This window comes from Lacerta agilis, chromosome 11, assembly GCF_009819535.1.
Source record: "Lacerta agilis isolate rLacAgi1 chromosome 11, rLacAgi1.pri, whole genome shotgun sequence".
In the NCBI taxonomy this organism is placed as follows: domain Eukaryota; kingdom Metazoa; phylum Chordata; class Lepidosauria; order Squamata; family Lacertidae; genus Lacerta; species Lacerta agilis.
The window spans coordinates 24709767-24775947 of NC_046322.1; the positions used below are offsets into that span (position 1 = coordinate 24709767).

Here is a 66181-nt window from a genome sequence, read left to right on the forward strand (position 1 = left end):
GGCTAATAGTAATGGAGTAAAAATAGTTCAACTGGATAGATAGATAGATAGATAGATAGATAGATAGATAGATAGATAGATTAGATTAGACACAGACATTTATTTGTTTGTTTGTTTGTTTTTTGTTTGTTTGTTTGTTTCAGCCATAGTATACTGGAGTTGTCTTACTCTAAGCCTGCAAGTCAAAAGGGAGCCCCTGTGTTGCAACTCGAACGAGAATCAAAAAACACAGCAACACGAGACCAAGAGCAAAATGATATGAGTTTTAAAGAGCTTTAGTATTAAGCATGAACATTCCAAGGGAAATTCCTCCTAACAATGTAACAAAATATAATGTGTGTAAATAGTATACTTACCATGTTGGATTAGTAGAGACTATTTACACGCATTATATTTTGTTACATTGGGCACATTCCTTAGCTTTTTCCGATGAGGATTCTATAGATATCCCTGGGGATGTTCCTAGTATGGAATTTGTTGCTGTCCCTCCCACTGTTGATTTCCCCCAGCTTCTTAATATAAATAAGCGCAAGATTCGCTATGAATTACATGCATCTTCGCTGGCGCATTATCTTAAATCTCACCATATTCCCAGGGGATTAAGATTACATAAAACACCTACCCTGTTTGTGAATGATCTTGATTTCAAACAACAATGGATAGCTATTCTCAACAAATGTTCTTTTGACCTTATGTTACTTTTGGTTAAGAGGTGTAAGGTTGAGGTTTCTAATACATTGACTGAAGTCACGAAGATCAGGGAACAAATCGATTCATCTTTTGATACTTCTACCATTAATATGCAGGTTGATACTATGCAGTCTCAATTGAAGGAGTATTTGGACTCGATACTAGCTTGGAAAACACATGATTTTTTTCGTGACACACAGGATTATGACTCAGACCAGGTTTACCCATGGTTTGATAAAATTGTACCTCCTTATCAGCCACAGCATTCAGTGGGCAATAGTCCTATTAATCATTCTAGTTTTTCGTCACAGTCGGATATGGAAGGCCTACGTTCTTCATTACATCCCCTGCCACACAGACAGGAAACTTCTCGTGCTCGAGGGGCTTATCGCAGAGGTATTCGCCACCGTACAAGGAGGAAACTTTAATTGCCTATTACTCCTTCTGCACTATATTTCATTGGGACTGGACATGAGGAACCATGCCCCCCTATCTATATGCCATTAGGGTAGCCCCCCTGACTCCACGTGAATGTGTTATAACATTTAAATCTCGCCTTTTTCAACCTTTTTTATGGTTTATCATGTTTTTTTGTTATTTACTTATATTATTCATGTATCCATTATGTATTATATTGTATATGTTTGTATACCTCAGCTTTGGGCGTTTCCCACCTCTGTAGTTTTAAGTTTGTATACAGCTTTATTGTACTGTTATTAGCTACACCTGCATACTACCTTTATAACTCCTGGTTAGCTTTCAATGCGTTGGCAGTGTTTACATACTATTATGAGCACTGTCCCATAGTATGCTTTCTATGCCACAAGATGGGGTATGTTTTTTTTCTGTTTTACTACTATTCCATTTCTTGCAGTTGCATTTTTATGTCTTTATATTCATTATGTTATTTAGCATTTTGTTAGCATATTTTCTGCACTGTTGTGTTTATTGTTTTGCAGCCTTAAATTTATCATATATTATCTGCTGAAGAAGTAACACCGAAACATTAACTTTATCCGGAAACGCTGTCCGTTGGAATATTATATTCACTAGTTTCTTCACTTTGGCTTCGCTGGAATACAGTACTATACTTACCATGTTGGATTAGTAGAGACTATTTACACGCATTATATTTTGTTAATTGTTAGGAGGAATTTCCCTTGGAATGTTAATGCTTAATAATAAAGCTCTTTAAAACTCACATCATTTTGCTCTTGGTCTCGTGTTGCTGTGTTTTTTGATCACTCTAAGTCTGAACAGATAGGATAGTACCTGGAAGGTGAGATGTGTCTATTTTATTTTAATTTTGTTTTCAAATGTGTTCTTGTATGCCAAGTTCCACTTGGAACTTTGGGGATAATAATATGACATTGAGGAACACTTTGTACATTAATAATCATAAATTAATTAACCTAATGCATTGTCCGAATTAGTTTGATAGAAGGAACTAACGAAGTTGCCTGTATCCACAGCTGGCAACACCCCCCTCAACCATTACTGAAGAATAAAAACTCTGCACAACTAACGATTATTAGCATTGTTTCCCCAGTTTAATGTCTACTCCCAGTTTATTTACTTTGTTGTTTTCAAACTCCTTCTGTTTTTCAGGTAAACAGTGTAAGCACAACCAGAAGCTGCACCAGAAGTTCACATTACACTGCTTGAAGAAGGAACATATGTTCTCAAGTAAACTTAGTGCTGTACAAAAAGAAATGCCAATTTAAAACTCTGCATTTATTTTCCACAGCTGTTCTCAATAACTACATCCCCTGGAAGTTACGGACACAGCTAGTCAAAGATGGAAGCATGTATCCCATTCCAAAGTTCATTTTGTCCATGCAACCAGGGTCCATGACATGTATATCTCTATGGAGCAGACACCTAACGTACATAAATAATTTCAGATAGCCTACTGATGCTGCTTGTCAGGCTCCCATCCCAAATCACTATGTCAGCAACTCTTACTTGTAAGCAAGAAAGAGTTCTTTATTAAGGCTAACAGCAGTACAAGCTCAGTAGGAAACACAAGGCCAGAAGTCAAGATTCCAAGATTCAAGAACAAAGAGGTTCATAATGGGAGCTTTGAAGCTGTCTGGACAGTTGAAATGTATCTCCTCCCAAGCTTTTAAAGATGTGGTAGAGTGAGCTCCCTCACAGGACACACTCACCCTATAGATACACTATACATGCGCTCAATCAGGGCAGATGCACCTGGTCCCACCTGTGAAGACAGCACCTGGTTCACAATAACAAGACTGTATCTTGCCTCCGCCTCCAGCTCCTGTGCCACTTCCTCCTGTTCAGTCCCTAGTCAAAGTCTTCCCCATTCCTGGATAAGGCAGAGGAGCCAACCAATCTGCTTCTCTCTCTCTGACATCTAGAGTCACAAAGGGAGGACATCTCTTTTTTGAACCTGGATTCCAGCCTCCCCATCCATCTGTACATTTCCTTCGTTTTCCTCTTGGTCTGTGTGGGGCTGATGGAGCTGAAGGGCACATGACACTTATGGACATTTATGGACATTTAGGTGCACTCTTTCTAAAGCATTTGTTACTGCTTCCAATTGCCCAATAAAAGGCACACAAAGCTTCTGCCAAGGCAATATTGCCTTACTTTGCAAAACTTTGGTATGTACAAGATGCACAATTTTGAGATGTACAAGTCACAGCTCAATATTCCTTTTAAAATCTCTAGCGAACTAATAGATAAATGTGAAGACACAATTTTAAAAGTCAACTGTTGTTCATCAGCTGTGACACATTTGTCAAACCTGTAATTTCCCCCAATACTTACTATTTTAGTTGTTGGCAATATCTGATGGAACTAACATATGCATTATATTTTAGCACATTTTAGTTTGAGGATTTCACTTCTCTTCACAGCACACATCGCATGCATCTGACTCACTTTGACTAGAATAAGTACTTCCTTCAGAGAAAATGGAGCAGATCATTGGCTTGATTGCTCATGGAAGTGAAGTTTTCTTCAATAAAAATATTGTGCAATTGAGTTAAGGACATTCCCTTTTCTGTACAGTAAAGGAAAATGATTGCCATAATACTATTACTCACCTGACAAATCAGATTTGGTCCTGAATAACTGATTGAGAATCATTATCTTTCAAACAAAAAGAAACAAATGACATTTTCCTGAAGATTACACTGTAGCCAGAAATAAATTGTATATGAGTCAGGATTAGAATTTAGAGAAATCAATTGGCAAACCAAACTGTTAAGAACTAAGAGCCAATTCAGATATCCAGCATGCATGCATGCAGTTCTCCACACTCCCCTAGAGAGGCCCACCTAGTGCCCACACTGCAGTCTTTTGGATATCAGATTAAGACATTTCTGTTCTCCCTGGGTTTGTAGACAGTGTTAGCCATACTCAAAGCAGATCCATTGAAATTATTGGGCATGACTAACTGAGGTTCACTAATTTCAATTGGATATATTCTAAGAATTTAGCTGGATAAATCTCCCAGTTTTAAATCCTCGCAGTACGGTTGGTGACTTCTTTTCAGTGTATCTGAAGAAGTGTGCATGTACACGAAAGCTCATACCAAGAACAAACACAGTTGGTCTCTAAGGTGCTACTGAAAAGAATTTTCTATTTTGTTTCCCCAGTTTCAGTTTGACACTCTCATCACTGCACCACACTGGTTCTTAATCACTTGGACTGAAGTGACAGTCAAGACATTCAGGTCTTGTTATTAAAGAACTTGGAACAGAAGTAAAGAAAATGCCCTAAATATATTTTCACTTTGGGGTAATGGGAGAGGAAGACCAGATATAAACTACAGACTGTAAAAGGCACAACAAATCTCTTCTAGAGAATTCCAATATTACAATTTAAAATATTAATGTTTGAGCCTCTTGCAGGCTTTCTAAAATAACTCTATAGGGAAGCTAGTTTCTGTTATTATTTCTTTCCCAAAGTCATGCATTCCAACATTTATGGAAGTTATTTTTCTAGATTGAATGGCCGCACAATCACAAATGAGTTCCAAAGTTTTGACATCTTGTAGCTAGGTCTTGATTTGAGACAGAGCTCAATGCCACTTCCTGTAGACCTGACTTCAAATGACAGCGCCCAACCTTAGAAGCAAGTGATAATCAAGAGGATTACTATAATCTGGGTGCATTTTCCTCATCACTGAGCATTCAGAGTTACCCCCATAGATCAGGAAGCAGACTGGAGGGCCTCTTCTCCAAAGCAGAGGTCCTACAGGGATGTACTTTAACAAGATGTAAGGTGACACAGCAGCAAGCCTTGAACTCTAGTTTGCTCTTTATAACTAATTACAGATACAAACACCAGATGCAACATGAATCAGAACAATTTATTCGGATTGCTATGTACAATTCCTTAAGTTTTCACATTGATCTTAACTGAAGAGTAGCTATAATATTTGGCTGTGTAGACACCATACATTTAAACCACACCCACAAGAATCCTGGGACCTGTAGTTTGTTAAAGGTGCTGGGATTTGTACCTCTGTGGATGTAGAATACATCTCTCAGGACTCCTGTGGGGTGTCCTGAAATTAACTCACATTTCTTCCTTTTTATTCCCCCCCCCAATATATTGGCTATCAAAAGAATCTCTCTCAGCTTTAGTGTATGTTCATCAAAAACCCTAAGTTGTTCCATGAGATTTGTCAGCAATGAGCCTTATTGCAACAAAAAATAGCAATTAGAGCTGCATCCTTCCAATAGCAATAATAACTCTAGCCTCACAAAGGACCCTTGATGATCCCTCTCATTTTGAAACAAAAGTAACAGCTTTTGTGAAGCAAAAGTAATAACTTAGTGATTTATGTGCATTGAAAGAAAGGGGGAAATGGTGCAAATTCATCTTTCAGGAAGTTACCATATTATCTTGGTGTGTTTTAGGCTACAAGCGCTATCATATTTTAGAGATAACTCACCAGAGCGTTTCTATGAACAAAGCAGGGGATTTGTGGGTAAACCTTGTAAAAATGCTGTTCACACTTAGTTGATCATATTCCTGTGAACGCTCCAAACTAGGAATGCTCGCATTAGGACTGAAATAAAAGTCATCGGACCAGTCACACATTGTCAAGTAATTGTTAAGTGTTTGAAGTGTTAACTTATTAGAACTGGGTGCACTACAGAGACTTCCACTATTACAGAAATAAAAATCAAAGCTGGTTAACTGTTGTGGTGAAGCAGTGACATTAAAAATTCTAAATAATTGTAATGAATTACTGTATTTAAAACCACAGGGTCTCCATCACAACAGAAGCTTAATTGGGGAGTACAATAAAAAGATACACTACTATCTAAAAAGAGGCATTATTGGCTTCATCCAGTAATATCTGAATGCAGTCCAACAATATGCTAAAACACTGAACTTTTATTACCTAATGGGTAAAATAGAATGGCTTTCTGCAATAGAACTACATAGAAACAACAGCATGAAATCTAGCTTCTCTCACCTCAGTGATGTCTCTAGCTCAACTTAATGTCATTCCTGATGCCATTACAAGGTGTTGTTTAGGAAGCAAGTAGGGCTTCCCTTGCACTTGATCCAAAATCTGCAGTTAGTGCAGAATAATGCAGCTCAAATGCCAACAATAAGGAGACCCTGTTAGCATTTTAGACCTCTGTTCAGAGATCTCCACTGGTTGCCTCTTTGCTACCAGGCCAAATTCAAGATGTCACTTTTAGTATATAAAGTCTTTAACAGCTTGGAACCAATTTACTTGCAGAAATGCTTTACCCCATATATGAACACACAACCACTTCATTCTGAAGAATTCACACTGTTACAGGCACTACATAATACTTGTTCTGCACTTGTAAGAAATCACCAGGCATAGAAATTTTGTAAAATAAATAAAAATAAACAAACAACAACACTGGTGACTATGACTACACACAAAGACAGCACTGAGTGGAAGAATAACCTAAGTCAAATGCCACTAGGCTACTGCTGCCAAATGTTATAGTGCCCACTCACAATCACAAACTCTTTATTTACTGAGCTATTTATGTAGTGCTCTTTATAAGATTTATCACCAGGTGGGTTACATTTTCATATCTTACACAGTAAGATACACAATGGAACATTTAAACTTCACAACCAAGCTGATGGTGTTGCAAATGTCAGCATCAGCACTGTCATGTTATATTTTGGTGCTTTAAATAGGTCACAGATTATTTCAGATGATGAAAAGCTTTGGAACAATTCTGTGCTGTTATAATCTGTGCTGTTATAATCCAGCAAAAACATAAAATGTGTCTTTAAAGCAGATGTAGACAACAATGGCAATTGCAACTCGGAGCCTTTCCACAGAACCACTGAGTGCATGCCGCAAGTGCATTTTCATGCCCCTTCATTAATGACTTCTTCATTGGCAATGGTATGAGCTACCCAGAAGCAAAGGAAGGACATCCTGGCCTCTGTCACTACTGAAATCACAAAGGAGGTTATAATTATGCAATCCCTCCCTCCCCAGAAAAGCTCCATAGCAAGGTGAATATTAACATGTTCCCAGATATTGATGAGAGAATGAGCAGATGCAGCAACACTGAGATTGAATTCTTTGTCCTACAAGAAAGAATGCCATCCCAAAAGTCAGCTGCATGCATGGAGAATGAAAAAAATGAAGGGAAGGCCACTCTGGCTGGCAAAAGGACGAAGAGCCAGTTAGATGTAGCAACCAGCTCCATCCCAGGAAGAAATCCAGTAATGGGAGATCAATGCAAATGCCTGTTAAAATCTCTCATGCAGACATTAACAAACAGATCTTAGTGCTTTCCTTCAACTTCCTTTCCTTTGCACATGTTGCCTTGCATTACTTTTTTTAAAGTCTGAGGGCAGGGTCTACAGCTTATTTCCATTCTATGTTCAGCACCTGCCAGCAGCATTGTTGCTTTCAAAGTCAACTAAGAAACATCGTTGGTCTAGAATGCAAGATAATAATAATAATAAATCTTTAATATGGTCAAAGACCAGCAAATGCAAGATAAAAATATAATCTTATAACAGGGAGATTCTGTTTTTCACACACACACACACACAACACTACTTTTGTGAATACCCAAAAGGTGCCCCTTTCACCAAATACATTCCATACAACAATCGTAGAAGAGAGCAATGAATAAACTTTTACATTTCATAAGCCTGCCCTGCGAGAATGAAGAAGTATCTGTAACAAATGTATTGTCTTCAGGGAAGACTTGCGGACTCTGAGCTACAAAAAGTGGAAGCCAACATATAACCTGGTCCCATGAAAACGTTCTCCTCAAGAGTATTTTGGTAGTGCAATCCCTTCAAGTGTATAATACCAACAGTGAAACTTTGGTGCTTGTTTGAGCAGCAAGACCTTAACCTCCAGATTGTTTATTTATTACGTTTCTACCCCTCTTTTCTGCCAAGGAGCAATGCTAATTTATCCTTACAACCACCCTTGTGAGGTAGGCGAGACTGAGAGACGATGACTGGCCCAGGATCACCCAGCAGACTTCAAGCCTGGGAGGGGGATTTAAACCAAGATTTCCCTGGTCACAGCCCAACCACGACACCTCAGTAACTCCTAGTGCCTAACCTATAGAATATGGCAAGACTTTCTTTTTGAAAAGTACTCTGAGCATGTACGGAGCGCGCTCCAAAGCAACCACAAACAGTAGGGCTCGGGGTCAGATCCTCCACTCCCCATGCTCTGGTAGTTTCCTTTCGTAAGGAAAAGAAGCAGCTATAATATTACTGTATAGCTATACGCGCGGGAAGCAGCAGCAGCAGGCGGCGACGGTACTAGTTTAGATAGACCTCGCTGCCCCTCCCAGCCTGCTCTACTACTACAGCCACCATCCCGGGAAGGAGCGGCGCTGAAGGAAAACAAGGGCGCGGGCGAAGCCAACGAGCTCTTCTTCTCCTCCCGCTTCCAGCGCCCCGCTTTGCCCGAGAAGACCAAGCGCTTTTCGCTGCCGTTTGTCTCCCGTCTCTTCCCGTTTGGCGCCGCGACAGCCCCGCATCTCTCATAACCACCACCCCCCCCCCCCGGCGGAGACTCGACAAAGCACCGCCGAGCCAACCAGGCCCCTCTGACGCCCTCCTTTCTCTCCCTCTGAGGGCGCCTCCGCAGCGGCCGGGCGCCAAGACGGACGGAGGCAGGTAAATGGGGGCGGGAGTCTGTCAGGCACGACCGGTCGGAGGAGGAGGAGGAGGAGGAGGCCTAGTCGCTGTGGTCGAGGAGACAAGCAGGCAGGCGCCTCCTCCTCCTTCTCCTCTTCCAGCCTCCGCGTGAGGGCAGAGGGAGAAGGGGGTGTCACACGAAGGCTGCCTCTTCCTTGGGAGTGTAGAATTAAGGGGCGCCTCGTCTGAAGGGGGCACAGCAGCCAGGACTGTCCCGCGAGGGAAGCCGCGTGGAAACGAATGGCAGCGGCATCGCCCTTCCACACACGACCCCCTGTCAAACAGTAGGGGCGGCGGCAGCAGGAGTAAAAATACATTTTGTGTGTGTGTGGAGGGAGAGAGATAGAGAGAGAGAGGCTTTCCCCCACCTGTTTCGTACGAAAGGTGGAGGGGGGAACGATGCTCCCTCTTCTAAATGTATTTCCTCGGAAGCTCCTTTTTGATTTCGAGGCAGTTAACTTTAAAGCACATTTATAATCGCAGCCTTGTTTTCTGGATTACGTTTCAGTCATTTGTAAGCGAAAAGTGCCTTTTCTTGAAGGTACAGCAGTTGGGCAGGGAAGCATGCTGCTTCTTTTGGGGGGAGCACTACTTAAACTGTTAAATTCCACAGGGATTTATGATGGTTATTATTCTTAATTTCCATTTATAGACCACTTACAACCTGAAGATTGCAAGGCAGTACAATAAATAAGAAATTGCATAAAGAATATGCATTTACATAAATACCATAGCAGTATAAATAAAGTCAAGAGAGCATTGCCAGGCGGTATAATGTAAGATTTCAATTATCATAGCAAACATTATTCATACAACCACTCACCTAATCTCACTCATCATCTGTTCTATACAACCAGTACAATCATTCACTACCTAAAGTATTATGTCTGTCATCTAACTAACCAGTCATAAATAAACCACTAATGCACAATAATATTACAACCCACATACAGGAGATCCCTGCCAAGCACACACACGCTCTCCCCATTTCTGAAGCACTGTTGGTGGAGAATTCCTACAGCTCAATCCTAAAAGATCAACTAAGGCTGTATCCTATACCTACTTTCTTGGGGAAGGAAACATTGAACACAGTAGGACTTCCCTTTGAGTAGACTTCTGTAGTATTGTGCTCTGTGTGTGTGCTGTGTAGTTTTATGTTAGATTTATGTACCATCTTTCAGTAGGCATGTTCATGACACTAGCAAAATTACATCTGAGCAAGAGGATTTTTCATGATGGAAACAAACACTGTAATGTCTGCTGCTTAAGTACACAGGCGTACAGTACTTCAAGATATTCAGGTTTTCTGTAAGCATTAGCATTTTTTCATGTATCCAAACATAGAAGAGCTAAGCATACTCTCCTCGAGCAGGACTGCAAGACATGAGTAAACTTGACTACTAAAATAATTCTACCTGGTCTGCCATGCATTTCATGAACTTTTTAAAAAGGAGCAATGCACCACAACTCTGGAGCAAATGAGAGGACACATTAAATACATGTATGCATTTAGCATGATTTGTTTTTACTTTACAAATAACAGTTGTTGGAGAAGAGTGGAGATCAGGATCGGGACCACAACACTCAGGAGGGATATTCCTTTCTCACTGTGCAATTCATTCTGATGAAAATCTCTCACACACACTGTTCCCAAGCTGCTATTGACGCTAAATAAAAAGCAAATACATCAAATGCACATTCACATTTACCATACCATCTCATTTTGTCCTTGAAAGCTAAGCATCTTTTAGTGGCAGTTGAATTCCATAATGTGTTTCTAGATTAACACATTATGGAATCCTTGTGGATTATGGGCCTCACCGGTTGGAGGAGGAGGATAGTTGGTATGGGAGTTTACAGAGTCTACCAGAGGTTAACTAGAGCCTGACTCTTACTCTTACTGACTGTGCCACACTGAAAAATAGTGATATTTCATTATGTAACATTTTGTTTTTGTCAATTATAGTTGACAAATTTGGCAATGGGGACTAGAAATCTAACTCAGGCATAGGCAACCTTTGGCCCTTCAGATTTTTTGGACTACAATTCCCATCATCCCTGACCACAGGTCCTGTTAGCTAGGGATCATGGGAGTTGTAGGCCAAAATATCTGGAGGGCTGAAGGTTGCCTATGCCTGATCTAACTAGTCATGGTTTAATGTAGTTTAATACTTCAGGAAAAAACTTGACTCAAAACAACAGTCAGAGGGAGAACATGTTGCTGCAGAGCAAACCCACAATTGTTCTAAAGCAACATATTTCACCTATCTGTCAGGAATACATTCCTGCAAGCAGTCCTGTGGGACTGCTTGTGTGAATGAAGAACTGAAGTTTCTTTTTAGCTTTGTAATCAGGTAAAGATTTTACACTGAGTTACCTCTTCAGGTATTGAAAACTTGAACACGGTGATGATGCAGGGGATGTGGTTATGGGGCATGATGGAAATTCAGCTGCACCCTGCATCTGTTCAAGGAATGCATAGATATTAGAACTATTTGTTCAAATTATTTGGACCTGTGCAAAAAAACAAAACAAAAACAACCAAGAATATGACTGTCATTAATATGACTGTTCTGTTAATGGGAATAAAATGGAGAATAAACTTTTCTTCCCTCAGATCCATTGTAAATTCAGAGATGGAGCAAGGGAGGAAAGTGGGGGAAAGAGGGCTAAACCGATTTTACAGAAACAAAGCCACTCCCACTGATTTTGGTAGCAATACTGTACAGAAGGTGCACATGAGGAAATGAGTGGGGGGGAAACGCAGTAACTAAAAAAAGTTAGCATAAAGTACTCTGATAAATCACAGGATAAAAGATCATAAGTAGTGGCATCAATACACGTGGGGCTGAGTAGTATGTGTATCATGAAGAGTCAAGAAGCGATTAATACGGATAAAACATCAGCTAATGTGGATTGACCTATAACTTTGTACTTCAGAATAAAATGCAAGCTTCTCTTTCTCTGAAAGAACTTGTGAAAAAACACAGAATACAGAAACATAATAAAGTATGCTATTTTTATTTGATTCTAACAGATATACAGTTCAAAGAACCAGAGTTAAGATGAATAGCCAAGGTCAGGGTGACATGCTTCGTTGCTGGAAGTGTCGAAAATACGTAGCTAATTCTGATTGCCTCATAAACGACCAAACTACAGATTTGGTCTTTGAAGTAAGTAAAAAATGTGTTGTTTCTTCTAGGCCATTACTAGAGTATGTATTTATAATTTAGGAGTGCTGGATTAACATGTTCAAAATTGCACAGTTTATACACTACTGAATTAAGAAGAACTGAGTTATGCATATTCGCCCCTTGGACAATTTAAACCATTTGTTTATCAAATGGAGCTTTATTGATATTTTTAGTATTCTGAAGTACTCTTTCATATTTGTATTGTATTGTATTGTATTGTATTGTATTGTATTGTATTGTAGATGTCATATATGCCCAATGCAGAAAACAGGGAAGTAAATCACAATACTGGTTTTGTGCTGTTGTACTGGATCTCTGTCTCTCCATAGCCATGAGTTACTTTGTAGATGGTGTGTTCAACTTTACAAATTTTCTACAACTCTGCAGCGCAGACTAGTGCAGTAAGTATTTATTTTGATTTGTAGTTATGATTCAGTGCTATTAACTTGCTAACCCTAAAATTTTAGGAAAGAAAAAAATTAAAGATATCCGCAATGCTAAATTGCCTAATCTGTACGATTTATAAGGATAGTTTAGAGAGATTCACCATTACAGCAGGGAGCACAACAAGGGCTTGCAAGGTTAAACTTCTGAAAAGTATAAATAATTTTAAACTTGCAGTAACTGTTTTGTCTGCACAGGAAGATGAACAAAGGATCAGTAGGCACCAGTATTCTTACATAGTGGAGTCAGAATAAGAATCTGTCAGGCACAGACCTTTTAGGTGATGGGTGCTTTTTACTGTGATAAACTAATTTCAGCAACTATTATTTTTATTGCTATTGGTAACCAGAGAAATGTAAGCACACTTAAATCCTATTGAAATCAATGTAAATTAGTAACACAGGTTTCTTTTGAATGCACCTATTCTCTTTAACTGTGCTGTTTTCTGTTCAATTGCTTTCATAATTACTTAGAAGTGCTATGGAAATCCATCAGATTAGTTTACAAATAATCGTGGCATTGGTCCATTGCTCAAGCCCGCTTCCTCTACAGCCTCTCATTTTCAACTCATGAAAGAATCTCAGATAAGGGAACTAGGAAAGAGGCCTTGGAGAGCTGATACTAGATTGAATGGGCAGGCGTGGGCTCGATGGACCGATGGTCTGAGACCAGGCATCCCCCAATTCGGCCCTCCAGATGTTTTGGGACTAGAACTCCCATCATCCCTAGCTAACAGGACCAGTGGTTAGGGATGATGGGAATTGTAGTCCCAAAACATATGGAGGGCTGAGTTTAGGGATGCCTGGTCTGAAACAGTTTCAGGCAGCTTCGTAAATTGTTAATATATCACCAAATTCACTAGCTAAGAAAATCATTTTCATTAAAAAAATGGGAAGTTTAAGTCTTGGCTTAAAAAAACCCAAAATGCATTTGTGCAATTGCTGTCATTTTGCAGCATCAGTTAATTATCAAGCACTGGTTTCCACTAGCTCTCCTGCTGATGTCTTTTATAATGCTGGTTAAGAGAGAAGAGCAAAGTAAAAGTGCACCATGCTGATTCTTCATCCGCAATGTAATGCTGTGTTTGCCAGGAAAGAAAATAACATCATTTTTTTCAGTTTTGTGGGTCTAACATAAACATAGACTATTGGGAGCAGCTTTATTCTTAATCTGAATTATTAAACTGGATGATACATGCAGAAACAGAAATTCACATTATTTTCCTTTCCTTATATAGCAACCCTTTAAAAATTTCCACCTCTTAATGATTTGAAATAACCTGTAAGAAGAATCTGGAAGGTGTTTTTGTATCTGCTTCTAGCTTAACTGTAGTGTCTCCCACACATTCTTCAGATGTTATAGCATGACTCAGCATAACAGGGCTAGGCAAGCAACCCAATGCACTATGTGCGATCACATGGTTAATAAGGACAAACAGATGTCAAAAGTTTTGCATCCATCCTACCTTGCAACCCAGTGCAAGAACAGGCAATACGTGGCTTGTGAATTATCTGTACTTTTCACAGCTTTTTATTTGAGTAGCAGGATCTTTTTAGGATTCCAGTTTTGACAGTGTCAAAAGCCATCTATTTCTCTCATTTGACCAGTTTCAGCTAAGAAATAAGCCTTCAAATTCATCAAGCTTCTCCAGTCAAAAGGACAGGTCTGCTTCCTACACTTGTTATAACCAAGGCTTTGTGCATTGCACAATTTTTGCCACAATATGTTATCAGGCATAGAATTCAGTACCTCAAGTTTCTCAGGCTTAGTCTTTTTTAAAAGCAAGTGATTGGCCCTCATGATAGTGAAGATATGCTTGAAAGTGTGAAGGAGCATCTGGTGAAATCTCAGAAGCTTTCTGAAAGCAGCTGATGGGTGGGGGAGGTGGTTTTATTGGCCTGCATAGTTTAAAAGGGCTTTTCTACACACACACACACACACACACACACAAACAGAACGGGCATTATTTTGTAATACATATGTTTTTTAATATAGAGTGTACATAACACTTAGGTCCCTCCGTCTCCTTCCAGTCATCTGACTGGCCACAAAAGCACCAGTCCCTCTAAAAGCAGCAAACTTTTAAGTATCTTAAAGGTGTTTATTCATAAAGGTGAGATTATTTTACACAATATTATATTTAACTATCAATGCTTTTAATGTCTTCAGTACCATCCAACTTTTATGTTACATTAGAAGGATTTTCTAATAATAATAATAATAATAATAATAATAATAATAAATTTTTATTTATACCCCGCCCTTCCCAGCCAAAAACCGGGCTCAGGGCAGCTAACACTAATTAAAATCACAGCAAAAACGGGCTGTGATTGCGGGCGGTCGTGGGTCGTTTTGGTAGCGAGACGACCCAGGCCAGCCCGGGGGTAGGAGCCCCGCTACCGCACAGCGGGGCTCCGCCAAACCACAGGTCGAGCGTCCCACGGCACGGGCTCTCCAGCGAACCCACTATGGTGCTGAACCCTTCTCCCGATCCCCTTTGTAAAAGGGGCGCGGGAGTGAAGGGACTACGGCGCCGGACTGTGGAGGTAATGCCCCAACCGGGCAGGCGATGCGGCGGCTGCCGCCTGCATGAGCATGTCGTTCTTCTGCGATTAGAAGGAAGTGAAAAGAACCCCGTATGCCGTAAGTACGGAGTAATTGGATTTAAAAAATTGACAATTGGCACCCGGGAGGAATGTTAAAAGGAAGCCCGTTCCTCCCTTTGCTGAAAGGAGAAAATAACAATGTTTCTGGCTGCAGCTGCATTTGCGGATACAATGTTGCGTAGAAGCCTTTTGACAGGCGAGACTGACTGAATCCCTGTTAAGGGAATTAAGATATTGGAAATATTTCTTCTTAGAAGTTGTTGGACTGTAATCTTTTCACCCTGACTCGGGGGGAAATGGCGGCGGAAAACTTGTGGCTAAAGATGGAAAAGTACTGAAACTTGATACCCTTTGTCCACTTCTACCATGCTTGCTTTCGTTTTCAAATTGGTTCTAGATTCGGGTATGACCCATGAACAAAGGATAATTCTTTTAAAGCTTGAACTGCTAAACCAGAAATTAGAATTGTTGAGACAGAATGTGGAAGAAAAGTTTTATGCAACAGGAAAGACTTTTAAGACTCTTGAGAATTTTGTTAAACTGGAAGAAAACCTTGCCAGGGAACTGGAGGGAATATCTGAGAAACATAACAAGGTGACTACGCAACTCCAAGAAGCTGGAAAATCCTGTTGGTGTGAGAGACCCAGGGTTGGAAGATTTATATCCTGTTTCTGGGGTGAGAGCCCAGAAATGAAGGCGAAAAGATTTTTGAAAATGCAATTTGAAGATGATTTGAATTTTGAAATGGAGATGCTGGAAGGTGATGGTTTGTGTTTCCTGGAGTTCTCTGTGAGGAAGTTTATGGATTGTGTTTTGATCTTTGGTTTTAAAGAAAAAGAGGACGTTTTGAACAATGATGCTGGAGGGAGGTGGAGAGAAGTCTGGTGGGTGATCCCGAGATGGCAAAGGAAAATGGTTAGAAGAGGGATAGGGTGAAAATATTTGGAATATAATTAGGACGGCTTACCATGGTACCCTGAAGACAGTGTGTTAAGATTTTATGATTTTGAACTAGTGAAGAGATATGTGATTGATTATCAGCAGCAGTTTAAGTAAAATAAGATTTAAGATTTGATTTAAGAAGTATTATGTTGTATTATGAAGTAAATTTAATATTAAGAAGTTTATTTGGATATTTTGATAATAGATTTAAAATTTAAAGATGGGAAGTTATTAAAGTAAATTAGAATTGAAAGCAAAGGAGAGAAAACGGGGGAAGCCCCCCAAGTAGATTCGAAAGAAGAATTTATTTATTTTTTGAAACAAGTAAAAGGGATGTTGGTGCTCCAGTTTAGGTGTATTTCTGTTTATTTCTGTTTTTAATTGTTGTATGTTGTACTTGTGTTATTGTATTGTTCTTGTGTTTTTGTGGAAAACCAATAAAATCTTTATAAAATAAAAATAAAAATCACAGCAAAAACATAAACACAATCAATTTAAAATAACAGATTAAAATACAAATTTAAAAATTCAATATTAAAACTGCAGTCTCATTTTCAAATAACCCACCAATAAAAGAATGAAGCATAAATATCAAACAGAAACCAACCCAAAGGCCATTTGGAACAGCTCCGTCTTGCAGGCCCTGTGGAAAGATGCCAAATCCCGCAGGGCCCTGGTCTCTTGTGATAGAGTGGTCCACCAAGTCGGGGCCAATACTGAGAAGGCCCTGGCCCTAGTTGAGGCCAACCTAGCATCTTTGTTGCTCGGGACCTCCAAAAGATTATTATTTGAGGACCCTAAGGTCCTACATGGGACATACCAGGAGAGGCGGTCCCTTAGGTACGAGGGTCCTAAGCCGCATAGGGCTTTAAAGGTCAAAACCAGCACCTTAAACCTGACCCTGTACTCCACTGGGAGCCAGTGCAGCTGGTAGAGCACTGGATGAATTTGGTCCCGTGGCAAAGACCCGGTAAGGAGCCTCGCCGCGGCATTCTGCACCCGCTGGAGTTTCTGGGTCAGCTTTAGGGGCAGCCCTGCAATTCTCAAACATCTCCTGCTGGCTGGGTAATAGATATCTGATATCTCACAAGTTGGTTCTCTGTGACTTTTTCCAAATTAAAAATAAATGTGGAAGTGTACCTTGATATGGCTGTGGAGGAGTAAAGGAGAAGAGGCTCAGTAAAACATTATGTCCAGAAAATACATACACCTACACACACACACACACACGAAGCGCATGCTGCTCTTGCTGCATGGTCTACTTGCTGTCCAAACTAGAGCATGCATGCACTGCAGAGGGCAGGATTAGAAAGTGAGACTTCCAAGGTTTTAAAATTGGATTGTAAAGAATATAAGGCTTTATGGACATGCATGAACAAGTACTGAACAATGAAACCAAGAGGGGGAGTGGAGGGAAGTCAACTAGAATTATGGCTTTAAAATTGTTTATGATATTTTCCTTTTTTCTTTCTGCATTATTGTTCTTTTTATGCATTGTTATTTCTATCTTTTTTGTTTTCTTGGGAAATTAATAAAATGTTATGGGGGGGGGGAGAGAAAGTGAGACTGCCATCAGGACTATCTGATATGCACATGTTGATCTGCTTTGGAAAGAGAGGGGTGGGTGGACTTTTAAAAGAATGTTTATTTGTGCATTGCACCTTGCTTGTCTGACAAGGAGTCTGTATATATTAAGAGGGTGTGAAAAGGAAAAGAAGCTAAGCTCCAGTGAACAGATCACAGTGCATTCAAGTTGGGTTTCAAAGAAAATGTGCACATCTCTAAATATGTATCCAACTATGCATCCTATAAGTCAATATATATTCCACTTGCTAGAGGGATAAAGAGAGTGGGGAGTCTTTTCTCACTTTTGCAGAAGTCTGGATAAGATAAGAAACAGTAGGGCAGAGTCATTGTGAGTCAGGTGGAACAATATCTGCATTTATGTCAAGTCTTCTGTGCTTTCCAAAGGGTTTGCAAGATGTCGCTTCCTCTCACTGTCCCTGCAGTTTGGACAAGAGAAGAAACAGCAGGAGAGAGTCCACTGATTTATTTCCTTCTCCACACTGCAGGACAAATCAGATAACTCTCCCAGAAACAGTCTGCAAATGATAGAAGATTTAGTGTTCAGTGGGAAAGAAAGAAGCCATGTTGAAGATTCATTTCTGACTGTATTTATGTAGCAATGGGGCCAGACATCTTTTTTTCATGCATTGCCCCTGTGAGGTGCAAAATATCTCCATATACCATACCCCATGGAGGCATATGCAGCCCAATTTCAACCTGGATCTCAGCTTCTGTTCTTTGTAACTGCTCTAAGTAACTAACACTCTAAATTGATTTTGTGTGGCAGGGTGGTATTTGTTTTGTTTGTTACTATGGCATGTATTTTTGTGTTTTTATATTATAAACAATCTTGTGATCCTCTGATGAAGGGCAGTATAGAAATTTAAGAAATAAAATAAATAATAAAAAGAAGAGATGAAAACTTGTTGTAAGTGCCTTACACACACAGAGAGAGAGAAACAGATTCAAAGGACATACTTTACACTACAGTGGTACCTCGGGTTACGTCTGCTTCAGGTTGCGTTTTTTCGGGTTACGAACCTCACAAACCCAGAAGTGAAATTCGCCGCGCAGACACATCTGCACATACTCCGCACAGTCTGCGCATGCGCACAAGTGTTCTGTGCAGTTCACGCATGCGCAGAAGCGCGATATCACGCTTTGCGCATGCACAAAATGGACGCTCGAGTTATGTACTTTTCAGGGTGTGAACGGCACCCCAGAACGGATCAGGTACGTAACCCAATGTACCACTGTACACCCAAATTGGCATGGATCAGGTTGCACCCAATCTGTCCATTATTAAGATCCTGGAGGGCTTCTGCTAACCAGAGCAAACATTACTGTGCCAGATAGACAAATAGTCTAACCTAGTATAAGGCACCTTTGTTCCTATTATCATTTACTCACATTCAAGTGGGTTAAGTTACGACTGAGCCTTGTTTGGTAAATGTCATAACTAAACAGGGATTCCAATCACATCAAGACACAATACCTGTATTCCTTCCTCCCCTTCACCAGTCTTTTCAAGCCACTTATTTATACCACTGGGAAGAGAGAAACTGGAGATTAAGCAAATAATACAGAGTGTGGAAGCTTTTTTCTTCTGCTTAATATTTTAGGACTTGCATTAGAGGCAGGGCTTAGCTACATCCTAAAATTTCATTTTCATATGCTGCAGTGAATTCAGTCTTGGGAGTGCAACTGTTGGCACTAAATTGTGATTATTTAGAGTGCACTTGATAAAGCTTTTAGTAGCATTTAAATGTCATACTGCAGTATAGCCATAAGATAAATTAAAATATTTTTCATTACTTTTCTTGTTTTTTCCTACTTTCATTTTGTTACTGCCATAGTAAAATAAAGCCAAGGCTCCAATAATCATATATTTTAAAGCCAAATATTCTTCATAATATTGTTTTCAGTATAAAAATTTGCCCCCCTCAAAGAACAGTTATTAAAATTGGGTAAGTTTTTATTTGGAAAATAATAACAACAACAAATTATGGGGGGAAATGGAATTTAAAGTACCAACAATGTGAACTGATTTTCCCTCCAGTGATTGTACAAATGTTATTAAACAAGTAGGTTTCCTCAGAATTAAACATGACCTTGTTCAATTAAATTGTGTTAGTTTTAAACATATATTTTTCTTATTCTTGCAACCCTTTTATAGTTTAGAAACTAGTACCATTATCTATAAACTAGTTAAAGAAGACTGATTAAACTGAAACACGTTTTTATTATATTAGTAACAATGAGACTAAACTGGCTTCGGTCTATAATTTGTTTCGGAATTGGGGCACCTATCTGTAACCCTAAACCTTTTAATCTTCTCATGGTATGCTGTGTTTATTTGAAACAATTTATTTGCTATTTTCTGTTTACAAATTGCACAATGCGTATTTTCAAGAAAGAAAATGGCACCATTTATTTAAACAATTACACAACTTGCTTTTATCCACCATTGTGTCCAAAATGTATACAGTAGTGTATTCTTGGAAAACCATAGTGTCTTATAATACTGATTGCATAAATCCCATCATAGCAATGTATTTATGAAATTTCATAATTGATATATTAATAAAGGTTTAGCAATAATCTGTCAGGAAAGAATCCAACCACAAGATTTGAAACAATTTCCTAAATCTTTTCACCATATGCTTGAGAAAATCCTCATTTTCTAAGATGGTTTGTAGGTCAGTTAGGAGATGTTGGCTGTGTTCCATCATCTTTGCAGCTAGGCCATGACAGGAGAAACCTTCTCTAGGCAGCAGTCCCATCTTGCTGGCCTGTCTCTTTATTGCAGAATCAACAATACGTGTTTTAAAACTATCAAATACTTATTGTCTTTTAGGGCAAGCCCTCAAAAGGTAACTTATAATAAAAACGTTGAAAGTGCATACTTGTATTTCATGACTTACCGTAATTGTAAAACACTGGAATGCACCCTGCGTCAAAGTTGGAGAACGAGAAGCAAAGGTGCTAGGTATAGACCACCTGTTCAACCTGATTGAAAGGGAAATACCGGTAGGTTGATGGGGCACTAATTAGAAGGAGAGCTGGCATAATTTGCCTGAAGGCAAGGAGGAAGGAATAAAAAATGCGGGAAATGGACACAAAGGAATTTGTTCATGACACTGGAAGTGGAAATATCAATGAAAGGTATTTAAAAATAGAAAGTAGGTCAGAATATTATTAATATATTGAATCTTAATTCAACAGGAACCTCACTCTTCTACTGCCTCTCAGGATATCTGTAATGTATGGCACATGAACATAGAAGCACTTCCAGATTGGGTGACTCGTATAATAGAAAATGTATGTTCATTTTACTTATCTCGCATAACTTTTTAATATTCTATGCAATATTCTATAGAAAGTAAACAATATCTAGGTCTTTATAAAGGACCTTAGAAGTACAGTTATATCATTACATATTTTGTAGTTATTTAAGGTGGTAAATGCCTTTTCAAATGCTTATAATAAACAAGTCATTGTGTCAATTCTGCTCTTGTCATATTTAGTATGCATATCAACACATCCAAAGTTTTTGTAAAATTGTAATTCACAGTACTATTCCCACACTTTGTTTGGTGTCATAAGTCCTGAAACTTCAGAAAAATTTCAACAGATGTAAATGGGCTCTTCTCTTTACACCCTTCTGCTAAAAGTCTGGTTTTAATTTATTGGAAAGATAACACCATGGCCCCTTTGAAAGATGGATAGAAGCTATGACTACTTTTGCAACATACAAACATAGATTGTATGGAATACATTTATAAAAAGCACAATGACTTGTTAATAATTTTATACTTGTTAGAATCATGGTACTACTTATATACCCATATATTGCATTGTATCACAGTTTCAAGCACTTTTTTCTTTTCTTTTGACTTTTCTCCACATTTTTCACTCTACTGAAATTTTTCAATAAAATATATATTTAAAAAAAGATTTGAACAGACTGACTTCTGCATAGGATTGTAGTTTACAAGACTGTTCAAAGGTTACCCTTACCCTCCCCCTCTAAGTTCCATGTTAAATATATGCCTTACTTAAGGCATAAAACTAAGGTCTCAGAGTAGGAATATCAAATAACCCTTTGAAATGATTACATTGGTGCATTGCCTTTTTTCAGTCATAAAACAAATGTTTACATACTTTTCTGCTCTGTTTTGAAAAAAAAAAAAGATTTATGTCTTATCTTCTGGATTACAAATAATTAATTGTTTGTTTCCCGCCACATTATCCTCAGGCACAGTGGACAACTGGAAAACTGAACTGCCCATTCTGTGGGGCCCGTCTGGGGGGTTTTAATTTCGTCAATAATACAAAATGCTCCTGTGGCCAATTTACAAACATCCATCTTTGCAAGAGGCGAACTGACTACCAAACAGTTAGTTCAGTTACATCAGCAATATCGCCACTGAAGCACTTGTCCCTTTGTAAAGTTCATTCTGACTTTAACAACGAAATATGGCAGAGTGTGACAGGTGGATCTTTGGAAGACAGAAATCAAAGACTTCCATATGTAGCCAAAAATAACAGTGGCATTGGACGATTAATGGAGGCACTTTGCCTAGAGGTAAGATCAACCAACTTTGAGATGAACAGTAAAAAAATACACTTCAAAGTGTCTAATCCAAAAACAAGTATTTCAGCTTCACTGGCTGTGAATGACAAATACACTGTAAAAGCTTTTCATAGAAAATCACAGAGTTTAGACATGAACTTCAGAGAGAAGCTTGTTTTGCTGCCTACTTTATATGGAACTTCCACAGCTAAGAGACCTGTTTTCTCCAGGCAACATGAAGCACAGCCTTTTTACACAAAGGGTTGCTTACAATTAAAGTCCAGCAGAACACATAATTTTTTTCATTTCCCACTTAAATCAGATGCTTGTGAGCTTCCAAACAATTTTTCAGTTACTTCTTATGGTGCATTTGCACAAGAAGAGACAGAGTTTAATCATGGTTTAAAAGTTTCCAAACAGTATCTTGAGAGCACTGCTGCTGACCAGCAGCTGTTCCTGTCTTCATCAGAGAGTACTACAGAAGAAGATACTGTGCAGAAGCACATCACACCTCTTGGTCTTCTTCAGCCTTTCACAACTATTGATCAAAGGTTGAGCAAGAGAAAAAGGAACCAATTGAACAGTTTGAGGAGAAAGAAAAGGTGGCCAGAGAGGTGGCCTCAGAAGCAGGTATGTACAAAAAAAATAGAGATTGTAATCATACCAAATTTTATCATGTTAGAGACAGCAGCCTCTAACTTGGAGTAATGGCTGCAGCCATGATATATATTAGTTCAGATATCTTACTAAGCTATAGTTAGCATCAATCATGGTTTACAAACCTACTTCAAACTGTTCTATTTTGGGGGTGCAGACAATTGCAAACCATGGTTTGTTGATTCTGACATAACATCAAATCATAGTTTATTACCTATACTTCACACAATGTCTGAATGGACCCATTGGCTAAAGGACCAAAATATGTACAAACATTTCCTGTTATGAAAAACACTAGTAGATAATACCAAAAATGTAGAAAAGAAACTATGTCTATGTACATTTTTAATTATTTTTTCTCTCACCCAAAGACTTGTATCAGTATAAAGAACAAGTCCTTTATCATGAGCCTTTACTTAAAATCCAAACAGAAATGAAGTATTTCAATAATCTTTTGTTTCTAATCATAATGTGAGCTCCCTTCCTGTAATGTAGTTCTTCTACCTGACAAAGTACAAATACAAATTCTCTTCCATAAAAGGTGAGAAGACTGCTTATTCTATTCTTAAAACTTTTGTGCTCATGTTTTAAATTAGCTCCTCTGCAGTTTTCTTTGCAGCTTTCTGCTTCTTACAGTCAGTGTGAGGTTTTTCACCATAGCTAAGCCATATACACAAGTAAACATGTGCATTAAAACATTACAGGTTATTTGAGTCATGTGCACAACTGCATAAACATCATTTTGAGCTTTCACATTACATGACTACATAAAATTTCCCATTATGAAATTATCTCTTGTTAATAATAATAGTTTATTTGTACCCTGCCCATCTGACTGGGTTGTTCCAGCCACTCAGGGTGGCTTCCAACATATATAAAGACGTGATAAAACATTAAACATTAAAAAGCTTCCCTATACAGGGCTGCTATCATTGTTATAATTTATCATGTTATTTTCACCCTGTATGAATCCAAGAATTGTGTTTATAACTATTTCCATATATTTTATAGTTAATACAATATATTAATATTGTTCTCTCAAACAGTAGGGTATTCTTTCCTATATTGTATTACCGGTAAATCAGAATGCACCCACACACCAAAACATTACAGTTCAAGTTCATTAAAATTCTATATTTCTATTTTAATGTAATTCCACACAGCATAATATATTATTCCACCGGAACTATATTATCGTGTTTTTGATGCTAATCTTCCTGTATAAGGGGACTCCCCAGTAAGTATGCATTAATAGAAGTGTGGTTTTTTTAACAGCAGGGGGCACCAAATTTCCTCTAGCTACAAAACAATGGTAACTAAACTTTTATGAACAAGCATTGCATGGTATAGGATGGTGTATTTTGTTTGTAGAGTGTTTTATAGATTAAAAACAGTAACACTGCTAATATCTGGTTATTATAGGTTTTAAGCATAATAGTGATACCTGTTGCCAATGCTGCAGCTCAGAGTCTGCCAACACTTCTGTAATAAGCTGGTTCTTGTGGCTGATTTTATTATATATCCATTCCCAAACTGCCTTTGTTAAAAGCTTGTGATAAATGGCTGCAATCTGTCTGCCAAATAACTGTTTTTCTGCCTCTTAAAAACTGGTACCATTTGAGTTTAAAATATTTTTAGTAAGAGCAAGAATATTTTTTGTAACAATTCATGAATTATTACTGGAAAAGAAACAATGTGAATGATAAAAAGAGAAAATATTTTCTTGAACTTTCTTTTTGTTTAAAAGTTGGGGAGAAAACAAATAAATGGACAATTGAACATGTGAAATATTTTTTTAAATATTACTGTTACACAATACAAGGAGCTCTTCACACTGAATCTTTTTTTTAATGACATTCTTTCCAAACATTTGAGTCAATTGTCATAACGTAAAATTATATGTAAGACATTAATTGTCACTTATCAAACAAGAGTTTGGTTTAGCTTGTAATATGATCATGGCTAGTATCCTGGTGATTAATCTAAGTTAATCAAATGAAAATATAGGTAAAATGTCTATTTACGGAAACACTCATTGGTTTTGAGATATCAGTTTCATTTCTATTTTTGCCATTGCCGTAGTTACTTGAAGAGGTTGCTTGAGAAGGCAGTAGTGGCCCAGTTTCAGGCATGTTTGGGGGGAAACTGATTACCTGGATCTATTTTAGTCTTGCTTGAAGCCCAGGCCTAATTCCAGGTGCTCCCAGTAACATTTAAAGCCCTAAATGACTTATGCCCCAAATATCTGAAATATTGGCTCCATCTTCATAGTTCTGCCTATGGAACTGATGGCCCAGAAGAGGACTTTCACTGTGGCATCTCCTAAACTGTAGAACTTCCTCCCATCTAGCATTCTCGTCATATAGCTTTCACCATATGCTAAAGGCGTACCTCTTTATGCTGGTGTTGTGTTCTGGCTGGAACAGTCATATTTATTTTAATAATTCAGTATTATATTATATTATTGTATAATATTGTATTGTATACCACCTTGGGACCTTCTAGTGAAAGAAAACAAACAAACAAACAAACAAGCAAATAGGGGACCCAGACATATTAGCATCTACTCTTCCCATTTGTTGAATGCTTTTTCTAATTCCAGGCCATGCAAAGACTCTGTTGTGCATTTGTAATGACCCTAACACAAAGGTGCCATGGGCAACACTGGCCTCTGTCCCTCTTTCCTTCTCTGATGCCCTCCCACGGCTCTGCCTCCCAAAAGCTTGCACAGCTGTTTGCTGCAGCAGCCCTGGTTACAAGCTCCGCAGGCAAATTGTGCGTCTGGGGCTGGTCAGAGGTGCTGGCTGCCAGGAGCTGAAGCAGCCTCAGAGTAAGCAAGCAAGCAGGCAAGGGAGCCCAGCCAGCCATTCTGCCAGCCCTTGGGAATGGACAAACAAGTCCCAGTCTCCTGTTGGGTAGTGTGAGGTGGCACCTCTCTTGGGGGGGGGGGCAACTCAGAAACCAGGGGCGGCAACAGCAGCTGCCCGGAGGACTCCCGAAGAGAAGGGAATGGAGAGGAGGCTAATGGAACACTCCAAAAGGGAAGGTGTTCAAAAAAGGGTGAGAGGCTTCCAGCTCTGCAGGCAAGGGGTAACATAACTGAGCTCCTGAGCCCCCCAGGGGTGCCACAGAAAAAATGTAGTTGGTCAAGGGAGCTGTGAACTCAAAAAAGGTTGAAAACTGCTGCCCTAACACAATATTATTGGTCCAGCCAGTCCTGCATTTGATCACTGGCATTTTAATTTTCTATAAACCACTATGATCTTGAAGGATACATAATGTCAGTAACATAGTATTTACCTGTGAGGTTTTCCTTATGAGAGGAGGAGGAGGAGACTCAAGTAATATAATTACTGTGGCCAATGTTTGAAATTTTCAAAAGGGATAAAAATGTACCGGTATGCCCCAGCTTCCATACAGACCAGACCAGACTCTGCTGCTTTCAGGGATGTGTGTGTGTGTGTGTGTGTGTGTGAGAGAGAGAGAGAGAGAGAGAGAATTCAACTATTTACATTCTTTTGGAATGTGTTTCTTTAAAAAGAAATTAATGGTAGCTTTTTTGACCAAAGCAAATAAGTGATACAAATTATGGGTGATAGCCAACTAAATTATCCTCAGAGTACACTTATTAAAATGAGTGGTCTGAAGTTCATTAATATCAATGGATCTCTTATAAGTATGACTAATCTTAGATAGAATAATAGAAATGTAGAGTTGGAACAGACCCCAAGGATCATCTAGTCCAACCCCCCAGCAATGCAGGAATCCTGCTCACAGTAGTCCCTGGGTGAACTTGAACCACCAACCTTCTAGTTAACAGCCAGATACACTGACTCATTGTGCCACTGTGTGTCCATATCACACTTTATTTTATGGGACAGAAGGTTCACAAAAATGGAATTATTCAGCAAAAATAATAATTCGGTGGTAACTGAAATAACTGTAAAAAAAAAAACTGAAGGAGTGTATAATTTATAATGGATTAAGTTAATTTGAGGCTCCTTTTCACCTGGTCCTGTGAAGTCACCAAAAACTGCAGACTAAGCATATATAAAATCATTTATATTTGTAATACATACCAACTAGCCTGGATACTCACAAGCTGCATCACCATTTTTAGAATGGAAGAACTTTCTACTCCTACCTAATAAGATTGTTGGGACTGTATGAAGGTGTTCTTAAGGTTACTCAACAACCTTAGTGCTTGGCAGAGCAAACCTCACCCCTCATTTCCCCTCTGTCTTCCAATTCTTTGGCCATTATTAGAAAACACAGGGCTTTTCCAGTTGACCTATTCATTGAACATTCACCCTGATCTCCTTGAATAAAGCTTACATGGAGGTTAGATTATATCCGGTCTTTGTTGAGCATTCATTCCAATTTGTTTGTGGGGCTAGTCATCCTTCATTCATTCTGATTGTTTGCATTGTGTTCATCCCACAGTTTTCAAAGCATTTCATCATCACTTTCCAGAGCACTTTAATCCGCTTTAATTGTGCAAACCTAAGTTTATTACAGCATACAATTGAATCCCTCCTGCAAAATAGTGTCATTCTGGAGACACCCTCAAAAGGCCACTGAGAAGTGGCAAGTTGCCCATTGGGGTGGGGGGAGGTGCAGATTGAAGACTTGTTTTAGTAGTCTATGGAACTTAGCCCCTATCTCAGAAATGAAGAAAGTAGGAGTACACATTGGCTGAGTCCTTGGCAAAACAAAGGAGGTTTGGAGAAGAGAAGGACCAGATGTCCCACTTGGATTCCATATTGTTTTCTAATGTCTTAGTAGACAACATCTACATTCTTTGCTGTTAAATGTTAGTGAAAACTTGCATTTGAAATGTACTGCTGGAGCTATAGATTATGACTCAGAATCCTCCTCATGGGGCATTCCCACATTAATTTTTCTTTCAATTTAATTTCTTTTTCATTCCATTTTAAGTAGAATCAAGTTAGTATGGCATTTTCCACACCTTTGAGAATTTAATGTATTTATATCCACTGTAACTACATCCACACCAGTGGGTGGTGCACTGCTGCTATATCCCTATTCTGTATTTGCACAGACGCTCCTGTTTTTACAGACTTCCCAACCACTTCCTTTTTCACCTCACTGAGCATGTGCACAAGGAACAGGAGGATTTTTTTCAGTTGTTTTTTTATTGTCAGCCTCCAGGAAGAGCAGCTTGTTGTAGAATCATACTGAGTTCATTTCTGCAGTTGTTTGCTTAGTTTGTGCTCCTGCAAAAAGCCTGGCATTTCTGCCATTAATGAGAGCAGTAATATTGACAACATCTGTCACGTGACAGCCTACAATTCTGATTCCCTCTGCATCTAAGGAGAGGCAGGATGTGCTTGTTACTTTTGACACCTATACTGGACTTCATCATATTTACCTGCTTTTTCCAGTTAGATAAAATCTGCATAATTTGGAGATGGAGGGAAATTGGGGCATGTTCAAATACAGCTTGGCATTGTGTGGATACACCCCTAAAAATGAATATTTTGAGACTCCTTCGAGTAGTGATAAAGCAGGATAACAAATCCAACTCTTCTTCTTCTACTGCAATTATGAAATGAATGCTTGGTGTGGAAGCACCAGGAAAAGTAAAAATTCACAAAGACAGGAGAGAGATGGAGAGCACAGGAGTCCTGCACCTTTAATAACTGTTCAAAAATCCCCTCTTCTATACAACTATTAAAGGTGCAGAAGCCCTGCCTTATTTTTCATCGGACCATCCTACATTTATTTGCTGCGGTGCTCTAGGGCAGGCATAGGCAACCTAAGGCCCGGGGGCTGGATGCGGCCCAATTGCCTTCTAAATCCGGCCCAAGGACGGTCCGGGAATTCATGTGTTTTTACATGAGTAGAATGTGTGCTTTTACAGTATTTAGAATGCATCTTTGGGTTATTTGTGGGGCATAGGAATTCGTTCATTTCCCCCCCCCCCCAAAAAAAATATAGTCTGGCCCACAATATGGTCTGAGGGATGGTGGACCGGCCCACGGTTGAAAAAGGTTGCTGACCCCTGCCCTAGGGTATACTAAATTGCAAAAGCCATCTACTGCTGCAAAAGGATTCCAAACTTAGTGTAAGCCAAAAACATACAGATGCAATCCAGAAGGCAACATTCATCATCAGTAGGCAATGGGATTGACATACCAGCTCAATTAATCTGTTAAAAAGGAACAAAAGAGAGTGGAGGCAGAGTAAGTGGCATTTATTATGCAAGAACACCAAATCAGATGCTGAGCACTGCCTTCACTTGAAAAGCAATTTTCTCCTGGCTCTTGAGCAGGAGGGGGGTTTTGGAAAGTAAAGAGATAGCCAAGGAAATCAGCTGACATGGACAATGCCAGAGGTTTGCCTAAGGGTCTCCTCAGAATCACAGGGGAGGATGAGATGCAGCTGGCTCCGGATCCAATACAAGGTCACAAGAGAAGCAGCTGCAGCACACAGGCTGCCTCACCATCCGTTGACATTTCGAGGGATCCTGAGATTCAACTCTCGGCTCCTAGGAATGGAAATAGATATTTGTTACATAAGTATGCTTACAAAATGTTGTTTATTCCAGATTTAGTCCCAAGAAACCTGAAATTAGAAGGGAGTTTTTGTGTGTCATTGTAGAAAATCTGTTGAAGCAGCAATGTAAGTCAAACTGTTATGGGGGAAGTGTAATCATTGATTTTAGACTAGTGTATCTTAAAATTCTGTACATGCATTTCCAGCACAATCCCCTATGTGTCTGCTAAAAAGTAAATCACAATGGGGATTAAACCTTAAACTGAAATTCCAGATAGAAATTCCAGATGGATAGATGCCTAGAAGTAAGTTCTATTTTATTCAATTGGACTTGCTTCTGAGTAGACATGTATAGAAATGCACTGTCAGCCTGTAATCCTAACACCTAGCCAGCAGTGGTGAGGCTTCATAGATTGCTGAATCCACAGACCTGGCACTTGTAGCAGTCAAAACAGAAGGTAGGGTCATCCAAAACTTCTCCAGCCCACTGTATCAGGTTTCAATTGCTCTGGCAGATCTGTAGATACCATACTTAGTAAACAAAATAGAAAATTCTTTCCAGTAGCACCTTAGAGACCAACTGAGTTTGTTCTTGGTATGAGCTTTCGTGTGCATGCACACTTCTTCAGTATGAGCTTTCGTGCATGCACACGAAAGCTCATACCAAGAACAAACTCAGTTGGTCTCTAAGGTGCTACTGGAAAGAATTTTCTATTTTGTTTCGACTATGGCAGACCAACACGGCTACCCACCTGTAACTCATACTTAGTAAATATAGCCTATTATATTTGTTGCATCATTTTACCTCAACTTGGAATATAAAACTTTTTATCTGAGTTGAGTAGTTGTGAAATGAGCTTTATAATGGCTGAAGAATTATTACCTCACAGCAATCTGTTTCAGTTTCTCTCAAATTCCCATTCCCCCAATTTTTTATTTATTTAATCATTTTTTCAGTACAAACATCAACCACAAAAAACACAAACAATAAAAACCATAATAACAATAATAGCACAGTTTGACAATTGAATTTTGAATACACTGATATACCTATGACTATACCTTTTAAAAAAAAACAACAACCACTGTTTCCCCACCTCTCTCGCCTCCCTCCACCTCCCACCACTGTCTGCCTTATCGCTTAAATATTCATTCCAGATTTCATTCTTATTTTGCGATGACATGCAAGTCGTTCGTATGAAGCTAATCTGTCCATATTATCAATCCATGTGCTCAATGGAATCTTTTTACGGCTCTTCCAATTCATCAAAACAAGTTTTTTTTTGCTTCTAATATAGCACGGTACAACCATTTTTTTTGACCCACTGAAATCTCCCACGTTTCCGGAATATAATTTAGAATTTCCCCATTTCCCCAATTTTCAGTTCCCCACATTTCTGTATCAGTTTTTGATTTTTGAAAAAGTCCTCATGAAAATTCATCACTGAGTCTCCTAATGCACACCTGCGTGTATGCAGTTGTGCCTAATAGATTTATTTTAATATACATTTTTGCATGTTATTTTCACTAATTATGCAATTTATGCACCATTTAGCCTGGTAAACTCATTTATTAAGCAGGGGGTGCTGTGGTCTAAACCACTGAGCCTCTTGGGCTTTCTGATTGGAAGGTCAGCAGTTCGAATCCACGCAATGGGGTAAGCTCCCGTTGCTCTGTCCCAGCTTCTGCCAACATAGCAGAATGTGGTGTTAATCTGTATGACAGAGGTCTCACTTGTTCTTTTAAAATAAGAGATTGGTCTAACAAGTTAACTGTAATTATTGTCCTTCATTAACTTTATATTGCATGTTATATTTTGTTTATTCATAATTATTTTTCAACTCTCCATAGCTGCTCCCATTTTTTCTATATATGTTTGTTTTCCTCTAAATGGTGGCTTATGGAAGCATGCAGCCCATGACAGTGTCTCTTATTAAAACGACAAGGGATGCACAATTAGTACATTTCCCCACCAAACAGTGATAGTGGGTTCTGCTGTACAGATAATTACAACGGTGCCATAATTGCAGTTACAGGAATTCATGCAACTGGAAGTAACACAGTTGGCAGGAAAGCAGTCCTGATTACTGCCATGCTGTTCCCAAATTCATTTTATGTTAAGCTTATTATCTCGCTTTGATTTCCTAGGACAAAAAGATAAAATTATTTGCTTCTAAGCAAGAAAATGTTTTTATTTCTTCATTAGAAAGGGGGTTGGGAAATGTAATAAATTCTACATAAGTTTTTTGAATAAGAATAATTTGATTTGAACAAGGTATATTAAAGAATTAATAGGGTATTTTTTACAAATGTGTAACACATTTGTTTCATTACATATTTTAAATAAAAAACAATAAATTTACAAGTATTGTGTTTTATGTTGTCACCGTGCAACATTTTTGATGTGCTATCTGCATCACAAAGGCATCAGTCACATCTTCATAGTCTATTGTGATCACTACTTCTACTTCAATATTCTGCGTGGCTAATGCAGTCTTGTAACATTTCAGAATACAAATATGTTTTTATACTCCATTTTCTTTGGCTGTGCAATTGGTTGCTGCTGTGCAGAGAAAATTCTGAGTGGTGTATCCATTTATGGAGAGACGTCTTGTAGTTTGTCTCTCATCATTGCACACATTTTCAAGATGCTTTTATGTCCTTCTGCCATACTTAATAAATAATTTCTGAAGTGGCTACATTCATTCATTAATGAATGATCCTGCCAAGTCATCCTGATAGTAATATTGCAAATCTTTTGTGTGTATCTGCACTTCTAATTGTTCCATTTCTGGCATTTTAATAGTATCACAAACTTTGAAGAATTAAGGTTCTTATATGCTAACTTTGGTCTCTCCAGCTTTGAGATGAACCTACCCATTATCACATTTATATGTGTTAATTTTGAAGCTTTCATGTGCATTTCAGTTTTATGTGATTCATCACTCTGAAGTTTCTTTTTCTGCTGTTGTTTATTGGACATATCATCAGAGTTGCTCAAACATGACTTTTCCATAGCTGCTGGTTCAAAAAATTCAATCACCAGCATCTTTCACATACAATGTGAATGAATTCTACATCTCTGCCAAAGTACTAATGTTGATGTCAGCAGATTGAAACTTCTTGCTAGTAATGTTGAATCAGTCCAAAATGTGTCCCACATTTGTGCCATTAGTGCTGTCTCTAAGGACTCCAGTTTATTAAACAATCCTGTACCTTTACTGCAAGTTAAGGGTTTCTCTTATTTATAGCAGATCATCATGTAATACTGCAATAATTTGGTTCCAGTTTTGATTAAACTGTGACAAGCTTCATTTAAAGATGACTGAGTGCCAGACATGTTTTCTTAGAGAAACATTTCTGGATATTGTTAAGTATGATTCTGATACCTCCCACTGATGAGTAGATGATGAGAAAAATACATATAAGTTTTTGAAGTAGGCCAAGGAATCCAATAGCTTCTTTACATTTCTAATAGCTTATGTGCATTCTGCTGCACATGCCCCGATTAGGTTCAGTGAGTGAGCACGTCATTGCATGAAAACACTGCGCTTCTTTTATTCTCACTAGAAGACCCTTGTACAATCCAGGCATTTTGCTTACAGTGTTGTATGATTGCCCTCTACAGTATTCAATATTTATATGTCTTGAGTGTGCTAAAAACTGCATTAGCGAGCTGTTCTGATTTATGGCCAGGATTAGGGAGAAAACAAATAAAACACTGTTCAACAAATAAAATGCTGTTCATTTTCGTTCACATATCAAATTATCAAAGAAGGCTAATCAACATGACTTATGTCAGGCATTTATACTTATTTTAAAAATGCTTTGCAGAATATGTTTATTCTGTAATGTGATTCAAAACTTTATCTTCCATTTACAGGTGGGTAGCCGTGTTGGTCTGCCATAGTCAAAACAAAATAAAAATTTCTTTCCAGTAGCACCTTAGAGACCAACTAAGTTTGTTCTTGGTATGAGCTTTCGTGTGCATGCACATTTATCTTCCATGTTGTTGATTACTTATCTATTTCAACTTAAGACCCTCGCCTGGGGTTCCATATTTTGATACGTGCTTTACTAAAAATAGATGAAATTCAGCTGTGACCATAATAAAGTTTCCATTATGGATAGATCCAAAGCAATTTGTGCTTCCTTTGAAAGACAGTCCTCAAAATGTTAAAGCTTTAACTGCAGCTACAACTCTTCTAAGAACACACCTCCAATACTTGACTTTTTCATCAATCTGCCCTTCTAATACATCCACCCTTCCAATGACTGATCCTCACTGTTTCATAGCCAAAACTTAGTGTTTGTAGCCAAGAGAATTCTCATACTTATAAATCCATGGGCATGTTTCTAGTCATTAAAACCTTCCTTACCTATGAAATATGTCCCTCCAAGCAAAAGCCATTGGGGCACAAAAAAAAAAAACACGACCTGAGCCTATTGACTTAAGAGTACACTAAGCATTCCTCCTAGTCTTTTCTCCATTCAAGAGGTGTCCTTTAGATAAATGACAAAGACTGCCAGCACCAGAAGGCCTCTTAGATTGCAGAAAATCTTCTTTAAATTTTGTTCATTATCATTCCACATAATCTCACAGTTCTTCATTTAGTCTCCATAGGACTGGATCAATGGTCATCGACAAAAGTGACCATAATTTCTTATTTCACCACAATGAAGTGTATGTTCAATCTCATTGCAGTATTTGGAATCTGCAACAGAGTTATCAGAGCTAGTACCGAGTTCAAGACTGTTTGTGCACTGAAATGGAATCAGGGTTTTCTTTTACTTTCCACCAAGGCTGAGGTCAATGCTTATATCACTCAACTTGTTTGCATCTTGTATTTGAAAACTGGTGCTCAGAATGCTGGAACTAACAATATTTTCACTAATAGGTTTCTGAGACTTGTTTTCATTTACTTGTTTTATATATAGTAGGCCTATATAAAAAAAATCAGGTTCAGAACATTTATAAATAATGTCACTTGCCTTAGATGCCTGCTTCTTTGCTTTTTTCTATATTCTGCACTGCTCAGCCTGTTCCGTTCATCTCATGATGATAATTTAATAACAACTAAAACCAAACTATTCCCAAAGTTAAGCAACATGTAGCACAATAAACATTCAGAAAACAATGTGATATAACCACCATCACAAACGACCACAAGTCATCTCATACTAACACAATAATTAATAGAAGGTCCATGCCTGCATTATCATGTACTGCACTGTGGGGCTACTACAAACACTTTAAGATGAGCTTCTCCCAGTTGTTCTGCAGTAAGACCAGGATCAGTGTAATATGCTCAAACCGTCTTGCCCCAGTGAGTAACCTGGCCGCCAAATTCTGCACTAGCTGAGGTTTCCGAACTGTCTTCATAGGCAGCCCAACGTATATGCTGACTCGAGCCTTTTCAGGGTGACCTGTGTAGTGATTTTTTAATTTTAATTTTTGCATCCTGATTTTTTTTTACACAGAGGTTATATGACATTGTGTTGTTTTCCCTGCCTGCTTAAAACATACATCTCTTTTCAGTTGCTGCTGATTTTAATCATTGTTTGAATGTTTTTAAATAAATGTTTTCAGTTGTTTTTAATAAATAATGTGAATGTTTTATGTTATATTTTTGTAAACTATGTAGAGGCTTTCTTACACATTACCGGTAATGCTCAATACACAGCAACTTCCGTTTGGTTTGTGTGGCAGTTATAGGACACCACCAATAGAAGGAATGGAAGATCCTTTGCTAATGTACACAGGGCAAACAGTTAAGAACAAATGTCTGTACTACTCAGCTGAATTAATCTCTAGCTGAGAACAGGAGTTAATGTATGCTCATTATTTGTTAAGCTCTTTATATGAATATAAATTTGACATTCAAAGCAACAGTACCAGCACAAATTCAAAATATCAATTCCTCTTGATTACATGGCAGCTATTGCTTGCTAGTGGTGTTTTATTCCAAAGCAGAAATCTTGTTATTTCTTATGAGCTTTTGTTGGAAAACAGGAATTAAATTTACATTTTGAAATCATACTCTTTCTTTTTTAGAGTTATAAGGGTGCCTTTTCACCTTGAGCTGAGTTAAAAGCTGTTGTATTGATTGCAGTGGTTGGAAACCATCTGTTAAATTTTTAATTTAGCTTTATTTGGCAGGTATGAGCTTTCAATTGATCTCTTGAAAGGCTACGCACATTCTGTCATAGAGCTGCTATCTTCATTTTAAAGATACAATAGCTTGAATGAATATTTTATGTAGTATCTGCATAAATGAATATTGACTAAAAGCAAAGTATAATTTCAAACTAAAACTGCTTACTTGCAAAATAAGGGTTACATGAAAAGCACATATTTCATTAGAGTTGACATAAAACCCTGTGTTTGGGATAATTATTTGAATGGTAACAGATCAGTTATTTGTACCTCTCACCCTTCTGAAGAATGAGACAGTTTCTCTAAACAAGCAGCAGGATGAGGCGGGAAAAGTTTGAGGTGCTAGACAGAAGCTTCAAACTACAGGTGAGGATGCCCTACTCCCTGGGCATAAAAAGCTAACACAACACATTATGGCTGCTTTGCTGGATTAATCTTTTTTATGTGGAAATAGTCTTTAAAGACTATTTTTAAAAAATCACATGTAGTCTGAATAGGTGTATTCTAGTCTATCACTTTAGCTGCTCATTCTGATCTATATATGCAGGAAATGAGGCTGAAATGAGATGTGGGAGTCCGGAGGTAGAATGGACCACTTCAGGTTACATGTGAAAAAGTTTTATGCTTGTCTGTGCAAAAAACTCCCTGCAAGTATAAAACTAGCATAGCAGGGCTGATGTCCTAGTTTTTAACTAGCAGGGACAGATTTTTTAAAATTGGGCACATTCAGAATGGCACCCTGCACCTGTACCCTGAAGCAGTACCATCCATTCCACTACATCATTCTGCTGTGTGTGTGTATTCAAGTCTAAACTGGATAAATGCCAAATCAAAGTCATTCTCATTTCAGTTTTTATGTAATTAATGGTGCCATTCCTCTGGGCAAAATCTGCAAATTTTCATTTGCAAAAAGATCCCAAGTGGTGTTGCTCAGCTTTAAGAGCTGTCTAAAAATGTAGTTTCTATTTTATAAGAGTACACTGGAGGATAAGTAGTGTTGTACGGTAGTAGTAAATTTTGGAATGCAGGAGTTCACAGCCATGCCCCCCCAAAAAAGCCAAAAAAGCCAGACAGCTTTGTTGATTCATTTTTGTTGATTATTTTATTTACATTTATAAAATGTACAGTATATGCAGCAGGCTACAATATATGTCTAGAAGCCTGGGTTTTATTGGTGAGTGATAATATTCGTAGGCTTGCATTAACAAAATAGATTCTGTAGCTCCACACTTATGTGTCTTGAACCTGTAACCGGAACTGACATTTATATTGATTAAAATAACGGTACTCTTACTGTGTTTTGATATGTGACCAACAAAGCAACTAAAATAATTTAAAATTTTATTTAACTCATTACTGATTAGTAGAGGAGTGTCAAAAAGCTTCATGTAAACTAGATAGAAATGCTTGCCTCTTTTGCTTTCAGCTGTTCTTAAAATATTCTAGCCCCATAGCTAATTAAGCAATTTAAAAAAAATAAAAGTTAGCCATTTTATAGCCACTGATTCAATTTGAGTAAATCTCCTTAAATTCCTAAGTATTTTAGCAGAACTGAATGTAAATTCCTCTGTAAGAGATTCTTTTGTTGGAGGATTTTGGTTTTTTAATAATAAAAATAATAATGTGATGAGTTTGGGGTTAGATTAAATTGGTTTTTTTAAAAAAAATCCCTTCCAATCCTGTGATTATATAGCTGTAAAATGGGGTGGGAGGGTGAGCAGAGGTAAACCATTTTTTAAACCAAAGTAGGTCTGCTTTGTAATGTAAGCAAGGACAGCAAAACTTAACAGCTGGAGAACTTTCTGGAATATGGCTGGAATGGGGCTTGCTTCCTCCCCCATTCCCCTGCCTGGTGGTTTCATCAAGGTATCTGTGTGTGAAAGTGAACAGAAGAGATTGGTAGTCTTGGACACAGAGGTCCTTCTTACTCTCTGTGAGCATCCAAACCTTAGCATTAGGAAGCACCCTATAAATTTGATGGGGAGCAGGGTCGGTTGGAGTTTTAATGCTGGGAATCTTTCCATGCTAACAACTATACTGCAGTGCAACCAGAGCTTCAGGCAAGCATGAAGGGTGGAAAACCTATATGCATCTCAGGGCTTTCTCTGTCTTCCTAAAAGTACTTTTTAACCCCCAAACTTCAGGGAACTTGGAGAAATCTAAAAAGTCTATCCCTATTATTTCTCCCTCCCTTGGTGGAAAGGGAACATAAAGAGGTTTGTTGGCCCTTCATAGTCCCCATAGATTTTCACATTTAGCTCAAACCTGCATTGTAGAGTTTTGTTGCTCAGTTTTGAGTTTTGTCCCCCTTGTAGCACATTGTCTACTAATAACAACTGTCAACAACCTGTTGTCTGCCTACAAAGTGCCCACCATTTGGGAATTTTGAGCATGTGTGTATGTCTAAGCATCTTGGGAACCTATTTTCATGAATCTATTGCGTTAATTTGTTTCATGTAATGGGAAAAATTGCTACTTCCCTGGGTGATTGCCAATGGCTTCACTGAGAGCTGCATTCCCAAAGGTTCTTAGACTGAAAAATGTAATCTTTCCAGTAGCATTTATCTGGCTACTAGTAATATCAGTTGCCACTTTAGATGTATATTCTAATAAATGACATTCCAATTAGGACATGGAGTGATCTGGGGGGATTAGTATTTTAAAAAGCTGCATAACAGTAAAGCTCTTGAAGTGATTCTGCATTTAACAATGTGGATGCTGCTGAATGTCATCAGAAATTTTGCTAAATACTAAAACAGGCCTATCTTCAAATTGCTGTGGCTGGTGTCATTCCCACTCATTGCAATGAGAATTGCAGCAGTTCAGTGCTTTGATGAGAGCAGACACTTGCAAAACAAAAAAGGCTCTTGAAGGCAATAACAATGCTTTCAGAAATGGGTTTTTTGAACATTTAGCACAGGGGTTCTCAAGTATTGTTAAGGTAAGTCTCACTCAGTCAAGGATACATCTATAGAATCCATCTGTGTAAAAGGCAGAGGAGGTGGTCTGTGTAGGCAGTTATTTTTTTCAGTTTGGGCTCAGATCAAGCTGTTAAAGGAGAAGAGGAAATAAAACCTAGACACTCACAACATATCCTGAATCGGGGTGGGGTACATAGATTGTCCATGCATGAAAAGGAGCAATAAAAACTACCAAAAAACAACAACAACAATAACAACAGCTGTGCCACTATTATCTCACTCAATATACAGTATTAGTGAGTAGCTATATGCAACTGTAGCACTAATATGCAAGTTTCAGTTCAGTATGGAATGCAGAGTAATTGGGAGGAAGGGTTCAAACTGAATTCATCTTTGCACAGTGGCTCGGGCCTCCTCAAGGACATCTGGCTTTCACTTTGATAAATTTAGATTTAGCACAGTAAAGTTCATAGTACAAATGAACACATAATTCACACTGCCCCCCTGGCCTGTAGATTTTACAACCAAGCACATTTCTCACTGTGCATAGAACACACACTGTAAATCTGAGCATCTGTGTATACATTAATGCACTACTTTGTTGTAATGACTCATTTCTTGATTCAGAACAAGGTTGTCTAATATGAACTATTCCTTCCAAAAACCAGCATCCTTCCTTCTCCTGAGACCAGTTCCCACCTTTGGAAACCAGTTTTAACCAGTTTTATAACTGGAAGCTCAAAGTGGCCCAGATGCCTCTTGCACAGATCCCTCACTCATAAGTTTGAGTCCTGCCCCAGTACTCCCTTCTCGTTTCACGCAAAACTTGTCTAGCAGTAGTGATTATAAGGCTTTCCCCCTGACACATAGACAATTGAATGTGCTTGACTGTACCATTCAAATGCCATTTCCCCAAGAATTTGTTTCCAACTCAAACTGTGAACTTTTCATCTAGTAATGCAGCTGTCCCAAGTAATGTAGTTTTCAAGGACACCTACTCAGTACTGGCGCTGATGTCCATAAACACTTTTGTAACTGCTTTTGTGTCTATACACATGCATATGTTAACCCGTATCTCCGACATTCACACCATGCATTTAAAGCATATGGTTTCCCCCAAATAATCATGAGAACTGTGGGTTGTTAAGAATGCCAGGCATTGTAGCTCTATGTGCAGTAAACTACAGTTCCTAGGATTCTTTGGGAGAAGCCATCTCCTTTAAATGTGCTTTACTGGAGACAATTGCATGCCATAGATGTTATTGCAATGACAAAAATACTCTGTATATATACACAATATTCCATTGCTTATTTGAGGAAAATTTGCCAATTCCAATAAGTGCCAATGTAAATGAATCAAACTGTTTAGTTATACAAAATGGGAGACAGTGAGTATAATGACTTTGTGCCAGAGTATATAATGGCTTTAGTTGCAGTAACTCTACTCATTTGCAATGAATACTGCCATAGCATTCCACCCTTTTATGCTTCCAATTGTCTATGGATCATTTATTCTAGGTGCCATAAGTAGACAACACTCACTTTAAATGTAAATGTTGTGCTGCAAAATATACTCTTCTTTATAGTTTTCTCTGTGAGCAATTTATCTCTCCCAAGGTGAAGCAGAAAAGCCTGAGAGGAGGCCATGGCTCTTTGTAATTCTTAACTCCAAAGACCCTCTTAACCTACTTTGTTCTCCTTGACGTTTTTTTACTTCTATTTTGCATTTTAGTGAGAAGCCAGCTAGAGAGGAAGTGAAAGTAAATTATTAACTAAATACAAACATGGATGCTTTGACTTGTTTTGCTAACATATACCGGTATGTGAAGTTTAGGCATAAATTTTTCCAAAGTATAAAACCATAAGCAAATATGCTAAATATCAGACATCAGTCTGAGCACAGAACCCTCAAAGGCCAAATTAAGAGGAATGTCCACATCTTTAGGTGGTAAATTATTTCAGTGCATTATTTTTTCTGGTCTGCTTTAATCTCACACTAATCACATAGAACTACTTGTTTCCTTTTGCCGTTATTTTCTAAATTTACTACTTAATCCCTGCTACTGGATCTATCACAGGATGCCTCTTGCCACTAAATCAATGCCTCAGGTAAAACTGTAGAAACTTTGGGTGAAGAAGACGGGGGAGAACTGAGTGAGGGATGATAATCACCATTAAAATAACTTTTCACTAGTTTATAAGAATTGAGAGCAGCCTGGAATTGTGGATGGTGTCAAAGTAATCCCAAACTAGAAGCTGATAGAATTACACTTCAGTATTTAAAAATTAAATGTGAGCAGCAGTCCCATTCTATAGTTTTTCCTCAACTTGGCTCAATGATTGTATTTTTTTTTTCATTTCATTTAACATAATTTGTATATCACTTAATGGTAAATAAAACTTGTGAGCAGTTTATGAAGAATTTTTTTTTAAATAGTCTATAAAAATCAACGTTAAAAGCAAGCTTTTAAAATTCAAAATGTAAGTCACTAGTTAAAAATAAACATTACAAGCTAAATTACAGATTAAAATGCATGTCAATTTTGCACGTCTGGGTAGGTTTTCCTAAACAAAAAGGTGCTGAAAAGAGAACAGCAAAGATGCCTAATGTCAATGGGCAGGTAGTTCCAGGGTGTAGGAAGTGCTGCACTAAAATATTGACTCTTTACAAGTGCAAGACAAACATTATGTGACAATTGTAAAGGCAAGTCATTGTAAAAGCAAGTTTTATGCAAGTTAAAGTGGTCGTGCAGGCATAGATGGGGTAAGGTGCTCCCACAAGTAAACTGGTCGTAAGCAGTTAACAACTTTATATTCTAATAGTAGCACCTTAAAATTTGGCCTGTACAAATTGGTAACCACTGTAGATCTTTGAGCAGGGTTGTTTTATGCTGACAGGGTCTGACTCCAGTCAGAAACCATTCTGCATCCTTCTGCACTAACTGTAGTTTCTGGACCAAGCACAAGGGAAGCCCCACGTTGTGTTCAATTTAGTACTCCAACCCTAAAGTCACCAGTTCCTGAACTACTGTGATTAAGAACTCCTGGTCCAGCTGGAGCTGGTAGGAAGCACGTCTAGCCACCAAAACTTTCCTGGGCATCCAGCGACAAACATGGATCCAGAAACAGGTAGGTAGCCGTGTTGGTCTGCCATAGTCAAAACAAAATAAAATACAAAATTCCTTCCAGTAGCACCTTAGAGACCAACTAAGTTTGTTCCAAGAACAAACTTAGTTGGTCTCTAAGGTGCTACTGGAAGGAATTTTGTATTTTATTTTGTTTTGACTATGGGTCCAGAAGCATTTCCTACCTATGTACCTGCTCTTTCAAGGGGAGCACAACCCCATCTAGGGCAGGTAATTGGCTAGTTTTCAAACACTGGAAGCACTCACCTACACATCTCCATCTTGCTTGGATTTAAGCTCATCTTACTTTCCATCATCCTTCCCACTGCTGCATCCTGGCACCAGTCAGGGTCTGCAAGGCCTCTCCTGATACCAATATTATGAGAAATAGAGCTGAGTGCCATCACCAAGCTCCTAATGACTGTTCCAAGCAACTTCATATAGATACTTATAAAGATTAACTGCCAGGGGCTAAAAAGCACTCTCCCATGCTACTCTCTGGATTTGGTCCCATAGATAGGGCTGGAACCACTGAAACCCAATGGCCTATTTTCCATGGAGCTGGTCCAGGAGCATACCATGGTCAATGATGTCAAAAGCTGCAGAGAGATCAAAAAGAAGAAGCACGTTTGCAGTCCTCTCATCTCACTCTTGCTCAAGGTGAGCAAGGCCAGCTCAGTCAATAGTCAGGTCTGAACCCAAAATGGAGTGGGGCTAAATAATCTGTGTTATCCAAAAATTCATGAAACTGCCCCACAAGGCCTCTTTCCACAACCTTCCCTAGGAAGGAAGTATCTGCAGCTGGTGAGTAGTCATGCCAAACGAAGGGATCCAGGGTCAGTTTCTTTAGGAGTGGCCATAGTATCACATTTTCAAGGCAATACAGGGCCACCCCTTCACCCAATGAAGATCTATGTGTGCGTGTATTTAGACCCACATGGACACATATTTACAAAATACAATATATATATATTTGCAATGACGTGAATCTATATATACATGTTTGGTAAGAAGCAATTATAACTTAAAGGTAAAGGGACTCCTGACCATTAGGTCCGGTCGCGGATGACACTGGGATTGCAGCGCTCTTCTCACTTTACTGGCCAAGGGAGCCGGCGTACAGCTTCCAGGTCATGTGGCTAGCATGAGTAAGCCACTTCTGGCGAACCAGAGCAGCGCACGGAAACGCCGTTTACCTTCCCGTCCGAGCAGTACCTATTTATCTACTTGCACTTTGACATGCTTTCGAACTGCTAGGTTGGCAGGAGCAGGGACCGAGCAACGGGAGCTCACCCCGTTGCAGGGATTCAAACCACCGACCTTCTGATCAGCAAGCCCTAGGCTCTGTGGTCCCATGTTTGGTAAGAAGCAATTATCACTTAACATTGTTCAAAGAAGTTAATAATAATAATTTAGGACTTTGTGTTTATTGCATGCCAAAAACAAAAATGCTACCATCTGCAATGCCAAATTCACAATTGACAAAATAAAGTAGACAAGTTTAGGTCATCTGAGCTGAGGAACTAATCAGAAATGATTTATCATTCTAACTTAATTTGACATCAGCAAAAGACTGCAATGCCAAAAAGAAAGAGGAGTGAGATGCACACGCAAGCGCACACACGCGCACACACACGTGCACACAAACAGACCTTGGCCGAAACCCATTTCTGACCTCTAATGTCTGGACCTAATTAATATGTCCTATTTAATTGACACCTATTTATTGATTGATTGATTGATTGATTGATACTGCAGCCATGAGATTGATTGATTGATTGATTGATCTGCAGCCATGAGATCTAGAAACCCCTGATTAAAAATGAAAGCTGGGTTTGTTATTTCCATTTTGCCATCCTGTGCTCTTGATTTCTTAGTCATTGTGCTAGAGCGGGGGTCTGCAACCCGCGGCTCCGGAGCCGCATGCGGCTCTTTTGCACCTTTGCCGCGGCTCCGGGTAGGGCCGGTGCGTTTAGTGCCGAAATGTAGGGGGCGCTGCGCCACGCTGCTGGCCCGCCTGCGCCCACCCACTTCTCTACCTTGCTGGCGGCTGTGCTGCTCATGCGTGCCTCGTTTCGTGCCAGCGCAGGCGCAGCAGCAGACCGCAGCAGCTTCCCTGCTTGTGTTTGGCTGCTGCTGGTGGAGCTGCTGGCTGCTGCGATTCGATGAGGCGCGACGACTCGACGAGGTAAGGAGGCAGCTGCGGGCTGGGCCAGGGGCGGTGGGCGAGGGGGAAGCCCTCTTTTAAAAAAGTGGAAGGGCCCGGCTCCAGGACACATGGCAGTCTGGGAAGGAAAAGGAAGCCCGGCTGTTCAGCTAAGGGCGGCCCAACGGGATGAGATGGGCACGGGAAAAAGCTCAGGGGACGACCGGTCCCGGGCTCTGTTTCGGGGGCGCGCAGGAGACTTCCCTTAAGCAGCGTGGCGAAAGGGGCCCGAGCGTGGGTGTACCGATGGGGGGGCAGGATGTGGCAGCGGCTAGAAACGGGAGTCGCATGGACTGAAAGAAGGGTTTTATCCATTCTGAAGGAATGTTTTCCCGCACCTGCAGGGGGGACGTGATCAGCCCCCTGCTTCAGCCCCTCTCAGCTGCCTTGCCCAGCCCCTCTGCTGGCCAATAGTGATTGGGGCAGTGTGCATGCTGTGTGCTTTTGCATAAGTTTGCTAAACTTTTAGGGTTGCATTTGTGCTGTTCATGGGGCGGAAGTATTCTGGGGGGTTGGATTTCCCCTTCTAGATTTGCCCCTTGCAGCGTCAGGCGTTCGGACGGTTCCTTTAATACAGTGCTTGTTGTTTGGCGGGGGGGGGGAGCGTTTCGTGATATTTTGCCATTTTGCCTTCATTACCTGTCTAAATTGTGCTATGAGCTTCTGGGTGTTTATATTTTTGTGGGCCGCAATGGTTTTGCGGCTCCCAGTTGTTGTTTTTCTCTTCGGAAACGGGTCCAAGTGGCTCTTTTTGTCTTAAAGGTTGCAGACCCCTGTGCTAGAGAGTTGGGACCAGGTGTGGGCAAGTTCAAAGCTATTGCTTAGCTACAAAACTCCTAAGTAGCCTTTAACAACACATTGATTGACTATACCATTTCCACTACTGCTTAGATTCTCTTACCAGCAAGACTTTGGTCACGGAGCAAGGTTTCTACAAAAGCGCAGGAGCTATCAAACTATAAATCACAGGTATCTGAGCTAGACAAGGTTGCATCAGCAATGACTAGGCACCAATTTTTTTAGTTGCCTTTGCTCTCCCACCCCTTCCTGGAGCATGAGCAGGGCTCTGACTCAGAACATGTGCTGGTTCTGAACCCATCCTCCTGACTAGGGCTCAGGGAAGGGAAAGTCGAGTGATCTGGGGGATCTGCAGCTGGGAGGTAGGACCAGCTAGATTGTGTTAGATCCCCCAAATCCATAGCACCCCTGAATGGGCCACCTTCTGGAGGGAAGGGCAGGAATCAGGCAATGGGGCTAGTTTCTACTGCGTCACATTGAAACCCATTAAGTGCTAGGTGGGCTAGCTTGTATGAGTGCAGGCTTGCATTGCTCACTATTTTCGACTACAGCATGTGGAATTCTGAAGATGATCTAAGCATTCACTTTCTCATAAGAGAAGAAGATAATTTGTTATAGTAATGCTAAGCACTCACCTACTTTTTAGTACACCTACCCCTAGCCCCAGTGTTGTAGTTCTTTTACTGGCTGTTGTAATAAGGTTCATAAAATGCGCACATCACAACTAATAGGAAAGCTTGCCGTACATAGGGGAAGGTGATTTGTGTTATTTTTCAGCTGTTGCAGCAAAGCATGTTTCTTTTCGTTCTAGCTCCACCTAGAAGTGTTCACATTACTTCAGGTACATTGATTTTACTTTGGGATTACGTTAGAAAATATTAGTGGGGGTGGGGGGATACACATTGTACTTGGAGCATGATGCCTTTATTGTGTCTCTTATTTGACTGAGTGAAATAATTTTAAAGCACTGCTTTGTTTCTCCCTCTTTCCCCAGGCTATGAATACAGAAGAGGAGCACGAACACTGGCAAGATAAGGAAAGCTACCTCTGTGCAGTGTGCCTGGATGTTTATTTTAATCCTTACATGTGCTATCCCTGCCACCACATCTTCTGTGAACCTTGCCTACGCACACTTGCCAAAGATAATCCAACCAGCACTCTGTGTCCTCTGTGCCGCACAGCAATTGCCCAAGTTTTTTTCCAACCAGGTATAAAGCTTTTAAAGATATGTTTCATCTTTCCTAGTAACTACAAGTAAATATTTAGCTGTCTTCCCTCAAAGTGAATGTTCAGGACTAATTAGACACTGTACTCCAAATCTAGTATAATGGTAACTAGTCATACATTAGGCATGATGGTAGCAGATCCATGTGTCTAAATCCACATCTATTCCAGTTATGTAGAGAAAGGGATGGGTACAAATGTTAGTAGCAAAAGTGGAAAGCCGGGAGGGGGTGTTAAACTGTCCCTCACCAAGCCAGGAGGTCCTTCCAAGACACATTTGTCTTCAGCTGGGCTCAGAATCACCAGTATTGGGAGAAAAGCACTTGGGGAGATTGTGTGTGTAGCACTCACTTCTCCATAGCCAAACACCCTGCCCCTACATAAGGGGGGGGGGGGCAGATGCTGCTTGAAACACATAATCAGTTACGTTCTTATGTAGTCAGAGCCTTAGTGGTTACAAGTTTCTCACACTCTCTTCTTTCAGGTGCATCCAGAACAGCACTCCAGAACACAATTTTTGTTGCAGGAACAAAAAAAAAATGTTTTTAAATAGAATTAACCCTAAATCCCAGGATGCATTCACTTAATAGTCTTACCTATTGCTAGGTCCACCCCCAACCATGTTTGATGGAATAAACCCAGAAGCATAAGCTATACAAAAATTAACGATTACAGCAAGTGTTTCAGTTTTTCCACAATATGATCTATCTCAGTCCAAGTTCCTGTGAATAGCTCAAGGCATTCCTTTCTCACGACATTAGAAATATAGCAATAGATACCAGAATAGCAGTAATCCATTCTTCTAAGATTTCTCCAGCTATGCAACTTTTGAAATTAAAGAGTGGGTACAAACATTATCTGGTTGAGCTTAGATACCCTGCAGCCCAGAGAGCTTTTTCCTTATTAAGTTTTCAGCTTTGAAATCTGCAGTAATGGGGGAAGAGCACTTGGTATGCCCACAGGACCAGATAAGATGCATTTGTGGTTCAATGGAAATTGAAGATCTAGCTTATTATTTATTGTACTGTCCATTATATAGCACATCCAGAGATAATCACTTGGGCGCTTTTCTAAAGAGGATGAATAATGGCCCACAAAATTCCAGATTAATTTTTTTGCTAGGTTTCTGCCAAAATGGTGGCAGAGACAACTTGCCTGATTGAGTCAGGAAGGAAGGCTATTAATTGCAAAGGTGATGAGAATCATTAGTGATACTGTGTTTATGCATTGAGGTTTTGGACAGCTTTCCTCTGCACTAGAGCCCAGGCTAGACTATGCTTTCCCCTAATCTTCTCTGCATATTTATTTAGAAAATGTTGATACTACTCTTCATCTTACAAATGGTCACAGAATGATATCAAGCAAAATATAAAAGCATCATAAAACACAAACAATAATTTAAAAATAATGGAAACACAATAAACCATCATAAAATCATAAAAAATAAGACAAGGGTTAATCTCTACCAATTTCCTGCCACTTAAGTACTGCAAGCTGATAGACTACCTAGAAACTTCATCAGCTAATAATCTACTTTAGGGTGCTGCTATATAAAGTTGTAGAGAGCTCTATAATTGCATGTGCTCAGCTTCCTTGACTATAATAGAAACCCTTCTGCTTTAAAATTTATGCTTAATATTCATATGTTTACTTCCTAGACTGCAGCCCTTTATATAGCTAGGGATGCTATACAGTGGTGCCACGCTAGACGAAAATATTTCGTTCCGCGAGTATTTTCGTCTAGTGATGCACCAATGTAAATCGTGGTTTTCGCTAGATGAAAAAAACAATTTTTCGTCTTGCGAGGCAGCCCCATTGACGAATTCGTCTTGCGGGGCAGCCTTCCGCTAGACGAATGCCTTCGTCTAGCAAGTTTTTCATCTAGCGAGGCATTCGTCTAGCGGGACACCACTGTATAAGTATTCAAGAAGATGTCATATCATAAATAAATAAGCTAAAAGTATTGCTCTGCTTTCCTTTGGACCCCATCAGTGAGTCTGGGGGTGAGTCCAGTGAGTCTTGTCATCTGAGCAACCCAGGACCTCCATACAAACTGCCCAGGCTTAAGCCCCAGAGAGGTCACTTTAGTGCTGCAAATACACTGACATGTATCCTTGAACCTCAGTGTGTATAGCTAGACATACCCAAATGATTACATGCAACCTATCTGGAATCTGCTGTGGCCTGATCCTAAGCGTACTTGTTCTGAGTTCAGTGGGACTTACTCCCTGGTAAGAATGGATAGGATTGCAACAAGAGCTCATGCTTGCCAGGTTTTCTTATACTGTATGTGTTTTGTATTGAATGTTTTAATTTTTTGGATTTTAAAATTTCTTTATGTGCTGCATGGATACAGTGTGTGTGTGTGTGTGTGTGTGTGTGTGTAATATGTGACAAATGTAAATAAATCTGAAATTCAAATCTTTGGAAATTACAAAATTTAATTATGAAGTGGTTTAGATTTGTGACATGTTTTTTTTTCCTTCCCCCACACTGCAGAACTGAACAATTCAACAAAGGCTCACTTTCCTATTGAATATTCAAAATTAAAGGAAAACTTTCAAGAATCCGGTTTAGCAAAATGGCCCCTCCCTAGTTGCAGGAAGGCATTCAGAGTTATTGAAGGTAAGAAAGATTACTGAATATTTTGCCTTTTCGTGTGTCAAATGCAGCCTGTAGCATTCATGTGAATGGATTTGATGCCATTTGTTTGCCCCTACCTATAAATTTTGCAGCCTAAGGTCTCAAGATTCATTATATTACATGCGGCAGAGTTCATAACAGGACACTACTGGGGCCCTGTATTGAAAGATTATAAGATAATACCACTGTTGAGATTGGTGGGTCTAACTGGTATTTGGAGTAGTCTGTGCACCATGTTATACAAAATTATTGCTGTGTTTCACATTTGAAACCTAGGTATGTGACATTTTCCTGCAAACTTACTATCAGTTTCCCCAGGAAATACCAGCATGAATCACCTGAAGTTTGCTTTCTTTTTAATACAGCTTCCTACTAACTTCCGCTTACAGGTTTTCAGAATCTTAAGCATGACCTATGGGACGCGGGTGGCGCTGTGGTCTAAACCACTGAGCCTAGGACTTGCCGATTGGAAGGTTGGCGGTTCGAATCCCCGCGACGGGGTGAGCTCCCGTTGTTTGGTCTCTTTGCTGTCTGATGCTGAAGAGGAAGGAGCTGAGTTACGATGCTCCAAGTGTGTACCGGTATATGTAAATAAATCTAGTTTAGCCAAACTCCTGGGCTACTGAGTCTGTATGCTGACTTCCTATACTCTGCTGATCCTGAAGTGTGCTGATGCCTCTTAAGTATCAGTCGCTGTAATGTTTGGGCTGTAGAAAGATTTTGAATCTCCCAAATGACCCACCAGGAGGGAGAGAACATGTCAGTCAGGCATGTGTTTCTGCCAGACTCCTACTTGTGTATAGGACCTCCTGACAGACATGACTTTATCACTTATTCTAGGGAGCAGAGCCCTGCACTGACTTGGTTTTATTTGAAACATTATTCTTTACTGGCAAGCCTTTGAACAAGACTGGAAGGTTTGCTTTGAGGGTACTATATACAGAATTGATAAACAGTTGACCCATAAGCATCTTCCAATGTAGTACTGTAAAACTGGGTCAGTCAAGGTCAGTCCTTTTTCACTGAAAGCAACAAAAAATGTTCTGTGGCCTATGGAGCATTTATGGTTCTGCTCCCAGGCAAAATTTACAACCAGCAAAGACTATGCTTTTCTCTTCTTTCATTGAGTACCATTGTCCTACTAGACTTGTGCTGAGCATGTATTTTTTGGTGTTACATAACTGCCATAAACACAGCACAGGACACGCATTGTTGCTGGTATCCTTGTTTGCCCAATGTCACTTTGAAAAGAGTAGTCATGCAGTATGAAATGACAGATCTGATGGAAGCAACTTCAAAGAGTTGATCTAGCTAAATGTCAGATAAAGGAAGGAATCTGCAGAAATGCTGTTGGGATTTTAGAAAGAATAATCATAAACAGAAGGAATACCTAGATGCCCTCTAACATTATTTACAGGTGTATATTCAAGAGTGAAGATGACAAAGGTGGGTTTGGGCATGACCTCTACTTCCGTCACAGGCTTGAAATTGATGGCTCATTAAACCACATCAAGCTTTGTAATTCTGTTATTTAAAATACCAAAATTTAAGAGCAGTTTTAGTATTTCAGTGAACTTGTTCAGGAGGTTGTACATTTCCTTCCTTGTAGGCTTTTATGAGAAAGGTTGAACAGGCATCTGACAGGGATACTTTAGGTACAGCTATATTGGCAGAGATTAAGGAACTGAACAACCGTCCTCTGGTTTCCTTGCTGCCTTATGATTCTATAATAATGCCCACCTAGTCATTAATAAGTATATTAAATATCAATTAATGTTTAACCAAAAATACTCATGAATTAAAGTCACTGCTTCTCATCAGTTGGTAATTAGCATCCAGTTACAAATCTGATTATTGGTATTGACTAGCTGTGCTAGCTTAAGACTGTTTTTGTTATGAGAATTGCTATGTGTCACATAAAACAGTAATCACTGAGAGTAAAAAAAACAAAAAAAAAACACCCAAATGAGTGTGCCCAATCAATTTTACTGAGTAAAACTCTTGGTACATCCCTAGTTCTGCTTTCATGCCGGCAAACTACTTGCTGGCTCTTTTTTCTAATTCCTCTCCCTATATTGTATCTCTTAGGACTGCTAAAATATTTATAGAATCTCCAATGCCTTTTAGGTCACTCCTCCCAAAGGCTCTGTGAGCCATGTTTTAAACATAATGCATTATGTTTCTTTCCTCACCTTTCTACACTTTCAGAACATCCTGGGTACATGTTGCTACAGAGAGTTTGTGAACAATTCCCGTTAAGTCAGTTTTTCATTGAAGAAAAATAATAGATTTAAATTCCATGGAATCAGTGAAAACACTGTATCCAAAAAGCAAGAGTATTAAAACTAGAGATAAAACATGCAAACTACTGTCTTACAGTTTGTAGTTGTTTTACAATGCTTTACGTTTATTTTCCTTATTACTGTATTATTATTTACCTGCCCTTTGCCCTAAGGCCCCAGACCGGTTTACAACAATACAACATTTAAAACAATTTATGATCACAAAAATAAGGTGAGTCCTGAAAATAGATATCTCAGGCATCTTCAGCATTCAGGACAAGCTGTATAGTGAATTGCCAGATGGACCACTGTGAGGAATTCCACAGCTTAGGGAAGGAGGCTATTATGTTATTTTTAATAAGTGCTTATTCTGTAAAAAGTGAAAACATGCTCTTCTACAACATTGTTCTGAATCACTCAATCAACAATTAGCTTTAAGACCTGCTGTAATTAAGATAGCTACCCGCATTGTTCAAAAAATTAATTACATGCTCACTTCATATATGTAGCATTTTAAGTAAAATTGTCCATTACCTGCAATTTTCATCATGTGAAAACATGTCACATAAATTTTACATGGACAGGTATTTTTCATTCCCCCACAACCACTACTCCAGTTGAAACCACTGAGATGCAAATTCTTTGTGTCAGGCACAGGTATGGGGTACGATGGTGGCACAAGTGCTATCGATGGGGTGGCTTGAAGAATTTGCTTTTCTCCTGTGCTTCCCACATCTCTTATACAACCCCATCCCATTTCAGCTGGCACAATGATTCCAGCAGTGATTTGCTCTGCCAGTGTTCCTGTTATTCCTCTGAGGTAAAGGGGCTTCTGCCAAATCCTTTTGCCCCTAGGCCAGCATATCTTGAGTGCTGTGGCCTAAATGGGTTGGGCACTTATTGGTTGTGACCCAAGCCTCGCAGATGCTACTCATAAAGATGTGGATGCCCTTTTGCTTTCTAACTCAGCATACTATGTAGCCTATGATGATGATGAAGTAGATAAAGTACATCAATACCCAAGGCTGAGCCTTGAAGATTTGAAAAGAATAGAAATAGATCCTGAACCAACTCTCTTTCAGAGCCCAAGTTCTTGTGCATGAAGCTGCATTATAAATACAAAGACACAAGTGAATATTTCCATACTCTTAGAGCTGTGTTGCGCAACCCTGAAGAGGGTGGAAAAAATACTCTTCAGTGCATCGCGGAGATGCTGCAAATCACAAAACAAGCCATGGGGTTAGTTGTAGCCATTATTGAAAAGAAACTGGAGAGGAAAAGCAGTAAACTCCATGAGGACATAATTGGTATTAGTTCTCAAAACAGAGACTCCCTATCCCAAGGAAAATACTACTTATTGAGAAACTTCACATCTATTAACCAGAAAGTGAAGCAAACCAAATCCAATGTAAACACGAGCAACCTTAAAGCCTAACTTGAAAGTGAATCTTTGGAAATCTGACAATAGTCTTGAAACCATGGAGAATCCCATGACAGATACTAAAGAATCTGAATTGAGATCTCCTCAGATACTGATTCATTTCATTCTGACGAGCACCTTAAAAATTCCAAATCTGATGATGACCAGCAGTTCATGGACTCCTTGGAGAACATGGGACAGATAGATTATGTTCTGCCCAGTTGTGGTATCATCGCCTCTGCTCCTCGGCTAGGCAATCAGTCGCAGTCTATAAGCAGCACCGACATCAATATTAGCATTCCTATTCCTTCAGAAATCCACATGACACACTATGAAGACCAAACTAACAAATCTGAATTGGAAAGCAAAGGACCCCAGGAAACTGCTACCACAGACAATGCCGCAATAGAGTTCACCAAGCCAATTGATGCCTACTGCCACAGATTTATGCAGGACGCTGAAACTAAGATGACAAGTGTTTCAGAAATGGAGGTGAATTCTCAAGAAGCTCAGCAAGAGGTGGATCGTTTTAGCAATACTGCTTCTAAGAAAACTGAATCTTGTTTGGGAACAGCTGTTGAGGCTCCTTCTAGACCATCTAAATTGAATGTGTCATTTTCAGAGTCAGGATCCCAATTCTTAGCAGTAGAAAACACCAATGCTAAGTCTCATAACAGTCCAGGCTCCTCATCCAGTGTACTGGAAGCTGGGTCAGGGTTTCATATGACTCCTTCACCAGCAGAGAATAACGGCAGTAGGGCAGTTTCTCCTTTTGCAAAGATTCACAGCTCCAAGTGACTAATATTACACAAGCTGGTTTGACCCAACAAATCAGCTTTGCAGTTGGCTATAGTCCAGAAGAGCCCAGCCAAACCAGAATCTGTAAATGAAATTCAGCAAAATGAACTGAGAGAAATGTTCACACAGTGTCAGACGTGAATAATTCAGATCGAGAGAGCATACGCTTCAGATTTAAGTTGTACATATTGCTAAACTAATGGTTTGTAACGGCCCCTTGAGGGGAGGGGTGAACCAACTGCCACTAAGTATTGGTAACAAAAAATGCCAGTAACTATGTTTACAGAAAGGTTTGGGAAATGTTAATTGGGTTCTGAACAGGTTTCAGAATTATTGTCAGGTGAAGGTAAACTATATTAAACAGGCAGCTCATACACCAGTGGTTGACATGTATGTTAGTTTGTGTGATCAATTGCATAATTTTGTGACCAGTTTCTACAGGCTTCTGTAGAAGAAGCTGGTTCTGAACACCTGTTAACCCTAAATGTATTTAATGTTATTGGCCAAGTGATAGTGAGTGTCTGTACACGGGTGCATGCCCATGCAAGACTCAGCTCTCAGTTTTAACATAAAAGTGAATTCATTGGTGTTGAATTGCCAGGAGAACAAATCCCTCTATAAATATTTCTGTAATTATCTTAAAACTATTTTGAAATGATATGGTAAAAAGTGTCAATGCATCTGTGAAACAGCCAACTATTTTGTTTAATTTCAGCACAAGATGTGCTTGATACTTAAATAACAGATTTAAAATAGCAACAAGCCACAATGTGATATTTCCTAACATCTTTATGTTAGTTGCTTAAACTCTCAGTAACAGTAACATGCCTGGATGTGATGAATATTCATTGACCTCTTATTTCCAGGTTAATCTTGGGAACTTTCCTTATATTATATAAACCATCTTCAAGTCTTCATGCACAAGTCACAGAAAGTAGTTATATTAATCAGTTCTTACTGAAAACCTGCATGTAGGACACATGTATCTAGTAATTTATTTCTGCTTAATGTGCACAATAAAACTGTCAATTTGGTTGAGGAAGTAGCACAGAGAGAATGGAGGAAATTCAGAGACTTTTACATCATTTTAAAACTTTTCCTAAGCCACAATACCTCAAGGACTGCCTCTCCTCATATGAACCGACCAGGACCCTGCGATCATCATCGGAGGCCCTTCTTCACTTGCCTCTTCCATGAGAGATCCAAAGGGTGGCAACGCGAGAACAGTCCTTTTCTGTGGTAGCTCCCTGTTTGTGGAATGCCCACCCCCAGGGAGGCTCACCTGGCAAAAACATTCCTCTTCTCCAAGGCCTTGGGCAAATTAAACAATCTAGGGCCTTTTAAACTGTGGTGGGGTATTAGTTTGTTTTTTACTATGTTATGTATTTTTATGTTAAGTGCCCTGTGATCCTCAGATGAAGGGTGGTATAGAAATTTTAATAGTAGTAGTAGTAGTAGTAGTAGTAATCCCCACACAGAGAGAGACACTTAATCATCTCTATCCAACCATGTACAAAGGTTCCAAAGTCTCACTTCATATGAGCCCACTGATTGGGGGGGGGGGGTTTGTAGAGCCTGAATGTTATAAGATTCAGGACAGATAGAAAAAAAGTAGTTCTTCATGCAGCACATAGTTAAACTCACTTCCACAAGAAACATTGATGACTGCCAACTTGGATGGCTTTAAAAGGGGATTGGACAAATTCACAGAGGACAAGGCCATTACTACTAGCCACGGTGACTGTACTGACTGCCACAGTTGGAGGCATTAGAGGTTGGAGGTTGCTGGGAATTGCAGGTGTTGTTGTGCTCATGTCCTATTTACAAGCTTCCCACAGTATTCTGGTTGGCCACTGTGAAAACAGGATGCTGGGCTGATCCAACAAAATCATCTGATGTTATTCAGAAATGGCAAGATTCAAAAGCCAGTTGGGAACATTTCAGCATTCCAGGACATTCTGTAAATGACCTTAAAGTAGCCATCCTGGCCACGGTCAGTCAGGGAACTATTTGTCCATCTAGCCCACTATCTCTCTCCTTCCAGTGTGGTGTAGTGGTTAAGAGCGGTAGACTCGTAATCTGGGGAACCGGTTTCGCGTCTCCACTCCTCCACATGCAGCTGCTGGGTGACCTTGGGCTAGTCACACTTCTCTGAAGTCTCTCAGCCCCACTCACCTCACAGAGTGTTTGTTGTGGGGGAGGAAGGGAAAGGAGAATGTTAGCCGCTTTGAGACTCCTTCGGGTAGTGAAAAGCAGGATATCAAATCCAAACTCTTCTTCTTCTTCTTCCTATGTTCCTTAATGCCTTTATTGTGTTTCATACCTGCATGGTTTATTTTTTGAATTAAATTGCATTCCAAGCAGTTGTTTGGGGGTTAACAATCAGGTTTTAACTTGAAGAAAATTTTCATGCATTTTCCCTCTGAATCCAGAAACTTTCACCCATATTTGTTATCTACATTAACAGCTGTTGCTAGCCACCTGCTGTGAGGCCGAAAAGGAAACTTGAGTGACTGTTTTCCACATGATTTTTTCAGCATCACACAGTGCTCACATCTATATATAAAATGTGCTGCACAATCATACAAGGATAAATCTCACTTGGCTAAAATCTCCTGAGTTGTGAGAAATGCAGGTACTGCTCTCAGCTTAGAATGTGCTAAAATGTTAGCTTCTGTTTGATTTACCTGCTACTCTTTGGTTAACTACTTAGATTAAAAACAAAAAACAAACAAACACCGCCTGCATGTTTTCCATCACTTTGCTCATTGACATTCTTCTGTTCATAATAAAACAAAAATGATGGGTTGTTGTTGTTTTTTGCACCATCTCACATAATGTCTCTAATGGACTTTTGCCTATTGTTTTTCTTGAGGGTAGGAGAGAGTGGTTACTTTCTAAAATGCCACAAAAATCAATGCAAGGTAAAGAAAACAGCTGAAAGAAGGGAGATGAGAGCATACTGTTAATCGAATCACAGACGGTTCACTTATTGGAGCAAAGACTGACTGTCTCTTATTCAATTAACACAGTTCACTTTTACCTTCTTTGTTCTGAGAGCAGTACAATGGTACCTCGGGTTAAGAACTTAATTTGTTCTGGAGGTCCATTCTTAACCTGAAACTGTTCTTAACCTGAAGCACCACTTTAGCTAATGGGGCCTCTCACTGCCGCTGTGCCACCACAGTGGCCTTGACATAGCAGCGCCTGCATACCTGTGGAGAAGAGGTTAACCTGCAAAAATAAGTGTTAATTGAGGGAATGGAGGGTGGGAGAAGCTCTGGAGCCCAACTGCCGCTTCCCAGGTAGGCTACACCTTATTTTGTGTGGGCTGGGTGGTCCTTCCCCTTACCTGGCCAATCCCTTGGCAACACCTCCCCAGGCGGGATTGGGCGGTTAATTGAGGTAGGCGGAGACCCCAGGTATCCCTGCCTGGGGGAAGGCGACACCAGCCCGAACTACCAGGAGTTGCACTGGAATCCAGGGGGCTGTGCGCGACCACGCAAACGTCGCCCCCCATTTGATGTGGGGAACGGTCATTGCTAAAAATGAGTGAAAAATGTTTACATCCTTCAGTAATGGTGACAACATTAGGTTTTGCGGGTTAGTAGAGACTAATGTGGTGAACTACCTGGCTAGCAGCAGTTCTCCAGTGTTTCAGGAAGGACCTTTTCCCAGCCCTACCTGGAGATGCCACCAGGGACTGAACCTGGGACCTCCTGCATGCAAGGGAGATGGCCTGCCTCTTGAGTTGCAGTTCTTAGTAACACATATGCTTATGTTGAGTTTCTGCGGGAGACTAGGCTGGGGGTGGAGTGGTAGGCGCCAATTGTACCCTTGCCCCAGGAAACACTTTGCCCTGGGGGCAGGGCTGGCTCATGGCCAAACCATGGATTTTAATCCTTCCTTATTTCCAAAGGCATATGGAAAATAATTCTTAAAAACAAAGAAAATATTTTAAAGTCTTTATGGGAAGCAAAATGAGAAACACAACTGGTGTCTAAAGAACACCCTATTCATCCATAGCCATGTGTACTGAGAAGACCCAGCTTCCCCATTTTTAATTCGGTGTGGACTATTAAAACTGAATTAATTAAGATATAGTAGAATAAATTTCCTATTTATGTGACAGGAAGTTCAGGCAGGAGCCTAAACTTACTGTTTTTATGCTTTTGGTGCATGCAGTAATGAATCTACAAGAGCCTTAGACTGAAGGGTGTTTAATGCTAGAATGTAACTTGCGCTTTGGATTTTTGATTGCTTTTCATTTACTCTTCGAAGTTAAGGGGGCTTCCCATACAGTTCTGGCGGGGAAAATTGGGTCAAACATTTAGCTAATGCAGTATGAGATGTATGACTGTGGAGTTCACCAGCAAGAACAATTACAGTAATAAAAAATCTATTTTTGAATGAAAAATGATTACATTATAAAGTCTAATCCAGGGTAAATATAAGGCAGGTTTGCTTAAAGTAAATCACACAGAGATACAAATCAAGGATTACATCTATTCATCTGAATCTTCTCAACTGGTGCAACTTAACGTCACAAGTTCAACTAATGTCACTAAATGTTTGCATGATTATGTTTTGATTCACGATTACAAGATGATTCAAAGCTGTTGAGGCAAAAATAGCCTTCTGGCAAATTTTGTGTTATATTTGCCATATGAACGGAGATAAATAAAATATAATCAAATGTAGCCAATTTGATTAAAGTCCTCTGGAGAGTGGACTACATATAGAAGATTTATATATGGAAATAAAATAGTTTTCACACCAATGGCAGCACTTGTCACTTCCAGATTCATTCCTTACAAGCTGTGACATAAAATGAGGAAATAAAACCTAGGTGCACATTTTGTAGTGATGTTTAGGATATGTTAATACCCCAGAGCCATTGAAAATATACTCTAAAAGCTTTTATGGGGATTAATCTGAGATACTTTTGTTATTATTAAAAACCTTAAAAAATTAAACTTTTTTAGATTAAAATTATTGGGGAAGAAGCTGATCTGATAATACAGAGAGTAATTCCTGCTAGACTGATCGCCGAAGAATTGATGCTTTTGAATTATGGTGCTGAGTCCCATGGACTGCAAAAAGATCAAACTTATCCATCCTTAAAGAAATCAGCCCTGAGTGCTCATTGGAAGGGCAGATCCTGAAGTTGAGGCTCCAGTACTTTGGCCACCTCATGAGAAGAGAAGACTCCCTATAAAAGACCCTGATGTTGGGAAAGATGGAGGGCACAAGGAGAAGGGGACGACAGAGGATGAGATGGTTGGACAGTGTTCTCGAAGCGACTGGCATGAGTTTGGCCAAACTGCGGGAGGCAGTGGAGGATAGGGGTGCCTGGCGTGCTCTGGTCCATGGGGTCACGAAGAGTCGGACACGACTGAACGACTGAACAACAACAATTCCTGCTATTGTGTGCATGTTATTCTGGCATGAGGTTTGGTATTGAGCCGTATTTCCCTTACATATTTTTGTCTCATTATTTGAGAATAAGAATGCACTAGCAATTTAAAAAATGATAAAATATTATTCTCAATCCATTTCATTTAATTAAATGCTGGGAGAGTGGGTTGGTTTTGTATTGGGGTGAATATTTTACATGTGTTGCATGGAGAAGGGTCTTATTTTGGGATACAAACGGGAGTTGGCTGTAGTGACAAAAGTTTTGTTCCATATTCTCCTTTTATCGCATATCATAGAGTAAAACCAAGTCAGATTAAAAAAAAATTAATCAAGAGTGATTGATTATGAGCCTTTGAGAGATTGGTCACTGGGAGGTGGTTTTTCGTATTTCATGGCTTTTCTTTTCAAACTATGCACAATAGCCTCATAAGCACAGATACTCTAACTTTATAAAGACCTGCAATAGTTTGACAAGCAGTCACATTTTTTTTAGGTCACATTTTTAAAGCAATTGTGGCATAAGGGTAAGTACAGCCATTACAAAGGCTGGAAGTTGCAAGGGGTTGTATCATGTAAAGAGCCTATCTGAAAGGGGCCACCCCATATTAGAGCCAATGGTGCATGAGAAATTAGGTAACGTAAAGCATAGTTGGTTCCAGATAACCCAAATTAGATCTTTCATGAGCTCTGTATTGTCCAAAGAGAAAGGAATTTGCTCCCAAACCTCGTTTGTTTACAATCCTTAGGGCAATTAAAAATGTTAGCAGTTATACAAACTGCTTGTTGATATCATTATAGAATCCTCAGAAGGCTTGAGAACGGTGTGTAAGGGAGATCTAGGGTGTCTTGTTTTATTCTATTTAATTTTTAGGGATTCTTGTTTGTTTTATGGTTTTTAACTTTTATAGTTTTAAACTCCCCAGAGGACATTATTGAGTGGTATATAAATATTGCAAATAAATAAAATAAAATAGAAGGCATGACACAGAAGGAAAGAAAGATAGGGATGAAAGAGGAAAACAAGCAAAATCTGGCACAAGTGCTTAAAGTTTGTATACTAAGCAGCTTGAATGGAAGCATTTGGAGGGAGAAGAAGGGCGAACTGGAACTGACCTGTCAGCAGAGCCCACAGAGTATGTTCTGATTCATACCATTCCCTCTTCTACAGCCAGGTGGAATGACTGCTGCAAGATGGCATATGAGGGAGAGATGGGATCAAATGTAACTGGACTATTATACAGTATTAGCATATGGTTCCCCCCTATCTTTTCTCTGTGTATCTAAAAAAGGAATTTATACTAACTGCGTTTTTGACAGAATTATAACTTGTTCTTTTTTTCCTGGTCCTGCAGGTTTTCAAAACACAGATTCCTTTACGCGAAGGCATTTCCCACATGCTGCTCACAGGATGGACTATATGGACTTTGAGGATGATAGCAGAGGATTGCGATTTGACATGGATATGGTGATAATCTACATTTATTCCATCAATTGGGTTATAGGATTCATTGTGTTCTGCTTTCTCTGCTATTTTTTCTTTCCCTTTTAAGGACTTCTATTTCCCATTGTTTCATTCAGCCATCAGGCATGGGAACAGACATACCCTGATGTAAAGAGCATGTAGAAGACTTGGATTTACTGTTTTAAAAATTGAAATGGTTAAAATATCAAGAGTAACTCAGTGTCCATTTTCTAATCATTACCGGTAGGTTTTTCTGTTGCATTTTGAACTTTGAATTGTGAAGAAGTATGGTATTTGTATATAGTGTGTACTTTTACTAATGCCTTCTAAAATGGACACACAGTTTTCTGATCCAATACTTTCTTTTTGGTTTTGTATTGTCAACCTATTAGCAAATTAGGGCAGATTCAAATGTGCATATTCACTGAAAAGTGGCTTCAGCCACAAGCAACAATTGGTGTGTCTGAAACAGTCTTCATAGTTCACATCCCACAGATAGACCCTCCATATCACCTCAGATATAATGATTTCTGTGGAGGAGTTCACACCTTAAACAGTTAGGCTTCATTGTGATGCTTGAAGTTCTCCACATGATATATTTGCTTATTTGCAGTGTGTATCACATGCACTGTATATCACATGTGTTAAGACTCTAGCCTTTCATCTCCAGTATTCATCCTGAATATATTAAGTTCACATAGGATATGGTTCAAGAGCAGTTTTTGTGGTGACCAATGTGGCCAAACCTGCAGAGACAATCTAGCTCTCTTTTGCCTATGTTTGTCTGTCAAAGTATTGACGTGGAGGAAACTAACCATTAGTCTCCTGAAGCAGAGTAGTCACATTTATTATGGGACAATGAGTGGAAACACAAATCAAAAGCCACATTAGTATTGCCTGTGTTTAATGGAAGCTGTTTCCACAATGCAATTAAAAGACACCCCAAGAAATCATATCAGATTGCTATTGTAGGAAAATGCTACACCTCATGTTTACTCTAGATAACACCATAAGTGGCAACAACATTACACCTCACTTCCCACTGCCAGTGGGAACATTTTAGGGAATATAATGTTCAGACTTGGTCAATGTCAGTAAGTAACAAATAATCAAGTGATGGTGCAAGATATCTGATGATGAATGTGAACATGTGAATCAGCCATTTGTTTCTTTCTTAGCACTTGACATGCAAGGTGGAATAAGGTTACTTGCCTGTTACTATAAGCTCACATCTTATACAGATTCACACATGCATACAGAATCAACTGAGGCATGAATGAGCAGTCACAGCTCAAGTATCAGTCAGAAAGGTCCTATCACCACACATTTCCTTAAACACAGTGTTTTTCATTAGAGACTGCTCACACATTCAGCTGTGAGTTGTCAAGTGTTGAAAAATCAAATAATCTTTATTTGTGCACAAACTGCCCTTAGATGTAAGAAGACTGGAAGCATTGCAAAGATACATACGTCACACGTTCTTGTAACACACACACACACAACATAAATATGTGGAAGAATAGGTAACTGAAAAGATTGTGGCACAGATTATTGTTTGGCATTCTGAAGTTAGTCCTGTTAATCTGCTCTGCTCTCAGTATGACTGGATCTGTATCCAACCCATAATTTAACATAGTATTTATTATTTCTAAAGTACCTAAAACAAAACAAAACAGGGTGCTATGAAACAGAGTTAACCACAAGAAAATGATGCCCCTCCGATTACAATTTAAGTGTGAGACAGCAGATGTAACCTTTGGTCTGTCTAAGAGATTTCTACTAGAGGAAAGCAATGTATAACGAGAAATAGAGGCCACAAAATGCAAGCACTAAGAAGTTTGGGTTTTTTAAAAGCATTTTTAAATGAACACAATAAGCCAATGCAAAGAGAAAAGAAGAGGACAAAACCTGTTATATTTACAGACAAGAAAGGTGAGAAATATTCAGAGCAAAAAATAGATATTTATCATTTTAGATAGCTTCTTAATTAAATAAACCAGCTTCATAATCTATGGTTTGAAACTAGGCTGTTTAGAAAATGACCAGAGTTTATTTTAGACTATGATCTATGCTTCTTACCAAAATTCATGGAAAGCGAAATTAAATACTGTACTGCAAACATTTTTCTCCAAGCTGCACAGAAGAAGTGCTGAGCTCAGGCTTGTTCTAGCTCATGCATTTTGCAGTGGACCATGGTTTACATGCAAGTCAGCCCATACTCTCAAGTTCACAGCATCTTAGTCTGCCAATACTATACACTGTTTTTATAGCCCAGTCACAAATATCACTGGGAAACTACATGGATTCTTCTGAGAAAACACCATCACAGATTAGCAGCAACTCACTGAGCAAATTTCTCAAAATAACAGGATTTTGTCCTTGCGGAGCCAAGCACAGGAAGCATGCAGCCCTGGTGTGGGGCCACCCAAGGTAGAAATGAGACTCATAACACCAGTTTTGGGTTGAAATAGACCACAGCTTTATTGATTACAGATGTAAGTAGGCTTAGGTGAAGGCATGGAAAATGCATCAGGTATCAAGCAGCTCACCAGCTGGTTGATCAGAGGGTTGGTTGACCTTGAATAGCAAGTCTATCTATTATGTACATTAAATTGGGGTGAACCCTTCAAGGCCGCCACTTGGAAGGGTGCTATGGCCCATCTTCCCCCGTGTGGACTCCCAGAGATACACCTTCCCAGATCTCCTTTAGCCAATAGGCTAAAGATGCAACCCAATGCCTTATCCACCCGAAGTTGTGACAATTGCTATGAGGTAGGCAAAAGCCTACCAACCAGCCACTTTGTCTACTGGAAAATATCCCTGGCCCCAAATACAGCAACTGAGTATTCCATGGAAAGGTCCGCACACTGCCTTACCCACCCTCCTTTGGGCAGGACCTTCAGAAACAGGCTGGGAGGGTGAGGGATACAACAATATATGAGCAGCCAACTTCTGCTACGACTTGCCTTTTAAATTATTTGGGCGGACTTGAATGGAGTCAGGTCTGTTGCCATAGCCACGCTCCTTCATCACTCTGATTGGTCCATTCAAATAGGCATTCACACCTTACAAGGCAACCACTTGAGTCGTGCCATGATGCAATGGCCCTGGGACTGGGTCACGCCAGGCCACATACCATGCTTCCCTGCAGTCCCAGGTAACCAGCCATCCTTTAAATCTATACCTGGCAGCTTCCTTCTGTCTGTGCCCCATCTCTGACATACTTTGTACAGTCAATCTGTAAAGATTTCCATTTTAATTCATTAACTCTTTTATCCAATCTTTTTTGGCTCCCTCTTTTGTATTTATCTTGGGCCAGAAAAACTTAATCTGTATTATCTCAAAGGCAAAATACAGACCAGCTGAAAGCCCGGGGAACACCTGATACTGCAGCTGTGCTAAAGCTAGGCAGTTGTTGCTTCTTCTATGCAATCCATTATAGAACTATGGATATCTTTTATCATTGTATGTTCAATAGAGCAATACTGTGGGGCTGTTTAAGAATAAAAATATAAACTTCAAGGTTTTATTCATAGATCTATCATGCAGTTTCCCTCACCAAAGGATTTAGGTTGTTTGGTGCTTATTTGTCATAAGTCTATGACTCAGTTGTTCCTGGCTCACCATAATGAAGAATGTGAAGTACATTTTCAGCCAAAATGTGTTTTGTACTTTGGAGCTTTAACAAAAAAGGGGGGGTAGTTCTGAAGAAATAATAAAGTAATTGTTTTTCTTGACCCGACTGGTTTTTAAAAATGTCATTCTCTAAAACAAAAAGATTTGAAAATATAAATCATTTGTAAGAATGTAATTATGGTGCTTTTAAAAATAAATATCATTAATAAACATATCCAAATCTATTCAAAACTATAAGATATAAGTAATCTGGTATATCTTTTGTACTTACATTAATAATCTGGTACACCAGCGCCAACATAACATAATATTTAGGACAAGTCCATCCTCATATTACCTTTTAGTTACTACGGCACATCAGAAGTTTAAACTTATATATCCATATGGATGAATATCTATATGGGAGGCTAGCACTCCACCTTCTCTCTGTCAATTTCTTTCTTTGTTACCTGCACTGATGGGCAAGCATGAAGTTTCTAGGGTTGGAGGTACTCATATGCCAAGGACTAGATTCTCAGGTGGGGTTGCAGGTTCAGGACATGGTGTCTATGGAGGACCCAACTGATCTTGAAGTCTGGGTTGATATACCAGATGAACCTCTGGTATTGCTGGTTCATCTGAGTTATCTGTCTAGCACCTCTTCATCTAGGTCAAAATAATAATAATAATAATAATAATAATAATAATAATAATAATAATAATAATAATAATTTATTTATTTATACCCCGCCCATCTGGGCAGCTTCCAACAGAATGTTAAAATACAATAATCTATTAAATGTTAAAAGCTTCCATAAACAGGGCTGCTTTCAGATGTCTTCTAAAAGTCTGGTAGTTGTTTTTCTCTTTGACATCTGGTGGGAGGGCGTTCCACAGGGCGGGTGCCACTACCGAGAAGGCCCTCTGCCTGGTTCCCTGTAACTTGGCTACTCGCTGCAGGAGAATCGCCAGAAGGCCCTCGGCACTGGACCTCAGTGTCCAGGCAGAATGATGGGGATGGAGACGCTCCTTCAGGTATACTGGACCGAGGCCGTTTAGGGCTTTAAAGTTCAGCACCAACACTTTGAATTGTGCTCGGTGTGGTAGTCATAAAAGGAAACAGGTGCATCAGTTACTGAGAAAGTTCAGAAGCCTATGCTCATTAAGGACCAAACAATGTACAGAGTAACTGCATTTGTGTCTTTCATTAGCCTTTCAAACCCTGGAACAGAAGTCCATTGTCATATCCTATTAATATTCAACTGAGCACTGTTATCCCAGCAAAGGCCTAAGAAAGGCTGAGAGATTTATATCCTTGCAGTCATCTCCTCTCTCTTTCTCTCTTCCTGATCATCTGCTGGGTCTCAATGCACACCTGAACCTTCTCTAGTTTCTACCTCCTCTAAAGTAGATCCCTGTTAGGGAAGCCCACTGATGGGCCTTGAAGCACTCCTCTGCCATCTGAACTTCTGAGCTTGATGTCTTATCAGCTCCTGGGGGGTGAGGATGTAGAAGGAGAGTCTGGGTCCAGGTGCTAATGATGATTGGGGGCCCAGGCGAAGTGTCTTTAGGACTTGGTCAGACTGTTCAACTATGACATTGGGCTCTTCAAGCTCTCTTGTGGCACTGGAGGTCTTGGTAAAGTCCCATTCCTCTTCCTCAGACGTCATGAGTCCCTAAGAGTCATGGCCAGGGTGGACTCCAACTGTGCATGTTAAAACATGTGTTTGGCCCATTCAAATATAAAGTAAGGCTGGTGAGAAGAAGTGTGTGAGGAAAAGGAATTAAAACCTGCACTCTATATGACCTGTCACCTTGTTGTGCTCCATATCTGTGCTCTGTAACTACAAGGACAAGGGTGATCTGAAAATGGAGATATTGACATCAGGCCCTTGTCGTGGTCAAATCACTTCCTGTTGAGATTTAGGCTTTCAGCACCTGCATAGCTGAGAGTAAGCCATACTGTGTATAGGATTGCACTGTTAAATCTCATCCAGCCCTAAAAGCTGGAACTGGAATTGTCCTCCAGGCTTTGAAAATATTGAAGTTGTTGAAGACTATGGTTGCAGTTGATACCAAATTGAACTGTCATTCTTGGCAGCTCTTGATCACTTAGAGAAAGTTCTTCTCAGAAAGCCGTAGCCAGAGCATATTTCAAAGGAAACTTCTGTCTGTGTAGGCAATGGCATTAAACAAATGGGACATATTATGAATGTCTCCTCCTGAGCAGCCCTAGCTTCCAGAACAGGACTGAATCCAGGCACCACTAAATCAATACTGACTATTTTGCTGGTTCAGGAACCCATAGGAACAGATCTGTAATCATGACAAATGTAACAAATTCATTAGTTAATGGAAATGAAGGACTCTGGAATTCAAATTTACTTTATTGAATAAGTGGGAATGCAAGGTCCAATTTGGGGAAAGCCCAAAGGTTTGGGAATACAGATGGAAATTAATGTAGAGAGGGTTTTTTCCCCTCTTTAACTCATTGCCTCCTTATAAGTAAAACTTGTTGAAATGTTTGGGCTCCATCCTGTTCTGCTAAACCAGGCATGGGGAGCCATTAGCCCCTCCATATGTTGCTGAACTAAATTCCCATCATTCCTGACCATTCACCAAGCTTCCTGAGACTGATGGGCAACATTAGGAGGTCAAAGGTTCCCCTCAGCTGTGCAAAACAAACAGATGAACCTGCTGTGTTGGCTTCCTTATGGCTGTCTGCTCTAAGTACCGTAATCCTTCTGTGACCTGT

At 39.5% G+C, this 66181-nt stretch overlaps 1 protein-coding gene and 1 pseudogene across 2 annotated transcripts; both read left to right on the forward strand.

Annotated features, from left to right (window-relative positions):
- Positions 1-9293: 9293 nt before the first annotated feature.
- Positions 9294-60020, forward strand: RNF180 (ring finger protein 180). 2 transcript variants are annotated; one of them, XM_033164442.1, is made up of 8 exons: positions 9294-9367; positions 11891-12026; positions 20831-20926; positions 21864-22811; positions 44658-44735; positions 45559-45772; positions 48288-48413; positions 59702-60020. In XM_033164442.1, the coding sequence occupies exons 2-8, from the start codon at positions 11919-11921 to the stop codon at positions 59896-59898; spliced, it is 1767 nt and encodes a 588-aa protein (XP_033020333.1). In that variant the 5' UTR covers positions 9294-9367; positions 11891-11918; the 3' UTR covers positions 59899-60020. The 2 variants fall into 2 exon arrangements, with proteins under 2 accessions (XP_033020333.1, XP_033020334.1); XM_033164443.1 differs by lacking the exon at positions 44658-44735 and having other exon boundaries at positions 9298-9367.
- LOC117055244 lies at positions 51598-53126 on the forward strand (annotated as a pseudogene).
- Positions 60021-66181: the final 6161 nt, after the last annotated feature.

Bases quoted from the DNA above. Each gene is read 5' to 3' on its own strand.
- RNF180 (XM_033164442.1), top strand. From the start codon at position 11,919: ATGAATAGCCAAGGTCAGGGTGACATGCTTCGTTGCTGGAAGTGTCGA. The intron at 22,812-44,657 runs GTATGTACAAAA...ACTACTGCTTAG, and splicing joins AGAGGTGGCCTCAGAAGCAG to ATTCTCTTACCAGCAAGACT. The intron at 45,773-48,287 runs GTATAAAGCTTT...CCCACACTGCAG, and splicing joins CCAAGTTTTTTTCCAACCAG to AACTGAACAATTCAACAAAG.